General features: G+C 38.1%; 1 protein-coding gene across 2 annotated transcripts; it reads right to left on the reverse strand.

Moving 5' to 3' along the window:
• Positions 1 to 15,084: 15,084 nt before the first annotated feature.
• On the reverse strand, positions 15,085 to 52,862 carry CYRIA (CYFIP related Rac1 interactor A). 2 transcript variants are annotated; one of them, XM_086608400.1, is made up of 11 exons: positions 52,842 to 52,862; positions 34,563 to 34,642; positions 24,398 to 24,519; positions 23,346 to 23,451; positions 22,149 to 22,285; positions 21,988 to 22,065; positions 21,595 to 21,711; positions 21,421 to 21,500; positions 19,499 to 19,625; positions 16,800 to 16,870; positions 15,085 to 15,556 (listed from the first exon to the last, which is right to left on the reverse strand). In XM_086608400.1, exons 2-11 carry the CDS (start codon positions 34,630 to 34,632, stop codon positions 15,493 to 15,495), a joined length of 972 nt encoding a protein of 323 aa, XP_086464526.1. In that variant the 5' UTR covers positions 34,633 to 34,642; positions 52,842 to 52,862; the 3' UTR covers positions 15,085 to 15,492. The 2 variants fall into 2 exon arrangements, with proteins under 2 accessions (XP_086464526.1, XP_009984763.1); XM_009986461.2 differs by lacking the exons at positions 34,563 to 34,642; positions 52,842 to 52,862 and adding an exon at positions 34,295 to 34,370.
• Between the last annotated feature and the right edge of the window lie 19,227 nt (positions 52,863 to 72,089).

Below are 72,089 nucleotides of genomic sequence, written 5' to 3' on the forward strand. Positions count from 1 at the left end.
TTGTTTTCAGTTTTATAACTGAACACCAAAAATAGGAGGACCCTGTATTTCCACACAGACAATGTAGTTAAACAGGGTTCCAGTGTAAACTGCCAGTATTTTGCCTCAGAACGCAGTTCTTGGTAAGGCCACATCCTCTACTTGGATCAATTAGAGTTGCTCATTAAATAGAGCTGTTCTGATTTGTGCCAATTCAGGAGATGGTTTGATACGATGTGAAGAAAAAGGTCCTAATAATTAGACACAGCATCCTTGAAGACTCATGAAGGAATATATTCCTTGTATTTGATCTTTAAAACTCCTGTCCATGGACACTCTAAAATTGCACATCCAATACTTCTCCATATCAAAAGCATTAATGCCAGATAGGAGCGAAGGCTTAAGAACCAGCTCTTTAGTCTAACATCTGGATGTTCAGGGAGAAGTATTTATTTAAAATCCGTTTGTCTAGTAGAGACCTTACAGACTAGCAACTTAGCATGAACATGGTTGCATAGACAAACCTGCCTATAAAAATGGAAAAAAAAAACAACACAAAGAAACCTAAAAATCCAGGTTAATTCACTTAAATGAATCTCATAAAGGAAAAACATACTTAGAGTCATCAATAGTTCTTTGCCAGATGGAAGGTATGTATCAAAAGATTTGCAAAGGCCTGTCCTAATGCCCAATGTTCTTCAATATATTTATAAAAGTAATGGACAATGGGCTAGAGAATCTTTCGTTACATTTGTAGATAATACCAATGCGGGAAGGACTGAGAATGCAAGAAAAAGTCTTGAGTACAGCTTGCTACTGAAAAATGGTCCCATTTTCCCCCATGCCATCCTTTCTCTCAGACACAATCATTCAGGTGGAGGTTGGAACTAATGTGACCAAAAACCCCCTGAAAGGATTAGTTTTCAACTTCATATTGTAGAATGCGAAGTGACACGACACCTGGCTCAGAACAAGGGATAGGACGGGAATGCGTGACCGGAGCTGGGGGCGGTGGGGGAGATGCCCTTTTCAGCCACAGACATTGCAAAGGGACTCTGCGACTGCACCCCAGTAATACACTGAAGGCCAGAATCAGAGTTCGAAATAATCTTGGCAAATAGGAAATTCACTGAAAATAGGATTAAGTAGGATAGGAGCAAAGTACTATACTTAAGTAATATGAATGCCCATTGTAGGTGGATTACAAGATTGCAGTTCCCCCTTTGACGTTTATTTTATTTCCACGCTGACTTCTGAGTGCACCGTCTTGATTCTGTGCCTCTGCGCTACCTCTGTGAATTTCGGGTTGCCTTTCCAGTTGGTTATGATTAAGTATTAGGGCAAACCGGAGAGAAGGCTGTTCTACAAGCTGGTGAGCCGATACTGAACCTGCTGCCAACTCTTACTGCAGGTAACATCTGCAATAATCCTTGTGGCCTCCAATCGTTTCACCTGCAGCCTCCAGTTTCTGTCTTTTCAAACCAGGCAGGAGACAAAACAAACAGAAAAAAATCTGCTCTCTCAAGTGAAAATCACAACCTAAATAATACCATCAGAAGGCTTCACATCTTTCATGTTGCATATCCATAGTTAAACCCAACACTGAGGTCTTTCCTCAGTCTTAAGTAGCCCTTACGCAGGTGGAAACCTTGTGGAAGGGTTCAGCTCACCAGAGGTATCAGCTGCCTTCTCTAGATATCGTTATCTCTTATATTTAGTCTTTATATTTATTTGCTTTTATAGACAGGCACCCCAAAGATATACCTGTGCTCTTCTATACTTCAACAGTGTACATACCTATCTAGTTTCCTATATTGCCCTCATTACTTTCCCACTATGAAATGGAGTAACATTACGTATATCTAACATGAGATTTCTTTTCTTAGGCTTTTACCAGAGGGATAATGATTTCTTTTCCTAGCATTTAGAGTAAAGCTTTTTTTTTTTTTCTTTTTTTAAGAATTACGTTCTGATGTCATTTAAACTAATGGAATTACACTAGAATATAAACAATACTCCAGAGAAGAGAATCGGGCTCCTAAGCCATGTTTACATAGGCGTCTGAGTGAGGAAACCTTTTTTCTGAGCCATACTCACATCATTCTCCACGGAGTGTGGTTCGTATAAAGCTGTATTGTTCCCTCTTCCAGCTCACTCAGAGGGCTTTTTGTGGTTTTGCTGCCTTTTTCCCCCGTCAATCCTATACACAGCCCATTTTTTCTCCTTTTTTTCTTACTGCTGCTGTGTCCTGCTTCCTTTTGTGGCCTCTTTGCAGGACGTAGCAGAGCTCGGACTCCCACCTCTCAGCACACAAACAGTATTAAACCAAATTCTCTTAAACCATCCTGCAGTTCGCAGGAGCGAGCCATTACATCAGCCCTGGCCAAGGACTGGGAGCTTCTCTAAACAGATCCTGAGACCCTCGGCTTCTGACAGCAAAGTGAACCACCGGGTGGGGAAGTCCATGGCTCAGCATTTAGCCTATGTCAGCAGTCACTCACACTCCCCCTGCTTTTACTCTACAGGCATATAAAAAAAAAAAACAAAGAAAACACAAAACGTGTAATACTCGATTTAAGTTTGCTTTCAAAACATTGTGCTCGACAGCTTCTGGTGAAAAGAGAGAAGGGTCTTTTCTTCCCCAGGTAAGATCAGAGCGATGGAACTGAGATAAAGAACGGTTCGCAAAATTCAGCTGTTGTTTGGCACCGATGGTTATTAAATCCATCATTATAACTATTAGATTTTCTTTTGTTCTTTTCATGCTTATTTTGACTATCTGCTGACAATAATTATATAGCAGGAAGAAGAGAGCGAGAGTAACATTTTACCCATATCCAATTATGCTACACTTCACCTTTCTCAGATTATATTAATTATAATTCATGACTTTAGCAAACTACTCTTACAGTTAAAGGGCATGCAAATAAGGAAGAAAAACAAATGTAATCTCTGACTCTGGTGTACTCACGCAAGCCCTGTTAACCCACTGATTAAATGATCTAGCCTGGCATAATTATCCCTGTTATATGAACTGGTAAACAAAGGCAAAAAGGTGGCTTTCCTAGTGAGACCCAGCACAAGGATATTTTATCCATTAATTTCCACTGAAGCTTTAAAAATATTATTGTTAGAGTATTAGTATTTTGCCTTAATATTCACCAATTTCGATCAGGATAAATTCATACATTTGAAATCAATTATGGTGTTTCAGCAGGGGATGAGAGATGACATGTAAGTCCCTCATATTTTAGACTGCATGGCAGAGTTTTTATTTCATCAGCTGGCTATAGTTTTATATAATACGACATAATAAAATTGAACATTTTCCTTAATACAAATGAACACATTTTGGTGCTTGTTTAAAGGAATAACTACACAAAAGGCATCATGTAATACAAAACAAATGTCTGATGAACCATTTTGTTTCCCCACCAACATCTCAAGTGTTCTTGAACCACAGTTATTTGGAGCAAGATTCAAAGTGCCTACAAAAAAAGGCCTACAAAAAAATTGAACAGGTCTCATCTCTGGCTGGTGGCCTGACTGGCACGATCTGGCTACAATCATACCCTTATTCCTCTTCTGCCTCCCAAACAGCATTGTCACAACTGATGGAGCAAAGGCTGGAGCTGTAGATGGACCTTCTCGGGTACTGGGCTATGGGGTGGGACTGGAGCACACCAGGTACCCAGAGACTCAGTGCTCACACCCATGCCCCGGGCCCATACAGTTGCACAGCCAGTGTGTCTGTATTTAAGACAGGGCTTTTATTCACCCTGTAACAGGTTCATCTATAGCTACTCACAGGCAAGCAGTGTGGGGTAGTATCAAAAGCCTCACGGAGGCAAATGACTTGATATTGTTGCTTCTCCTCTGCTACTTCTTCCTCTCCATTAAGGAAACTGTACTCCTTTGACATGGTCTGACATGGCCTGTTACCTAACTGGGCTTATTTTCACACCTCTTCCTGATTTTTAACAGCAGGCACGTGCCTTGCCTCCCCTTTAGAAGTAACCACGTATAACTACAACCTGTGCTAAGCCAGTTCATCAGATACCTTGTGATGAAGTTCATCAGGCCCAGCCTACTCCAAAATATTGAATTTAGCTAAGGCTGGGGCACTGAAGCACGAACTTGGTATTTAAAGGTATTATTTGCAGCATATCTACTACTTGCCATGCGGTAATGGTGAAAAACCACTAGCTAACGGACTGATTAGCAAGTAACACTGCAAAACTTTTCCATTACTAGGGTTGTGCTTTCTCCTATCAGTGTTGTCAGTGCTATGTGCCATTGGAAGCATCATTCCTTTCTTTTCTCAGTCCATTTTAACAGTTCCACATCTTTAATATTTTATGTTGAGAAAAATTCTTTCTCTAAAAATACCTCCACTAATATCAATCTAGAGTAGCGTAACTCCACTAAGTCAGTGCAGCAGTACCTACAGGAGACAATTTCTGTTTTTAAATATTCAAAAGAGCTGAATTGCTTTGCAGTACCTCTTGATTTCATTGCCTAGTTCTAGAGGTTTTTTGTGGATCCTAAACATTTCCAGGTCCCCCCGTCCCTAGTTGTTTGTATTCGCCTCTCACGTTCTGATTTCACTGTTTAAAGGGCAAAGAAAGTTTACTGAATGGAAAGACCTTGGAGTCTACAATATCAAACAGCAGAGTGACCTCAAAGGAAAACATATTTCATTAAAAAGAAAAAAGAGTTTCCTTGCAAATCCAGCTTGTTTTACCCACCCAGATCTGTCTTTTTGCTGCCTCTGTGGTAACACATGTTTTATATGAATCTGTATTAAGATGAATTTTAACCTACAAATAACTAGATACAGCTATGCAGTAGGAGGGAATTCCTACAAGATGATGTAAAGTTTTTTAAGCAGTAAAATTAAAAATAGCACATAAAATCTGACCAGTAGATTTGGATCTGAACCAAGGCAACACATTTGGGAAACATTATCAAGTTTATCAGGGGTAACATATCACAGAAAATCTGCTTCTGTTTATACGCCATTTATTATTCATTTTTGACATTTCCCTTTTTTCTTCAACCTTTTTTACCCCTAAGCAAATATATGTTAGACTTAACTGAAACGTGAGATAACAGACTGGTCTTTTAATTTTCTTTCCCTATAAGACAAAAGCAGATTTAACTAGAAGTAAAACCAAAATTCTACGAAATGTAAGTACAGGAAAAAAAAAGTTGCCAGACTAGCACTAGTAATAAAGGAGAAATCTGCCTCGCAATGAAAAACAAGAAAAATTAAAATGCCTCCTAAGATTAAACTGACGGCCAAACTCTGTCCTTCCCTATGCTGCCTTGCATTTTGTGATGTATAAATAGCACATTACAGACTTCTGCCTCATGCCACATACCATATCTGTGATAAAAAACTATTTTTTATGTCTAGGACACCTACATTAATAAGGGTATGCCAGCAGAGCCTTTTTTGCTCATAGTTGTCAGAATGTTTGCAGGTCAAAACCGTTTATAGGAATCAAGTCTAACTCAAGGAAAAACACAAACGGTGAACCAAATTCAGTCTTGGTAAATGACACAGTCCCTTGAATTTACTAAGACAGATTCTCACTCGTATCATCACAATAAACTTTAAATGAGAAAGAGCTATAACTTGCTTTTGATCTGTCTTTGAATTAAAGGTAATCATTAAAAGCCAGTTTAAACCTGGTCCAAAGTCAGCCAAGATTCATGCAGTCTTTCTACTGAATGAAGTTCAAGTTGAAGCTCAACTTAAATTCGAATTCTTTTGTGTTAGTTGTTTGCCCATTGGTAGCTTGTAATTTTCTTCAATGGATTCAAATGAAAAATATCAACGTGTCTTTGAAAGCTGCTACTGTGGTTTGTTCTGATGCTGGTCTCCAGCTGACATGAATGTTTATTATCCTCTGCTTGGATGAGCAAAACTTTTGGAGTGGTTCCAGGAGGAGATCTTTCCTCTGTGTGCTGTAGAATCCACGCTTAGACCCCATCCTTTCAGCAAACACTCCTTATATCTCAAAGACAGCAAACACAATAATGGGCATAAAATGACAAAGACATTTATTTTAAAATGCAAGCAAACCTCCAGAAAATAATATAAATATATATTATTTAGTGTTTCTTTATTCTTTAGTTTTATTTTAGTAAATGCTGCAGTTTTCTAAGTAGAGACTTTTTTAGAATCTATGTGACAAAACAGCTCTGTGATTTTATCAATTGTTGCATACTGTTGCTGATGTGAAGATTCTTGTAATGAAAACATACAATGAGCTTGCAGATTTACACCCAGACCTTACTAAGGAAATTTTGGGTAACTCTCCACTCCTGTGGCAGAGCACGAAACGCATGTTTTGGCAAATGTAAGGTAATATGTCTTAAAACACTGTATTTAGCAGACATTTATTCAAAGTGGATACAGATGGGAGAGACCACAGAGAGCAAGTCACAAGGAGTTCCTAGTAACCTGGTAAGGCTGAACTACTGAACCCTGTTGTGGAAATTAGCATCGCTGGTGATGCTGTCAGGTAGCTGAGTGCTACTAGACAGGAAAGATGATTTATTAGCACACATGAAGAAAAAGTTACGACTTGTAAGAACCAAGAGGTTTTGTTTGGGGTTTTCTTGGTTTGTTTTCAGGTTGACAGTTTGAAGGCTAACGACTTGAACAGGCTTTGAATCAGATCCTCAAAGATAAACTAAACGAGAATGAAACCCAAGCCATTTATTTTATGTTGCTGCTTGCATTGCCTCTCTTTTGCTGTTGCAGAAATCTCAGCACAGGACAGCACTAGACACCACTCAAAGCAAAAACTTTCAGATACTGGGAACACTTAGACGCTTAGTTGCCTCTCCGGAGGATCAGTGTAAGAGTTGGCATTTTGTCCAAGGTAATAATCCAGGATCTCTGTAGTCCATAGTGGAGAGACAGAGGCATTTCTAGGGGTGATTTCAGTCCACCTGAACATAGGAATTGAACAAAAAATGAGGGTCTTTAGCGGTCTGTGTCTCCATAGTCTTTGGAGGACTTCACATAAGAGGACACAATCTGCTACCTCAGGCAAAGCCTGTGGCTGTTGCGAGTGGTGTCCCTTGAAATGTCAAATGAAAATTAAGGTTGTAACACCTGCCACATGTATTTTCAAGATGTCTGTGGCAGGCAGGACTCAAAAGTCTATGCTTCAAACAGCACACCAGGTCAAGACGAACAAAGCTGTGGAAGAATTCATCTGCTTCAAATGGAGGCAAAAATTTATTTTCTAATTTTGAAAAGAGATGATAAAGAAAAAAATAAATTAATGCCATTACAAAGAAGATGAGAGGATGCCTTTTAGCAGCTCTGATGCCAGTACTTTGACCATGAATTATTTTCATTCTGCTGAGGTAAATGCAAAGTCTAGAATGCTATCTTTCATTTTCATACTTCCTGACCCATGAAGTTAATAAAAGATGTCTCAGACGAATTCTTCCAGCAGAAGTTCTACACAATTGTGATACAATTGAACGAACACCCCTCGAGATATAAACTTTCCAAATACACAAAAAATCCCAGACAGACTTTTCATGAGGCCAAAACTCTGCTATTTCACGGGCCATTGTTTTACACAGAAATGGTCCCACTACTACCTGGCATGAAAATAGTCTGAATTAAATTGAAGCCTGTACCTCTCAGAGCTAAAACCCACAAATGTTTGCTTGTTAGTCTTTATTTGGCTGATTTTTATTAAGTATGGCATTTCAAGTTGTTCTTGGGGTCAGAGTCAAAGGAAGAGAGGACAGATATTTTTTTAAATTTTATTTCAGAAGTATGAAAGAACTGAGGGATCATGAACTTTCCAACAGGAACAGTGATCAGTGGCTTGGGCACCTGTGTTAAACTCTACCAAAACTGTTCTGTCTTTTCTCAGCTCTGTTACATCGTGCCACTTGGTTCAAACTACTTGCATACTTCGGTAATACCTGTATCAGTAAAACTCTAGTTTCTGTTTGGAAAAAAAAATATACTAAAGAGGACTACTGATACTCTGGATTGTATTATTTAAAAACCTGGCCAATTATATAATGAATGACAAAAATAAAGAAAAAAAAGTCTTATTCTCATATCTCAATTAAAGTAATTACAGTTGTACAACATATAATCAGAATAATGGGTCTTAATGTGAATGTGAAACCACTGAACAAAAGGAATCTTCATTATCTTTTTAAGCTTCAAATTTAATAAAGCAAACATCGCTTTGACAGGCTGTATGAAACAAATGTGGCATTCACCCTGTAGTTTTAAAACACAGCTGCAAAGACTTGGCTAAGTAAGTGGTTACAAATAATTCTTCATTGTATAAATATCATAGATATTACGATGAATATATACCTGAGTGATCCAAAATTAATCAGAAGAACAAATATGTACATTTCATCTGATACACATAAGAAAAATCTCCACAAAATCTTTTTAATTAGGCTGGCTAGATAACATACCTTTTTTTTCTCCAAATTAAAAATTTTCATAGAGATATTACACCTGGTTAAGTCTTATTTCGATATACTTGGCATCTCAGTAATTATGACTGTGTATACCTGTTGGGTGAAGATCATGTAGTAAATCTAATTCAAGTCTGCTGTAAGGAATCTTGTTTGGGAAGGTTTCTATTAAAGAGCCTTTGAGCTCTGATGCTGCATGCTATTCAAGTCTGAGTTTAATATTTAAAGTGCCTATAATTAATCACAGCCTTGTGTGCAATACAAAAACAAAGAAAAGAAAAAGACATGAAATGGATTTCAACATTTATTTTCCCAGCCACCCTAAACTAAATCAAACACAAAAGATCATGGAACTGCTGTATTTCACTGTCAGACATTTCTTTATTATGAGTTTATAAAGACACGAATAGGAAATAGAAAAAGGGAACAGAAAATTCTAGCAGAAAAAAAATAAAATCATATAAACCCACAGCATTTGATTTAGAAATGTATCTGAAATTGTCAAATATTAATACTGTTGAAAAACCAGTAAAAGATCACTTTTTTCAATAACCTCCTCAGAAACATTACCAAATGAGGTTCAGTAACCCATCTGCTTGAATTCACTGGGAAGACACTGTTTACAGGTGCTGTACTGCTGCCGTAAGAAGGGAAGTAAGGTTAGTAAGAGCCCTTGAGCTTCCACCTACCATGGCATCCTCATATGATGACTAATTTGGTGGCCTTCTATGATGAGGTTACAGCATTGATGGATAGGGGAAGAGCAACTGGCATCGTCTACCGGGACTTATCCAAAGCATTTGATACTGTCCCACACCGACATCCTTGTCTCTAAACTGGAAAGACATGGTTTGGATGGATGGACCACTCGGTGGATAAGGAATTGGCTGAATGGTTGCACTCAAAGAGCTGTGGTCAATGGTTCAATGTCCAAGTGGAGGCCAGTGACGAGTGGTGTTCCTCAGGGGTCAGTACTGGGACCAGTGCTATTTAACATCTTTGTTGGTGACATGGACAGTGGGATCGAGTGCACCCTCAGCAAGTTTGTAGATGACACCAAGTTGTGTGGTGTTGTGGACACACTGGAGGGAAGGTATGCCATCCAGAGGGACCTTGACAGGCTGGAGAGGCGGGCCTGTGAAAACCTCATGAAGTCCAACAAGGCCAAGTGCAAGGTCCTGCACGTGGGTCGGGGCAATCCCGAGCACAAGTACAGGCTGGGCGGAGAATGGATTGGGAGCAGCCCTGAGGAAAAGGACTTGGGAGTGCTGGTGGATGAGAAGCTCAACATGAGCCGGCAATGTGCGCTGGCAGCCCAGAAAGCCAACCGTATCCTGGGCTGCATCAAAAGGAGCGTGGCCAGCAGGTCGAGGGAGGTGATTCTGCCCCTCTACTCTGCTCTCCACCTGGAATACTGCGTTCAGCTCTGGAGTCCTCAACACAAGAAGGACATGGAGCTGCTGGAGCGGGTCCAGAGGAGGGCCACAGAGATGATCCGAGGGCTGGAACACCTCTGCTATGAAGACAGGCTGAGAGTTGGGGCTGTTCAGCCTGGAGAAGAGAAGGCTCCAGGGTGATCTTTTATTAACCTTCCAGTACTTAAAGGGGGCCTACAGGAAAGCTGCAGAGGGACTTTTTATAAGGGCGTGTAGTGATAGGACCAGGGGCAATGGTTTTAAATTGAAAGAAGGCAGATTTAGATTTGAGATACGGAAGAAATTTTTCACTCAGAAGGTGGTGAGGTACTGGAACAGGTTGCCCAGAGAAGTTGTGGCTGCCCCATCCCTGGAAGTGTTCAAGGCCAGGTTGGATGAGGCTTGGGGCAACCTGGTGTAGTGGAGGGTTTCCCTGCCCATGGCAGGGGGGTTGGAACTAGATGATCTTTGAGGTCCCTTCCAACCCTATTCTATTCTATTCTATTCTATTCTATTCTATTCTATTCTATTCTATTCTATTCTATTCTATTCTATTCTATTCTATTCTATTCTATTCTATTCTATTCTATTCTATCTGTAAAGAGACAAGTTTCTTCATTTTGAGTAGAATCCTTTCCTGGTCAAAGTCCTTCAGAAGTTCCCTGCTGTCTAACATGGTCTGACCTTCAGACATGGCCATGTCACACAACCCACAGGGCAGGGTAGTTTCTGAACTGCATGATGACTGCATCCATGTCAAGTCTCATGCTTTGTCCTATTTTCGTTATGGAAGATCTAAACCAGTTGAGACTGATCATCTTTCACTGTCCTCTTCCAACTTCTTTTGTGCATCTAGAGAAGATAGATAAACTCTTCCACAATTTTCAAGGCAGTAAGACAGTAGCTGCTTGACACATCACTAAAATCCATGGAAAATTTCTTTAAACACTAGAATTTCATTGAAGTGAATGCAGAATCAAAATGAGAACAATCATGAGCTGTAATACCAATTTTGATCCAAGCCACATACAAATATTTTAACCTTTAAGTTCTGTTAGCAATTTTAAAATGTCACGAGGTATGTCAAGTTCCTAACACCTAAGTCTACATATTTAATTGTCAACAGCCCAAATACCCAAGATAAGAGAGTTATATTAATTCCAGCTGGACTTCGAATTAAAATCTGTTGAAAAATCATGATATACTTTCCTCTTAAACTAGGGATTAGCAGTTGGTTGGTCTACTTTTTAACTATATACTTATTGATTTTCTGGAACACCTACTGCACTGTTCATTTTAGATTTAATTTCAAAGCAGTCAAGCACAAGAGATCTCTGCAAGATTATCATGTTACGTCATTGATCTGCACTAGCAGAAGACTCAATTTGCTCAGTAATAAGCAACTTAGGTCAAAGGCCACAACTGAGAAAAGACAAAAGGTATCGTTTACACCCGTGTCAATCAGAAACAGCTCTATTGAAATCAATTGAGTTACATTTGTCTCAAATTGGTGTGAAAGAGAATTCTGTGTTTGCAGAATCTGGATTATATGTCAGTCAGGAATTCACCTTAATTAGTTTGTAGCAGGAAGCATTACAGACTACTACGTTAAAATACTAGATCTGCTATATTGGCTTCGTAATCAAAATGAGGTTTATTCTCTTATAGGCAAATCAAATTCATGTCACTGTTTGAGCTCACTGGCTTCCATTGTGCTATCTAATCTGCTTCATAGTATGAATTCATAGATTCTGTAATTTTGCATTAGATAATTCATCTGAGGTAAGAGAACAGTAATTAGTGTCCTACTTTTTAAAGAAAAAAATACAACACAAAACCCCACCTCTTCCAACTATATGCAACTATTAACAAACTTTTGGATATGCGAGATTTTATTTCTTGACTTCTGATGTTTACCAGAGTCATGCATTTCTAATAGTCCTAGAACACATGCAATTTTAAAAGCATATTCCTGACTACACAGCCACAAGATGATTTACTGGGACTTTTAATTTCGCTTGCCTGCCATAACATCCTCATAGACAAACTGATGAAATCTAGATGAGATAAACAGACAATGAGGTATATTAAAGAACTGGCTGAACTGCCAGGCTCAACAGGGTTGTGATTAGCAGCACAAAATCCGTTTCGAGGCTAGTCACTGGTGGCGTATCCCAGGAGTTGATACTGGGACCGATACTGTTAAACATCTTCATTAATGACCCAGAGGGTGGGACAGAATGCACCCTCAGGAATTTTGCAGATGATACCAAACTGGGAGAAGTTGTTAGTGCATCAGATGGTTGTGCTGCCATTCTGAGGTACCTTGACAAACTGAGAACTGGACAGACAAGAATCTGTACTGGTTTTGGCCAAAACCAGATGTGGCATAAAAAAATGATGCAGTATTTCACAACTGTGCATCCACCTGACTGGCACTGTGTTTTTCACAGAAATATATTCTTGAGAAGCAAATGTGGGAGGGGGAAGAGAGATCATTTCATATGAAGAATTTATGTTCTACTTTGTTTAGTAACAAATTCAGAGTAAATATAAGGACCCAAGTCATCTTATATACTACTTACATCTTACATCCAGTTTAAATTTAGCTGAAATACAACACACAAAGCAACACAGAAAAGACTTTTTGTTGCTTTGTAAATTTTAGTAGACATGGAAAATGTTAGATAATTTATCTGAGCTATGTGGTCTATTACATACCAGTAAATATTATCTTAGTAACTACCCTTTGTGACAGCCACTTAGTAGCAGCAGAAAGCTTGGAACTCATAAATTATGTTTCAAATCTATTCATTTGTTTGCAGTAGCAAATTCTAGTCTTTCAAATTCATACCAGCCTAAAACAATATTTTCTTCCACCACAAAACAAGTAAAATTTTAAGGGCTGTTCTGACCCAAACTAGCAGCACTCATTTATGCACATTTTGAAATGCTGTCATTATTAGGCTTAAATATTTATCATACTACAAACATGTATTCTTACATAATGATGAGCCAAAATAACAAGAAACACTGAAAAAATGGAGATCAATGACTTCGACGATTAGTCTATAAAGCTCTTCTTCTGAGAGCAATTCATTTGCACTTATCTTAAGATTAAATGAATCATCCTCTGGTGACCTTATTGATTATAAATGCAACCTGGGATGGCCACCATAGCCTAGGGTGACTAAGTGGAGATATAAAAGTCATAGAAGGGATTCATGCCACCTACTCTGTAAAGCAGCATCAACAATTTCCCCTGGTCAAGATGACAAGTGCCAAGAATTGTCAGAAAAACTCAGGAATTGTTTAAGTGACGTGAGGTTATATTGTTATGGCATACAAGTGAAATGTTTTAAATGCTTTTTAAATAAACTATAAACTGGATACATAAAGGTGAGCCTACTGTATCTCAGATCCAAAACTTTAAATGAGATACTTCTCAACCTGCTTATGTTTTCTCTAAATACAGAGAGCCTCAATGTTTACTGTACCAAATTTTTTTTATTATTTCAAACAAACTTCTGTACAAAAACATCATAGCAGGCAAAGAAATTCAGTGACTTCGGCAAACAGCACATGACAACTCGCAGAATGCTTTAAGGTCGACTTTTATTATACAAGTGACAAATAGCTTTCCTATGGGCTACTTAAAGACTTCATTGTTTGACAAATAATCGCAGGTAAAGCATGTATTAACTTCAGTTACCAAAGCTTAACAGAATGACCTGTCGTCCACCTAGATTTACCTAATACTGCAAGTGACTATGAACAAAACAGGATTTCCCCCAATATACATTTGTAAATGTCCCCCCATTAAAAATGGAGTTTGTAAACAGTGGATTTACTACTGTGAAAAAGCAGTGTGATCACTGCTTCCAGAAAAAGAAAAAAACTAGCGTGATTTCTAATTCTGTTCCTGACAACAACATAAGTGATCTGCTGCTACAACTGCAGACGTGTGACATGAACGCTGGAGTTGTGGTGCTGTCCAGTATCATGACATGTATAACGTTGGTGCCTACGGGTTCTGATCAGGCTTGAGGAGCCTCATAGTGGTAGTTCTGCTCAGAAATAAACTGTAAGGCAATTCCTACTCCAGAGAATTTATGATATTAATACTGTTTAAGGACTGAGTTCAACAACTGAATTTGTCACAGCACAGATGAATTTCAGCAGACTAAATGCATCTTCAAAGTCTGAACGTAATGTTTATAGAAGTGATGTGCATGAAAATTCCAGTGAGAGCACACAAGCTCTGATTTACGTACACAGGAATAAGCAAACACAAATCTGAATCTGTGCACAAAGACTGGAGTTTTCACACATACCTGCAAGCAAAGTACACAAAACCAAACACATTTTCAGAACGTGACCTCTGCAAGAATATGTACAGCAACTGCAGACCACCCAGAAGACACACTTAACAAGCACTTTGCTGCTTTTGGCAAAGTATTTCTATTCCATTTACTGGAAAAATTACTAGAAAGTAAGAACAAACAACTCAGCAAGGAACTCAACTCCTTGAAGTATCAATCACATCTCAAAAACCAATGAAGAGCAGTGAGCTGGTATTTCTGTGTTGACTCTGAATCATCTAATGAATAATACTATCAAGGAACTTGATGGAGTGCCTAAGAACAGCTCAGCTCTTAAAACTTATTTATATCATCCCTAGTTTGATGAGGCCAATTTGGAACACTACAGAAGTTTGCTGCTACAGAAGAGCGTTCTGCTTTATACCGGTTTATATCAGCAAAAAAATTACTTACTGGGTAGAGCTGTCTGAGAGATAATGTTCATCATGGTATATTTATACTGACAAATCCTTTCCAGTTAAGTCAAGGCATTAGTATTTTCCCCTTGCTTTCTAAAACTAATAAAATTATACAGAATTTTCAAATCCTTGCAACAGTCTTAAAGCACATTTTCTGTTTATTTATGTTGAATCTGAAAAAGGATATTAATTTCCTCAACTGTTGAAAGGTACAAGTTATACTTAATGAAAAAGGTAAAATGACCTCTTTGCAACACATTTTTGGATGTCAGCTAGCAGACAATCCTTAAAATTAGGTGGATCTCCACTTATTACAGGAAAGACAACATGTTTTATGAGAGTGATGAACATTCAGGTATTCTCCTATTCATTCAAGTTTGATGAGATCCTAAAATTAACTAACTAAAAAACTGTGCACATGTTCTTAAAACATATCCAATGAATTTTATTGTCTCTTATATTAACTTTCTCCTTCTTTAAAGTTCCTTTTCTGTGGTATCTTTGCTATTTTAGTTTATTTGATTTCCATTTTGTCTTCACTACTACTTACTTCTCTGATAGAGAAGGTGTGTAAGGATTAAAATGCACAGATAAACTGCCATAGCTGAAGTATCTAAGTAAAAAAGTATTTTAAAAGTCAAAAGATAAAGGCTAGCATAAAAACTTAGGCTGCACTATATAAAGTCAGTCAGGTTATGAACAGATTCATATATTTTAGCAATGTGAAGAAAATGGTTATGTAAATACACACAAGTATTAACATCAAACTGTATTAAATTATGTAAACATACACATCTTCTGTGACCAATACAAACATCTCCTTGTCTCAGGATACTACTGCAGCATAGCTCGAATTTGTTTTGAAGTAGATTCATCATTCAGGTGTTTTGTAGTGAACCTAGAAATTATAAGTTAAAACAGTATTTTATAAAATGAACACCAATTAGAAAAGTCTGAAAACTTCAGTGCCTGTTTTTGAAATTGGTGCAGTTCAATTACACAAAGGAGGAACTGACATGTTCCTCTAGTCTCTTATCACTGAAATTTAACTGCTAATAGTCTGGTGCTCTTATCTTCTAAATACTCCTTGCAATATTCACTGTTAACAGATGGAGAATTGTGGTTAAGTTCTGGCTAAATACAGTTTGCCATCCGTCTATGACCTTGTCATAATTTTGGGCTGAAATTATCTCTTTTTTCCCAGTTAAAAGCCTCAAAAGAAGTAAAAATCATAGAAAGACATAAGAAATAGGGTAAATACTCAAAGGACTTCGGAATCTAGATTGAATTTTGGCATAAGCTATAAGCCTAAGTTTCAGCAGCTTTCTCAAATATCCTGGGAGGACCGAAGAGCTTTAGTGTGTTTCTTTTCCATTTGAGCCCAAACATTCTCTGCTGCTTATAACTGTAGGGAGATCAATTATCACATAAGCTCAAAACACACCTGATACCTGTAGGATTTAACTCCACAGCAATTTTAATTCAAAAGACATGATAAACAAATATGGAGGCAGTTATGGCTGCAGCTCTCACTCTATCCAAGCATTCAAAAGCTAAAGAATTCAATACAGCTCTGAAAAACTTGGTACTAAGACTCCCTTTCTCAGCTTCAGAGAAGTGTCAGACCTTTGTGTCTTGCTCCCCAAGACAGCACCTTAAACACTTAGCTACAGCACTGGGATTTAGTTTGCTGTTTTCTTGAAGTTGTATCATTTAGCAAAATTTTAAAAAAAGCCTTATTAAAAGAGAAAGAGAGAAGGGAAGTATCAAGGGTTTGAGAAATAGAAATTCTACTCTTTGCTTCTAAAATGTCCTAGTTTTATTTTATACAACAAACCTTAGCTTAGATATATTGTTTACCTTTGATGTATTGTCTACCTTTTAGATGGCTAAGTTTTAGGCAGTAAAATGAACCTTAAGTGTCTCTGAAGAAGGACATTATGACTTCCAAGATTAATAGTCATTACTTATCAAAGTAACATGGAATATTACTTAAGAAAACCTCAGGTAATGAAGGCAAACCTGAAAGGACAATTTCCTTAAGAAATCAAGCTTCTAAGGTGAAAAGTCTTAAATATACAGAGATTGGGAGAAAAACAATGAGGAATTGTTAAGGCTGAATCAAACAATTCCACACATACCTGAGAGCATTCAGAAGTCCTTCCACAGTATCAGGTGGTTGTTCCTTTAAAACTTTTATGCATCCCTTCATCTGGGAACAGAAGCATGCCACTATTGAACAATAATATATGAATTGAACTAACTGAAAACAATGAAAAATTTCACCACAGACAGGCAGGTTTTTTTTCCTACTGACTGTTAACGCTGCTTTATACGACACAATACAGGCATTATAACTTACTAAAAAATATCTTAAGAACCTAACTTTTGAGAAAGCAACATCTACTTTAAAAAGTGTCTGTAGATAGTAAATTATATATCAAGTGCATATATTTTAACTTGCACGTGATTTTGTCAACTTAAAAAAAGAAGAGTTGATATAAGCTAAAAAAAGAGACATTTTGGAAGAGCGTTCCGTGTCATTGCTGTTAGCAACTATCAGAAGAGATGTTTCAACTTTGACTTTTGTTTTTATGCTTGCACACAAGGAAGTAATTTTCAGGATTCAGTTTTTAGTTGTAAACCTAACTGGTGATAACTTAAGATTTGTTTCATAACTAGTGGTTACAAATTTAATTTGAGAGAAGTAGTCCATGATGTTGATTTTAAACAACACATTAAATGAACATATTCGTGAAGACTGTAAAAAGCAGGCTGAAACTCAGTCCAAATTTACAACAGGGGAAATGAAGCAGAGAAAGCAGAGGGAGAACTCATTTGACCCACTATACAGACTCTCTATCTAGTCAATAGAGAGAAATAAGAAATTCCTCTAACCTATTCAGAATATACTTTCCTATATAATGAATCACACTTCAGAAGTACCTACTTCTTCCCATTGCTATGAAGACATTGAATAGATATCCAGAAACTAGTTAGATTAATTCCATCTTATTTAAAATGACAGATAAAGACATGGCAGAGTCAAGATTTGAACCTTCTAATTTTCTAAATCACATTACAGTTCTAAATGCACATGCCAGTATTTTCTTTGCAGCTAAAGAGCAACTCTGCCTTATTATGGAAGTGGATGAGGAAATACTAACTGAAGCCAGGGTCCATGTATTTGCCAATAATAATGATTTGGAAAATGTAGCTCAGCCTCCTGCACAATGACCAGACTAACAGTCACTGATCACTGCTCAGTTGGCTCATTTCCAGCTCGAAGATAAAACTAGCTTTGCAAATAGCAGATCACATGAAATTGTCAGGGTAGCAGCACGTGTTGTGAAATGACACAGCTACTCTTCCTGAACTAGACAAACTTAAGACTATATTCACATCACTCAGAACAGGTTTACGTGCCTCATCAGATCAGATCAGACAAACTCAAAGGGGATAAAAATTCAAACCATTCTTTCCCACTTTTGTTAGAATGAGAATCCCTAAAAGAGTCAAAAAAATGAAACTGTTAGAACAGCTAAGCTAGGAGCCTATAATTAACAGCTTGAAATACACTCTCCAGTCTTGAAACATAAGGAAAGGGTAATTTGTTCCACTGTCCGTGAAAGTCTCTTGAAATGGCTCCCAAGAAGTGACTAGTTTGGAGAAAAGAATAGTTTTTCCACAGTAAAACAAACTAATCATCTGAAATATTAGAAGATTGTTTTATTAGAGAAGAATCACTAAACTAATCAGGCGAATTAAGATTTGGGATCATGTACTCATTTTCAAAAACTGAGTCCTACATCCCCTGCCTTCCAGTTACACCTAGCTAACTTTCCCGTAAGATTACAGGGCTTCAGGACAAATGTGAGAAACAAAGTACAGACGTTGTATATTTGGTCCTATCAAAATTTTACTTGTGTTGTCTCTGTAGGCAAGAGACTGAATTAGCAGTCAGAAAGTCTGCATCCAATTCCCGGGCTCTATCTGCTGCATGACCTTGAGCAAATCAATTCACCTCTTTGTGACATATCTTTCCCTCTGTAAAAGAGACTCAAAGAGGAGATGTGGTAAAATACTGATATCTGCAGATGAAAAATGGTACCAAAGACGCAGTGCCATGGAGCGCAATACTATAATGTATATTTTATTTTCTTTTGAAGTAGGCTCTCTTGTAAAGGGAAAGAATTAGCATCTTTTTTCATGAATTACAGCTTATTTCTGCTGAAAGACATGGCACATGACATTTAGGTTTGTAAAAATATGTAGTAAAAATAAGAGTACTTTTTGAGTATGCTTGCAGTGTCTCAGATGAAAAAATAAGCTTTATTTCCCTGTGACTGGTCATGCCACAGCTACAACTGAAGGCTCATTATCAACATTAAGAGAAGATTTCAGTTCTGCTACTTCAGCTCTCAGACAAAGCAGAGACAATGTTGAATATCTGCTCATTTGCAATAAGACTACCGCCAAAGAGGGTTTTTTTAGCATAAATAAATTACATGATTAATAAAAAATTATGACCACAAAACTTATTCCAGGGTAAGTGTAATACAAAATTATTTTAGTGTAACCATACAGTTGGCAGGAAAACAGAGATAACTAAGACAAATGACTATCTGTGTCTAGAAGAAGATGCAAAGAAAAGACGACTGATTCTTATTTTAATTTCAAACAAGCTGATATATTAAAGTACGTAGGTGAAGATAAATTCTAAATTTTGCCGTTCAAAAGTAATTAAAATGATTTATACAAAGTCATAGCTTGTGCTGAAAAAAAAGCTGCAGACTAGTATTCTCAAACCTACAGAGTATTAAAGAAAAGTCACTCTTACATCAATCTTTGATGTCTTTGAGAAAGCTCCCACAGGATGAACGTGGTCATACAGAATAATAACTCCCACCATTACTCGCATGCAGAACATAAGGGTCTCTTCACTGGTGAATCTACTCCTGTACTCTCTGGAAAACGGAACAAAAGAAATAATCTTGACTTCTTATTGGACAATTTTTCAAACTAGATTATGAGCGCATGAAACCTGAACTAAAATTGTATTTTAAGGTTGAAGATGCATCTTAGTAACATTTTTAAAGATCTTTGAATTGCACAAGTCCTTGTTAGAAAGCAGACATGTAAACCCCTTCTAATAGCCCTTCGCAGCTCAGATCCTCACTTCGGCACATCGCCTGTGATGACGGCTTCACAGAAGACTTCCACAGTTCATGAAACATGATGGAAACTGATCATACTTGTTTCATCTTAGAAACACAACGTATTAGGATCTCAAGGGAAAGCTACTCCTTTTGCTTAAATTCCTACTTTGAAACTGTTAACATTTAAGTGGGATATAATTTCAGCAGCCAATTAAGTTCAGGGCTTCACCTAGGTGGACCATAGTCATTGCTGTCTCTCTGTCTTGTAAGTCCACAGCCAACTTCCAACAACCCAGGTTCACTGAGCATCTAAAATTTAGAGGCCTACTAGATAGGACTGGACTGAACTCATTCCAAAGAGTTTTTCTTTCACTTTTCAATTCCAAAATAAGAATAAGGATGGCACAGTAAAGATAGCCCATATTTGCTCTAATCCCTGAAACCATCATCAGGAAATGTAAAATGAAGTACAGTAAGGAAAAAACCAAAATCCTGAAAAACAGAAATTATCACAATTTTTCTAACAAATATTATTTTGAGTAGACAATACATAGATTTGTCTACTGTCATTCATTGTTTTACAATATAAAACTTGATCTTTTCACTTAGACATATAATTAAAAATACTAAAATCTGTACTGTAACATGAGTAGATTTAAAGGCTACAGATATTTTGATATGAAAATGCTTGACCATTCCACAATTAGAACAAAATATCAGATAATCTTCTAGTAGATAATTCTCAACTTTCTATTCCTCTGCTTTGTTCTTTTTCCAAAAAATGAGCTAACACATAAGGTACTTTACAAATACTACTTCTATGATGTCCCGGGATTGTGAGATGAGTCCTACCTCCTACGTACACTTCTCCAAACTTTTCATAAACAAACACAATAACCTCAGGAGTTCTACCCTTTAAAAGGCACCACGAACAAATGATTCAAAGACAGGAAGACTACCTTGACTCTATCTTGTACGCGTTTTCCACTCAAAGAGACCTCTAACCTAAAAAATACTCAACTAAATGCACAGCTAAACAATAGCAACCCCACTGGCTGTATCTACACTAGTAGATAGGAACACAGTAGTACAGTTCCCATACAGCTGAACTTTCTCATATCCAGAATAAGACAGCTGCATCCGAAAAAGATCTACTTCAATGATCCTCAAAACAGTCCCTGGATATCATTTGTGAAAGTACTGCTTGGAAGAGCCAAAATCTTGCCCCTAAGTGTGCTAATAACTGAGCAGCACAGGCAATCAAGAGACAGTAGCTGGCCTATGGCCCTGCCTAGGCAAGAAACTGAAGCCTATGTGCTTAAGATTACACTTTGTTTTAACCTTTTGTTGAAATACAGGCTGATCATGTAAGCTCTCCTGAACAAAACTCAGTGTTTATTCACGAAAAATATCATAAGGTGGTTAAAATAGGAGGCAAGGCTTTCTAATACCAGGTCATGCTTTGTGTACAAAAGTGATAACAACTACAGGCAAACATACAGGAATTTATTTGGAAAAAAAACTATGTCTACCCCAGGTGGCTACTTAAAACACAATACAAATACTCTCATACAAGAAAAGCAAGATTTAAGGTAAAACTTACGGTGTTTCCAACATGACTTTACATACACTAGCCATAGTACTTAGACAGTCCGTTGTATTTTCAATTGGTAGCGTTTTGTTCTAGAAGGATTAAAAACAGCCAATGTTGAGTAAACCATCTTGTAAAATTAAAACCAAGAATGCCCATGTAAGAACCTTTCTCCCCTTTACCTACTTCTGATACAAAATGTGTAGTTGCAGTACTGAGTGTTTTCAGCATTGGTGTGGCTTCTGCGTAAAACAGGGACATCCTATTGGCCATTTCATTGTTTACTTCATTCTCAATGTCTAGCTGATGAAAACATGCAAAAAAAAAAGTCAGTAAAACTCTTTAAAAAAATCTTGCCGGCAGCAAGAGAAAAATACAGTGCATGCTCATGTCAGCAAGCAGATTGTTGCATGAATAGTTCAACTCTAATCACTTCATCCGGACTGCTGATTAACTCTCGGTGTGAAGGTGAGAACATGACAGCTAGCGAATCAAAAGAAAAAACATTACCACAAATGGTATAAATGCATACTGATTAATATCTCAGTGTGAACAGCAGATCAGATTGTGTTTACTTACATGCATGTTGTTTATTCTGTTGCGACTTATTGTCCGCCTATAATAACTGAAGTCATTCTGAATTGCTGGGTTTCTCATCTTTGAGGAAGACAAATAGGAAATAATCAGTTTCAGTTCAAAATACATGGGAAAAATCAGCACGTATTAAAAGACTTATTAACCTTAAGTTCATCAAAACGAAGAGTAAAATGCAAGATTTCTGCAAACTCTTTCGCTAGAGCTTGTTCCCTTTCCAGGTGCTGAGTTGGAGTATAAGGCGGGCACGTCAACGACTCCAATAAGCTCTGCAGGGCTTTCTCTGAATAAAAATCAGAAGCACAAATTCTTTTCAGTCCACGTTATGACAAAGTTTTAAGTAAGTATCTTGTTTGAAGGAAATGAACCCTCTGAACATGCAGACCCTTAACAGAAATGCTTTTTCCTACTATTCTAAGGTGAGAAACATTAGTCAAGGCACCTGCCTCTTCAGGCTCTCTGCCTTTTTCTCTCCGTTTTGTATCCCTGAGCTCTTTTCCCTTTTTATCACCCTTTATCTGAGTTCCCTATCGAAAATTCTAGAGAAAGCATTTTTCTTGCATTCAGATATTCAACTCTTTCTCTTTCATCTTCCCCAATTAGCCTTCAGCTCAGTATACAGATCATTCTGGCATTTCTGTTACTAAAAGTGTGCTCTTAGGCACTGACAGCAATGTGATTCAGCTCCCATGGCTATAATTACTAGCATAAGTCAAAAAGTGAAAGACTTAGTAAGCGGGATGGTGTAGAACAATTCCCTTGCACTGGGAGCTCTCCCACTTCACACATACATTTTTGCACACTGGTTCTCTTCCAGAGTCCTAATTCAAGGACTGATTATATCATTTTTCGGGTTTGTAGGAATGACAAAGTCAGTGTAAAACATGCCCAACTTTGGATTTCCACCGTGTGAGAGAGTTTATCGATACCTTTCTGCCCCCATTATCCCTGTTTTCAAAAAGTCTCAAAATATTACGTTTGCATTCCTTTTAGAACTCTGAAGGATTCAAATTACAAAAAATAAATTGCATTAGTACAACATGGACCAGGGAAGTGCTGAAGAGTGGCAGGCACCAGAGAAAAACTTTACAGTTTTATCACTTTCTTTGCTTGTGCTCTATTTAGATAATACAGATTTATTTTAAGTGACAAACTAGCAAACGATGGTAATTTAGAAATCAAATTAAGATTAAAATATGCCTTGATAAATGTAATTGCAGTTAAATGTCTGTTGATATCAAACAGAAAGAACAATAACCCATTAAAAGTCTCTGGAAAAGAAATTTCCTATTTATTTATATATAAAACAGCCTAATAAACAGATATGCTAAAACAGGGCTCACCTAATCTGAGTGAAAACTCATAAAAGCGTTTCAGTCTTACGACCAGAGGACATACTGAATTCCATGCTTTTTCTTGCAACTGAATATCATTGGGATTTTGTATTGCCTGAAATGAAAATATTACTGTAAAGAACTGTGATATATGAATAATAAGCAAAAAGTGGCTTGGAAGTTTTCTACTACATTATTGTAGGAAGTACATATTGTAAACCATAGAACAATTATGAGAAATTACATTGCAAAGGAATAGGAAATTATTATGTCCAAAAAATACCATGTTTTCCACCTTCCCTCTCCCTCTGTAACACAGTGATTTAAAATCATTCATTCCAATGCACCACTGACATATAGAAATGTGTTTTAAAGCATTCTTTGGGGAGCAAAACTACTGCAGAATCAGCAGATAAGATCTTTTGTATGACTACTGGTTGCAGAAAGTGCCTTTTTTTTTTTAATGTTTTTGATGCTTCTGAAATCTTCAACACATTCAGGTTCTTATGTAACCAACAGCTCATGCTAACTAACCGTGAAGCTGATGCAGGAAAAGGTTTGGTCAGCTGAGAAAAATTTTAAGTTACAGTTCACAATTGTACTTAGGGACCAGCTTCACAGAAGAAGATGCCTGTAAAGTAGATGTAAGGTTATAATTTACTGTGGTTCATTATTGCACTTATGCAGAAGAACAACTATTTTCAACTTTTTTTATAGTGTAATTCCTGACATCTGAGTATTGTTTCTTCCATGTCCTCAAATTTGACTTCTACCATGAGATACATAAAATGAGATATATGAAATGGTGTTTCTCAAAGTGAAAAGTAATTACTAATAGTAAACCTAAAAGAAGTTCTAGCAGTCATCATTTCATGATTTCACATTAGGGCTTTATATTCATCATCATACATAATCTGTAACATCTTTTCTAAATACAATTTTAATGAAGATTTTAATATCGTTTCATAGAACGTGCTTGGATACAGAACAGAAGCAAGGAACACATTGAGTTTTGCTTGATTTTGCTTCCAAAGAACTGTCATTAACTTCAACAAACATACATCTCTAATTTCTTGTCCAGCTCCTTTGTAAGCCTGAAGGTCTGCAAGCATACTTTCCGAGTCCTGTAAAACTGCACTGATCTGATTCCATACCTCCCTTTCTCCATCTGTGGGCTGTGCATCTAAGAAACAGAAAAGCAAAATGCACAAAGTCAAAAGGTAGCTGCAATACAAATGGCAAGATTACTCAGTTCTACTTAACATTATATCCAGCTTGACTATGCGTAACTCCATTCTGATGTGTTTTTTTTAAAAATATACATACAATTATTCTGCACTGCCATTCTGCTAACATCCAAATTTCTGCTTTCTAGAGCAAGGAAGGAAAAACAGTACAGTTTTTGTATGCTCTGGCTCATAATGCCTCTTCTCAACACGTAGCATTTTAAAGTGAAGCAGTATTATAAAGCAATGTTATTAGAAAATAGGATAATGCATCAGTCCTTTAGTAAAAATGTCCCTCTCTTTCATGAGTTCGACAGCTCGAATATGAAGAAATGTTCACTTTTCTTGCAGCTTGGGGATAAAATCAGACCTTTTAGTGGATGGAACAGTGGGATATTACACCAATTTGACTTTCCTCCAGGCTTCCTTAACCAGGGTAATTTATTTCTCCTTTTGTAAAACACAGACATAGTACTGTTAAAAATAAACATTTTTCTTACGTATGTCAGAGATCATTCCTGTTCCTAAAATAAATTCAGCTCTGTCAATGATCAGTTTTCAGGATGGGAGTGACCCTGTAGACCTTTATTGTTCAGAGAAATGGCATTTGGAAGTAGATCAATTTTCCCATTCAAATCCCATCCAATGGGATTTTCAGAGCAATGTCCCACCAGGGAGTGATGTTATCCCTAGCACATCGACATGTTAGACAAGGTAGCGATCTTCTGCCTTTTTCTGCTTTAAAACATAAAGACGACTGGCACTGACTAAAGACTGGATGACCTATTTATAGAATTGTAGTCAATATTTGTAGAAACAATCACATTGTCCCAGCAGATGTCTGCAGAGACACAACTTTTTTTTTTTTCCCAATTTGTATTAGCTTGTAAAGATAGAATTTCAATTTTTATGGAAGGAAAAGTATACTTTGAAGGTAAATCTTAAGACTTAAGTACTACTTGTTTGAATTAAAAGCAATAAGATACCCTCAGTTCAAAACTCCCAATTAGGAGGAGCTACTGCACACATCTCTACATTAGTAGACAAGAAATATTAAAGATACTTTTTTCCATTTGGTCTTCTCACTCTCCTTGAGAAATGAGACAGTTTTCCACCCATATATCAGTACAGGATTCATTTCCCCACCCCCCATTAGAAACAAATGAGCTACTTCACCTTGGAGAGCAGGCATTCTCTCCATGACATTTCAGGTTAGGAAAATTTGTTTAAACGCGTCAAGTTTTAGAGGGAAAGTAGCACCAAAGGGAAAAACTATCTCAAACAGGAAAATCCCAGCTGGGACACGGCTATTGAACTGACCTATTAGTCACATTAAGTTTACAGTGTTACTGACTGGTTCTTTCCCCAAGCTGCAAGAAATCTCAGGTATACGCAGTAAGGTGTCTGTCACCTTGTGATAAAGAAACAAAATGGTAAATGCTTCTGAGTTTAACGAAGAAAGTGGTAATCCTGCTAAACAGTTACATACCATAGAAAAACAGAGTAGGGGGAAGGTAGGAGTCACCTATAAATCAATATCTATATTTTAACAGTTAAATAAAAGTTAAATAAAATAACATTTTCAGTGACTATTAAGTCACAAAAGAGAATAAGTAATTTATTAATACAGTTCATAAGTGTAAAATTTGCATGTTCAGATCACCTGAAGCACGGGTTGGTTAATAAGGTACTTCTGTGCTACTTTTTATAATTTATTAGCTTTAAAAATAATAGCCTCTAAAAGAAATGTAAACACTACGGAACTTAAAAATGGCCTTTATTAACATCCTTTATTGCTAATCTTTTTCAAATTTTCCCAATTCATCTTTTGGAAGTTGGGGGAAGGTTTAATGTTTGAAACTCATTGAGCTTTCTGTAGTATCCCAGCACCTGGGGAAATAGAGGCAGGAGGAAGGTGGGTGGGTGGAAGAGGGAAAGAAAGGGAAGGGTGAAGAAGAGGGCTGCAAAGGCTACAGAGCAACAGGCTTAGCTTGCATTTGCAGAAGCGGCTTGTATTTATGCTGAAAGTGTTTAGCTTAAAAATAAAGGTAGGGAGGATGATTCAGGCTTTTTTAAAAAAAAGCATGCATCTTACTTATGAAATATATGTTATGCAAACAGATGTTCTGATAAGACCATGCCCATGTTTCAAAAGGGATTTTACATTAAAATCTTGCCAGAAATGGTCAGCTAAAACACCTGTAATCGATCACTTTGAAAAAGATTTCATCTTGCTGTCAACACAAATAATAATAATAGCAACAACAACTGAAAGGAAGACATACTTCTTCATGACAGATTTTGACCTTTAAAATTAGTTTTCTACTCCAACAATACCAAAGCTTGTTTCTCTGTTGTGAGTAAAAAAATGCCATTCTGAATCACAGTGTAGAATCACTGCTTGGCAGTGCTCACCTCTTATCTCCATACCACTAGAGAACCAGCACGTTTAAGCAATTTGAGCCCATTTGTAAATAAAAACATAGTCACTATGCTTTTATTAGTCCGCTAAAAACATAGCGGACTAATCCGCATTAATCTAAATAAGAAGTTACCATAATCACTGGATTTACTGCATTTCAAGTCTGAGTTTTCAGAGTACTCATCATTAGCATTCAGAGTACACTGTCTTTAATAAGACGAAATAGGAAACCCTTTCACCACACTCTGCCCAAATGTTTCTAATGTGAACCCTATACCTGACAACTAAATTAATCCTCTATCAGATTAATTCAAGAGCCATTCCAGGCTGGACTCTTCCATATACAGATTTTACCAGTAAGTTATCATTTAAAAAGCAAAATTTTAGCTCTGGAGAGAAATACAATTGCATTGGCTCCATCAGAAATAACCAGGATATGATAATTCATCCATTCATTCATCCATGAACAAATGCTCTCTTTCATCCTTACACATGGTCTATTTCATCTTTTGTATGGGGCTTCAGACTTCATTAAAAGAAGGGGGAAAGCTAGACCAACTACAATCCATTTGTGGACGCATTAAATGTTTCAGGTGCATTGTGAGGTGCAAAGGTAGAATCATCATTCTCTTCTTACAAAAATAGTTGTCGTTTGTTTCAAAAAAAAACCCCTAACAGTGCAAAGTATCTACCTCATTCTTCACCAAGGGTGCATTACAAAAACCATAGAAACTATGTCAGAGAAGATTAAATATAAAAAGAATAGATAGGAAAACTTTACCAATACAAAATCCAGTATGACAATTTCTCAGTAATTATTTTTTATGAAGACATAACAAGACAGTACTAAAAGAAGCGCTTCCAACCCACACACCCTTTTTCTGTATCTGAAATGCAGACCAAAATCACAGAACTTCATTCTGCCCAGTCAAACTGACCGCAGGTTAAGAGGATTCCCACTGAAGCAGGTTAGTGCCTACGTTTCAGTGAATGCGGAATCATATCTGTCAAAAAACCATCAGACCCTTCTGGCCTTGGCAGCCTGGCAAAAGAATAGTGAGTAAAACAAGATGTCTTTCAGGCTCCGCTTTCATCTCTTCTTGCCTTGTTCCCTGCTGAAGGTGGTCAATAATTCCACCAGCCGCTGACAGCCAGTTAGAGAGCAGTACATATATTTTACTGTATAATGCTGAAGTCCTATTTCAGGTTTGTCACCATGACAATGATTTTTCCCATTCCAAGCCAGGACAAAGTTAGATGAAAAGCTAGTTTATGTCCTTGGAAAAGACAAAAGGTATGACAACTACAGCGACTAATGCTTTTTAGAGGGTATCAAAACTTGCTGTACTCCATAGATTAAAAAGAATAGCATTAGGTGGAAACAGTATCCTATCCAGTCTATGCTGGATTTTTGAATTTCATCCTTTCTAAACTTGCTTGAACAAAGTGAAACTCCCAAAATCGTTAACACTTCCTATGGGTACAGTGCTGTGCCAGGGATATCAGTGCCAGGCTCCAGCTCCATGGCAGATGTGGAGCAGACAGCCTCTCTCCGACTGAGCTGTAGCTTCTTGCTTGGGGCACTCTCTGCAGCACGGGAGACAAGAGTTTAACCTCCCTGCAGCCTGGATACAGATTACATCTCCAGCCTTGCTGCTTGTGGAGCAAGCAATATTAATTAATATCCTATTACACAAAAAGTGGGCAGTTGCTCTGCTGCCAGATCTGTTCTAATAATAGGCATTTTTAATCATACATGAACATTGATAACTGAAAATTTCATTAATCTTTCAGGGAATGGGAGGGGGAATCCTGGAAAATAAGTGACCTTGATTCTTGGCAGGGGGGTGGGATTAAATTAGGATCACATAATGAGCCCATGTAGCTAACATTTAGGAAAAAAGGGGAACCCTGCTCAAGTTAAGGTTAGAGAGTTTGGTCTTATAAAAGGTATTTGTATCTGAAGAAAGAATGTCAGTTAAGGACACCTCCTCCCAATAATCTATAAGTTTTAGTCTTTGAGGTTCAAAACAAATTGTTGTTACCTCACCCTTCAAATTATTTCCAAGAAGTCATGTGGAATTATTTGTTTACTTTGCCTGAAAAAGGCCCTCTATGAGCAGCAGTAATTTGACAATAAATTTTCTGCAAAAAAGAGCGCTCGTAACTGCTATGGAAAGAGTCTCAAATACCAAGAATCCATTTACCTGTGCCTAATTTAAACAAGGTCAACATCTAAAGAACAAAACAGTTCTTGAACTGACAAAAGCCATTTCAAGAGAATTCGCTCTATGGGCTCGTGAAATCCTGAAATCCACAGACTCTCAAGATTTGCCATGCTCTCACTCTTCCTAACATTATTTCTGAGTTATTAAGGAATTAAGGCAAAGTAAGTTGTATATAATCAATTTCAATATGTAGCAGTTTGAATAAAAATACCCACATCAAGATACAAGTGTATAACAGCAGTATGGTTCACTTTCCAGGAATGGAGAGATTGTTTTTCTTTACGTAAACCTTTCAATAGACATTAAAAGAAGTAATTTGGCTGAATGCATATAGTCTGCATTTCACCTCCAAGAAAAGGCTTTTTCACCTGCGTAGGAGAACACCACTCTCCATATCACTGGCTGAGGTTACAGAAGTTTCCATTTGTCCCTGTTTGCTTTCAAGGCTGGACTGAATGGATCTTCAAATTGCTTCTCCTTGCACAGCTCCAGAGTAACTGCCTAACTCTAAAATGATTACCAGAGAGCATACAGAACTGCTTTTGCTACACAACATTAACAGAAATTAATCCTGGATTCAAGCTTTTTCAAGTATGACCACGGAATTATGAAACTTGGTTTCCAGTTTGGAATCAAGAATAATGCTAGTAAAAGGTGTCATAAAAATTGCAACTGATGATATAGAAAGGGGGAAAAAGATGATTTCAAACAATTTTTTTTTCAGTCTAAAATTTTCTGATGAAAATTAAAATAGTTATTTAAAGAAAAAAATGGAAGGTGAAATTTTGAAACATACAATTTTCTTCTTCTTTCATGATTCTTTCCGATTTTCAAATACAGCTCAAGGCAGAATTTGAATTAGGTGAGAAAACCTTATTTTTCCAAATGTTTCTGGTTTTATCTGTTCATTTTTCAAGACCTCAAGAATTGCATAGAAGAGATGTATTGGAGGGACTAACACTAAATATGAAAAGAACAAGTCGGTGAAAAATATGTAAGAGAAAAGTGAGAATCCAATTGATGAAGAGCAACTTAATAACCAAGTATACTTAAAAAAAACCCCCAAACCTCATAATGTTATTTTTGAAAAGATGCAATACAAGATGTCCTCCCCAAAATTTTCTTCAAAACATAGAATTCTGCCCTGGAGAACAATAATTCACAAGAAAATAAATTTCTATTGCACAGAACAACTCAACGTTACAACACATTGCCTATAAAATGCGTACAAATTAAGGATAATAAAGGGAAAACAATAAAAGAAAAAGCTACTATGCTGACTGTACTGTGTAGCTTCAAGGCTGACCTAAGATATCAAAACCTGTACAAGTGCTTGCCATCCTCCCCTGCATTTCTGTTCCCATTCACATGTCATTGCTGGGGCTCTTCCAACCATGCCATCATCCACATCACCCTGATCTGACTGGAAGAGTATTTAGTAGGTGGGGCAAAGAGACAAAGCGGTAGTTTGGTGAAGTTTTTTTGAACAGCTAGTTCTTATCAAATTCATTTTTCCACATAGCTATCTGTATTGATAGGAAAGTTTTGGTACTGGGGGTGCTGCAGGGGTGGCTTCTGTGAGAAGCTGCTGGAATCTTCCCCCATGTCCAACAGAGACCATGCCAGCCAGCTCCAAGACGGACACATCTCTGGCCAAGGCCGAGGCCATCAGCAACGGTGGCAGTGCCTCTGGGATAACATAGTGCAGAAGGGAAAAAACCACCTGCGCAACAGCAGCCGGAAGAAAGGAGTGAGAACATGTGAGAGAAACAACTCTGCAGACAACAAGGCTGATGAAGGAGGAGGGGGAGGATGTGCTCCAGGCACCAGAGCAGAGATTCCTCTGCAACCCATGGACGTCCATGGTGGAGCAGAGATCCACCTGCAGCCCATGGGGGACCCCACACCAGAGCAGGTGGATGCACCTGGAGGAGGCTGTGACCCTGTGGAGAGCCTGTGCTGGATCAGGCTCCTGGAGGGATCTCCGGACCCTATGGAGAGCACAGCCCACACTGGAGCAGGTTTGCTGGCAGGACTTGTGACCTATGGAGGACACATTCTGGAGCAGTCTGTTGGTGAAGGACTGCACTCCATGGAAGGGATTCACGCTGAAGCACTTTGTGAGGAACTGCAGCCCATAGGTAGGACCCACATTGTTGAGGTTTGTGGAGGACTGTCTCTCGTGGGAGGGACCCCATGCTGGAGCAGGGCAAGGAGCAGCAGAGACAACGTGTGATGAACTGACCTCAAACTCCATTCCCCGTCCCCCTCCATCGCTCGTGTAGAGGAAAGAGAGAAATCAGGAGTGAAGTTAAGCCTGGGAAGAAGGGAGGGGTGGGGAGAAGGGGTTTTAAGATCTGGTTTTATTTTCTCATTACCCTACTCTGATTTGATTGACAATAAATTAAATTAATTTCCCCGAGTCGAGTCTGTTTTGCCTGTGACTCTTACTGATGAGTGACCTCCCTGTCCTTATCTCAACCCACAAGCCTTTTGTTGTGTTTTTTTCCCCCTCTGCCCAGTTGAGAAGGGGCTTGACATGGATGGACACCAGGTGTCCACCCAGCCACCACACTGTCATTCATGATGGGTGCAATCACGTGCTTGTACATTTCAGTTCTAGCATAAGGACATGAGACTATGTGGCAAAGCATCACCCTTGGCACAACCCCTTTGGAGCAGCACAAATAAAATCAATTGTCAAATGAATTTAACACCTTAATGTTATTTTCCCACTATATAAAAACTTGTATTACTTTTGATCAACATCAGCCCAGAAAGCCTCTGATTTTTTGAGGCATGGAGACAGACTGTATCTGTTCTACTCCTGCATATGAAGAAAAAGGCTGTATCTGCTTTTTTAAGCAATATTTGTGTGGCACATTGTACGCAGAGCAAGAAGTATGTCACACACTCTCCTTTCAGGTGTGATACCAAATACATACCAAATAAAGAGCAGAAAAAAAAAAAATACCAGGGCAGGAGTATTCAAAAAAATCTGTAAATGTTTCAAAAGTAGTGCCAACAGATTTACTCTGAGATTTAATGAAAAAGTTCACAAAAACTAGAAAGCAATATTGTGACACAAAAGTGAAAAACAGTAAACACATCAACTCAACATACCCCTCATCCTCTGAACGCTCAACCGTAGTGACTGTTTTCATCCACAGACTCAAACTGAAAACTCAGGTCACAAAGTCACACGTCCAGCAAACATGCAAGCAGGATCTTATCTATGTCCATTAACTAAGAGTGTCCTTTTACACTGTACGTGGCTAATTGAAGGAGACCAAGGCATGCAACTACAGGCATCTTCAGTCACATCCCTTCAACACGATACAGATTTTGTGCCATAAAAACCTTCAGGACTTTATTTCACAAGCAAAACACGTTAACCTTTTGCTCAGGAGCATCAAACTCACTGAAATTTGAAGATGACGTTTTGTTCCTCTCTAGGTAGATTTGCCTCACTAGCATGCCCCTGTGCTTGCACTAACCACTGGTCACTTCCCGTGGAAGAAGGTGCTTCACTCCATTCAGTTCTTGGCAATGCACTCTTGGAAAAAAATCCCAACCTTTGCTGCCCATAAACCAGGCACTATCCCCTATCACCACCACCTCCGCTCCACCAAGGGTTCCCGCTGCCAGACCACCTGTTTCCTGCCAAGTCTGCAGCCTGGGTCAGGAGTACTTTCTTACAACGCAGGACATGATGGGGCTGATTAAATCTGGAAGCTCACAGCAGCTTCAAACCTTCGTAATAGTTTGGCAAAGCCACAGAGCACTCCCAAAGCCTTCGAAAGTTGGACAGGAAAAAAATTATGTGGTGTTTGGAGAAAGGTTTGACATCTGGGTTTGCAATGAAATTCTCAAGTGATATAGACACAAGAGGAAAAGGGATATGTGGCTCACAGTACCTTCTCCTAAACCCAAACTAACTAATTAACCTTTTTTTCATCATTTAAAATTGATTCTTCATAATGAGGTAAATAAGATCTAGATCAGAAGATTAAGATGTGTGGAAAGTTAGTCATACACTCTAGCTCTCATCCAAGAAAGCATGTTTGAACAATTTAAAGAGATTAAAGTATGTGTTTAAATGACTTTTTGAACCAGTGCTTCAGAGCATGTACACGCATACAGTCTCATATCATGTCAGTATTTTTTTTCAGAAAAATAATTCAGGAATAAATGATTCAAGAAAACTATTTCAAGGTGACAAATTGTGTGTCTAATCACCTGAAATTCTCTCTTAAACCATGCTTCAAAACAAAGTTATTTTAAAAACACTGGCTTCTCTCAAAACTTTTTTGTTGTGGGTTTTTTGGGTTTTTTTTAGAATAAAGGTATTAATAGACAAAACATCACACACTGTTAGCATTTTAAATATAAAGCATTTCATGTAATTAGTGAAGTAAGATTAAACCCATTTTTAAGGATTTGATGACCGGTTTTCAAGACAATGTCTAAAAGCACATGCAGGAAAACTGTAACCAGCAAAAGTGAAATAGCTTTGAATCAGATATAGATGTGACAAGGAAATTAGAATGCGAAACACTGTTTTGCAAACTGATAACCATGCAATTAAGAGAGATGCAATCAAGCACATACACTTACACTTTGACCACTTCGCTACTTTTTAGAAACTATAATAACCCCAGTTAAATCATCAGTGAACCAGGCAAAAATTGTGCCACCTCCACCTCTTATATATATTTTTTCAGCTTTTTATTTCCAATATCTGTTCAAGGAAGGAACATAAAGAAATCTTTTTTCAACCTTGATTTGTTAAAGAAAGCTGAGGTCAAGTTCATTCATATGTAAATTTAACAACAGCTCACAAATGTTTTGAAACTAATTCAAGATAAGATTTTACTTGCATATCTGTCTTTCTGCCCCCTTCTCTGCTCAGAATGAATTTAAGTAATTTTGTATGGTTTTCTAAATATCAAAAAGCAATACTGAAGTGTAATTTGATTTGTTTGCAAATCCCTTTTGAATTGCTTTATGATGCGTAAGCGCATGCAGTTTATTAGGAAAAAATAAGCAAAGAAGGCAAGCCAGGCAAGAAGCTTTGCTCACTTTCAAAGTCAAGGAAAAAATTTGGCCCCTGATCAAGCTCTGTGCAAGTGAGAACTTTTAAAAGATTTCCCATTTGGTTCCTGAAAAATAGAAAAGGAAAAGAAAAGGAGTCCTGAGTAAACAAATTATTTTAGAGACAAGGACTTGGATAGATTGGTTGTGCTGGAAAATACACACTGCAAGCAATCAGATTTTAAAAGTTTTTCCTCAGTTCACTGTTAAGTCAGGAAAAAGATTCTCTCATTGTCTTGTAATTGTTTGAACTTACTTTCAAAATCCAGGAAAAAATGTGGATAGTTTTCAATTTCCCTGGTAAGGACCTTAAGAAGATTACCCATCCCAGCAAACCTAGTAAATGCAACAAAATCGTAAACAGTTACATACGTAAACTTAGAATAATACAACTAAGGGCTTGACACAGTCTGCATCATATAATAAACATTTTAGCAAGTTCTGGACCATGAGAAACATTTTGGTGGTCAATTCTGCGATATTTATGCACGGGGACAGAGACAGTAAGACCTTGGATAGATACATAAATAATTCTAGCCAACAAATTGGAATTTAAACATCAGTACAACATCACAGAGTACAAACAGATATTTATGAGTTTATTTACTTAGCAAGAGAAACAAACTCAGAACTGTATCTGTACTTGTAAATCCTCTAAATTGCTGGATTTAAGATTACTGAATACCATTCCAGGTCTTAATCCTTGGCGTGGATTTTTTAGCATAAATCCATGTTGTTTCATGAAAATAAGTAGATTTAAGGAAAAAAATAATCTAATTGTTTCTAATCAGTAAAGTTTTATAAAATATTACTATAAAAATCTATCAGAAGATATCTATAAAAATGTATGTATGCACTTAAAAAAAAAAAGAAAAAAAAAGAAGAGGTTGAAACTCTATCTTTTTAACTGTTATTCCTATCTTTTATCATCTTGGAAGCCTTTACATTTCAAGTTATGGAAAACTCCCAAAAGGAAAAGTGACCAATTTTCAAAAAAGCAAGTCTCTATGGAAGACAAGAAGAAAGGAGATTTGAAGAAAAGTTTCTTAACAGTACAGTCCTTAGGAAGATACATTATTCTAAAACTATGTAAAAGTATAGTTTTCTTAGGCAAATTTAAACTTTTATCAGAAGAGAGAAAAATTAAACCACAAAAAGCACATATAAGGATAAAGAGGTCTGCCTGGAGGGATGTAGAAAAATGTAATTTTAGATTTAAAACTCAGATTGAAAACTGATTTTTGTCTCAAAGATAAATATTCTCAGTACTCTAAAGCATGGCTCTGGGGACTCACATCTGATGCTCATCTATTTTTCAGTTTAACTCTTTTCTCACTTAAGAAATCAGATCACAAAAACATTATTCTAAGCATGTACATGGCTGCTACTCCATATGAGACAGTTTTTTTTCAAATTCTCCCCCAAGCATTACAAAAGAAAAAGTATCATGAACCGTAATTTCTACGTGCATATAAGGGATATATTTCTATAGCAGGAAAACCTAGGAAGGTAATGTAAGGCTTGAAGATTTCAAAGCAGCCATAGTAATTTCATAAAATGATATAAATTTAATCAATAATCCATTCAGAGCATGCAGCCTCATGTAAAGCAGGTTTTTGTTAGACAAATGGCTTTGCTTTCCATTAAATACTTCTACAAATTTTCTCTCCAGAGCAAATCCAGTGAGCAGACTGTCAAGCCCTTTACAATTAGCAACATCTTGCATATACAATATTGAAACAAGAAGAAACATTCTCCATTATTCATGAAGTTACATCCATTTACATGCAGCAAAAAAATTTACAGTTTTACTTTCAGAACAAGATCTGCAATGTATGAACTGAGTCTGACTTTCTGATTAGCCTACAAAGAGGAAAAACACACACAGAGAAAAACAGATTCTATACGGCATTAAAACTTTTATCTTCAATAATTTAACATTTTCATCACACTGGTATAATACATTTTACCAAGAGGGACAAGATAATGTGCATACATTTATTTTCCTTTTCATAACCTTGAAAGAAACCATTTATATTATTATGGAATACTATAACAATCTAAATTACTGATTCAGTTTAGATTCTTCACTTTCAACCCGTTTTAAGCTGTATCTTACCTCATTGCCTTCAATCTTCAGAGAGGATTCAACCATTTCTTCTACTGCCAAAGTTAGTACTGTATCCAGAGACTGGTTTAGTTGATAGCATGCTTCGAACAGTGAGGAAGCCTTTTTGCCAAAAACCTGAGGATATACTCCCTCATTTGCATTAAGTAGCTTGAGGTCATGTGCCCAAGCTCTGGTTTCTGAGCCTTCTTACAGAAGTACAGCACATCACAGCTCTGGAGATTTCTGAGTATTTTTCTAGAACTTTTACTATATTTCTTAGCTCACTTTTCATTTTTATTCCCCCCTCCTTTGATCCCCGTGTAGAAACTGATTCGTCTATTTAAGTCACAAGTATGAAACAAGAACCCTGCCACAAACTTTATACTCATTTTCACGGTCAGCCTGCATTTTCCAGTGATCTCGAAGGCACTGGTTTGTCACTATTTCCAACATACATCAACACAAAAAGTAGCGATATTCGACATCAACAGCTAGAAGATATACTTCAGGCAGCTGCTAAACATGCTTTATTTTTTTATGATTGGAAATAATTTCTTTATGATTTCCTGAAAAACAAACCTAAAAGCAAGATGTAGTTCCAAGAAACTTTTACTTTGAACTATAACTCATCATTCAACGCTAAGTTTTTAATTCTGTATTAAAAGGCCAACCTTCATCTTAACGGAAGTGCTAATAAATAAATTTCCCTGCCACAAACTGATTTTTTTTTTTTTCTTTATAGCTTGCTGCTTCCCAGTACTTGGATCTTCCAAACTGTCTTTCCCTGGAAACTCTAATAATATATACCAAAGCTCAGGAACTGCAAGTCACTTCCAGGATAATTTTTATGATATTTCAAAGTAACTAACAATGTAAATTCTGAGCAGGTCAGTATATATACTGTGGTTGCAACAGAAATGCAAATGAAGAGATGATGCACAGGAACAAATCAGAAAGGTTTAACTTAAGAGCACAAAATTCCATTTCATTAAACTAGAACATCTTATATTTTACTTACTGTTAAATTAGTGTAAAATGTTGAAACGAGACTGAATACATATATATAAATATTGCTGTTGCAGTACTCCTAAATGATAGCAGTTTCTCTTTAGTGTCCAAATCTTAAAATTCCAACACTTAACAGTATCCTTTAAAAATGATGACATGTGACATGACAACGATGTTTACAATTTCATGTCTTCTACTGTTCTCCAAACCATTAAAGTTTAGTGTAAGATATTACATAAGCATATAGAAAATACTTTCTAACTTACTGTTGACAGTTTAAAGCTCATTAGTCAATTTTTGATACTTAACATTTAATTAGTGACACAGAGACATAAATAAACCATAAAAACGGTAATGAACAAGAAGGTATATTTGGCATTTTGCATTTTATATACCATTATCTAGTTGCATATTTTAAAATGTTGAGCTTTGAAGAAAATAACACAGGGTGGTTTTCTAAAGCATCACTTCATTTCTAAAATTTCATTAATTCAATTTTGATATTCTAAATCTAGGATGGGAAAATAAATTCCCTCTCCTCTACCAACAATCAGTTTATTCCTGAACTGTGATAAATAAAATACTACCCCTCCAAAACAAATCAAAATCCAACCCTTCAAACTTGGCATGGATTTTCTAGATATATATTGAAAATATACTGAAATATATATTTATTATATACTGAAACACAATTTTGAAAATTTAGTAAATGTTTACAAATTGAGTATTATTAACTAAATATTGCAAGCTCAAAGCTAAATATCATGTTATTTAACTCTTCTTTAAAATCTTTGTTTGCACACTGTTCTAAGCAATTACATAATTCTCAAGTGTGGAGTTTTGTACTATTTTTAAATGATAGCTCTAATACTATATAAATTGCTAGGGAAGTACTAATTCATTTATTCTTCCTTTACAGGACTAATTTAATCAGCACCAACTGAAAACCATCAGCATCACTGTAGCTGCACTGAAGGTATAACAGACAGACAAAGCTTCTAAAAATCCCGTGTTAGTGAAAAATGACACAGTCACCAGCTCAACCCTGTGCTGCCCACCAGTGATCCTTTGCCAGACACTATTTCCTAAATCTGCCTGCTTACATAAACACGGTCTAAAAGGCTTTTGTCAAAATGAGCTGGATCAGCAAATACCTACTGCTTAAACTCATTTAGATCATCCGAAAGAAGTGAGGCTGGGAGTGTTCTCATGAGCAGCTCCATTGGGAGTTTCAGGAGAAAAAGACACTCCCAAGTTCAGGGGCGGCAATCAATGATTAGGAGAGAGAACTTCTATTGGCACATCTACATGTGTAGAGACAGGCATCCAGTCCGCAGTCTGATGGAACTGTGCTGTACTAAGCATGTTAGTGTCATTAAAGCAGTGGAACTGATCTTACTGCATGAATAATTTACTGTGGTTTCAAAAATCATCAGCATCTGAACTCAGGATCTCTCCAATCAAAAGCACGATTCCAAATGGTTGTGATATTCACCTGTAAAGTTTACTGAGGCACTTGTAAGGAAACAGCAGAAGTGCAGGATTCAGGAAACATTTTTATTCTATTAAGGAATAAAACCAAAATGAACAAACAAATTCTGATTAAAAAACACAGAAGTTTCTTAATGATGATAATCTACTCTATTTTCTGAAGAAAACCCGTATCACTCATTGGTTTTAGTTTGCGAGAGGAAAGAAGATAATTTTTAATTGCATTTGCCAACTCTATTAGCCACACATTTTTGCTCTTTTTTTTTGGCCTTCTATGCAACAAACATTGAAACCACCTAATCTCTTAAGTATTTGTATTAAAACTGGAATGCTGCAGTGCTCAGAGTCATCCACGGAGCGAAGGTACGGGCACAGGTACTTGTGCAGGGGTGCCCCACGCACACATCCCCTACTTCTCCCTCTCAGCACCAGCATGTGAGTAGAGTTCTGCAAGGCTCAGGTGACTGAACTGACATTACCATAGGTGAGAAACTGAGAATACTGTTGCTGTGAAAAGCATAGTACTGGAGTCAGGAATAGTCAAGGAAACATTCTGATTCGTTTTCACAGCAATGCCATAAAATCACTGGAGGGGTGGGGTTATCCGGATCCCAAACCAGGGTGGCAGCAGCGTTGCCATTCTGCACAGATGTTGGTCTAAACTATCCTTAAATCTCTTCAAAAAGCTCTTTTAACTCAATCATGATATATTTATTATTTTATTATAGCTGACGAGTCTCACTGCCCTTCTTGGAAATATCTCCAAGGGGATCCAAATTCCAACTCTGGGTGTACAGTGCTCCAAATGCATCCAAGTATGGTGCCAAATATAATGAAGGATTCGCGTTTTGCAGAAAACTGTTTTACACATCCCTCAAATATTATTTGCATTGTTTTACTCATTGCTTTTCTTTCTGCATTTTGACAATTCATTAGTCCTGCTTCTATACGCACCTTATATTATTTATCCCTAACAAACTCCAGAGTAGCGTTTCTTTTTAATCATATCTCCAATTTTCTTAATAGTTATTTTCATGGATATGGTAGTATCATTATCTGCAGTTATTGATAAATGTTTACATTTTATAAACTATAGTTGCATCGATGAAAAGAAACGTAACAACTAATGTTTAATAGTCTCAGTTGTGCAAAAAGATGTTAGTTTTGAAAAGTGGGATTATTCCCCTATGGACTTTATTTTAGAAATAAGCATAAGACTGTATTCTTATCTTAGAGAAAAAAAAGAGAATAAAAATAGTCATATATTTGTTTGAGATGCCAATTGCAAAAAAGTCCTGAAGATATTTCACAGTGGAGTACCTACAGTATTCTCTAGTAAGGCACAGATAAGGGAAAAACACACCCAAGTTCTTTTCAGAGGGCAAGCTATATTCATTTTCCAGAAAAAAAAATCAAATTATCCCCAATGTTGGCCTCTAAATACTGAATTTATAAAATTTTCATAACATAAGTAACATACAAGATGCACCAGGGAGCAACCTACACACAAGTGAAGAAAAACCAGTGCCACACATTCCTTGCACAGGTGAAGCATAAATAGACAAAAAAAAAACCCACAACAAACAACAAAACTCAAACCCAAAAAACAGATGTAAAGAAGTGAAAAGTAGAATAAGAAAAGAAAGTTGCTTAAGGTGAAGGTAACCCAAGATAAAAGAATCACTCCTGCTTTGAACAATTATTTTATTACCATTCCTAGATAAGCAACGCTTCAAGCCAAGTGCTTTTGCTGTTTACTGATATGCAGATTGCAGGACACAATTAGAATCTACAAAGAAGGTGAGGCAAGTCAAAGGGAGCTAATAAATGGTTCATAACGACAAATACATTTTTCACTACTCATAAAATGTTAAAAGAGCTGGCCAGCAACATTAGTACTTGTAGCCCCAAGGACTGAAGAGCTTGGCTTGTGGTTTCACCAAAATCAAAAGGTTAAAAAAAAAAGGGATTACCTCAGATGAACTTACAACTTATTGAAGTGAGGAATTTCTCTACATGCCAACCCTTGCACCTGAACAGACTTTGAACAGAACTCCTATATATTTTAAAAGTACATAATGGCAGAAGAGCTATTATGAATGGATGAAAACCAGGCAACTAAAATACCTAGATTCTGATTCATAGATCATAATTTAAAAAAACAAAAAACAAACAAACAAACAAAAAAACCGCAAACAAACCCCAACAAAAAATAAAGAATGAAAGTCAATGAAGTAATTAGAATAAAATTATTTTTGAAATTACGGAAACACTGTTGCACTTTGATCATTCCACTGGAGCATACGGTAACTACAGTAACCTAGCTTGAATGTAGCATCACATGCATAGATGCTTACACAACACACAGGGACACAATTTCCCTGAACACACTAAATGGAGCCTCTACAATTGATGCTGTTAGGTAAGCAAAGCAGGATACTAGTGTTTACCGAATTGATACACAAGAGAGAGATACCTTTAACAGAAACAGAAGAGGTTTGGCTAGTTTAAGTTTTCCTTCCTTCAAACCAAAACCACTTCATCTTTTTCCAAAACCACTTTAATTTTTTTGAGTTTGACTTAGTTCTTCCAAATCCTTGTAAAACAAGAGAAGTCAGATCATCATCTTCCTTTTAATGTTTCCTTCTCCTTGCCTTCTCTCACCAAAATCATAGTGAAAAAGGAACTAAACCATCTTAGACCACACTCAATTTTGGAAATCTAAGGGTTTGTGCATTTGAAAAGGCATCTGGTTTCAATGTTTGTAAATATAATGAGTGAAAAATTTATTCTAGATCATTCTTAGATACAGAATCAGAAACAGGACTCAGGTGAAAAATCAGAAACAGAAAAAAATCTTGCTGGTCATTTCTGCCTGTTAATGACTGCCAATTTCAGCCTTCTGACTATGCCACACAGTATTTTGTACTATATTCACAGAAAATCCAATGCAAGTGTCTGAAAAAAAAGAAGATGAAAACCATCATACTCTAGTTCTTTATGCAACTATGGTAAAGACTTTCCTCAGAGTCATTTTATTTTCAAGTTATTTCTTGTGCCAGTTGATAACGGGAGTAAGTCTTCACATGTTAACTTTGTCCTTTATCTATTTTACTCCTCTTTTCAATACCTAAATGCCAAAACAGTACATCTAATCTCAGTTGAGCCAGCCATAAATCCTATGGTGACTGGATTTCTTATTGCATATTTGCTAGTGATCGGCTCTGAACGCGTCAGTACGTAGGACATAATACATTTTGTCAGCTACATTTATATTTCTGGTTTGGAGGGTAATAATCTATAAGATATGGATCTGAAGCAGTCTTTACAAGTATTCTTTTCTGAAAAAGTGGTGAGAAGTCACACAAAATCTTAAAATACTCAGCAGACAACTCTGATCAAAGAAACATTGACATTACTGGAATTAATATAGCTGTGGCTATATTAATATGTATATGGCTATGTATCAATAGCTCAAGATTTGAGGAATTAAAGATGAAATATGGATCTTTGTAGGGATTAGTTGCTATTAGTTTAAAATACTTTCATTTGTATAAGAGTGGTCTTATTTAATATCTCATTATACAAAATAAGAAAACTTGCTGATCAATTTACGTTACGATGCTGTTGATGGAAATAGCAAGAGTTCCAGTAAGAAAAAAAAAATTATTCAAAAAACCACTGTAAATAGACTGTAAGATAATATATACTTTTTTTTTTTAATGTAAAATTTCAGGAAAAAAAGAAAATAAAAACTTCCTACGTGTCTATAAGTGAGGGTAAAGGAAAAAAGAACAGGTATCATCCCAAGACAGCAATTTGAGAGACCATCTAATCCTAAGAAAGTGGTAAATAAGGTTTTGCTGAAATGTGGAGGCATCTGAGTAACAGAATTGGGCAAGAAGCTTCAGGAGAGTTAATTAACTCTGTATACGTACAACCTCCTGGAGTGATAAATGTTCTCTCTAGAACACAGAGGAGTTTGCCAGAGAAATGGCCGTTTTAGACTTGTTTGATACGTATGGGGACAATTAACTGAATACAAGAATGCAAATACAGGATAAATTAATTAAAAACAGAGGAGGTTACTAAACAAGGAGAAAACAGCAAACTAAAGATCATGATTTCAAAAAAAAACAGTTTCAGTAATTTCAGATATCTGGAAGAATAGGTCTCTTGGAAAGTTGATTTAAGGGATAAGGGAGTGCAGGAAACAACAGTTAAGAATAATACATAACAGGTTATTCTCATGGACAAAATAGGCAAAATGAAGACTTAGAAATCATTATGTCTGTATAAGCATATGGAAGAACTGAAGGAAGTAAAGAAATATATAAAGAAGGGAGCTTTGACAAATGACTGGAAATGAGAAAATGCTATTTAGTACCATAAATTTCTGCAACACTGAAAATCTGAAAAAGTAGTTGTCAGTGGTTTACTGGCAAAAAAAAAGAGGATGGCATTTTTAAACAGTATCTGGTATCTGTTGTATAGATCTGGTTTTGTTCAATACTTTTAATTAGTGACAGAGAAGAAGAAAATATGCACTGAGCCAGAATGAAATTAAAATACTCTGGAAAATAGGATCATAATTCGAAAACGCTTTGATAAATTGGAGATACTATCCAGAAGACATTCAGTAAATACAAATATAAAATACTCAAGGTAAAAACCAAATCAATCCTACAAATGCAGATGGACTAGTAAGCAGAAAGATTGAGAAAAAAACCCACATGTAATCATTATACTGGAATATAAATTAAACATAAAGCTAGTTAGAAAGTTGATGAACTCTAGAATTTTTCAAAGATTGCTCTCACAGTCAAATTAAGGGATGAGGGGACTGAACATTGAACAAGAACAGATCTTCTCCAAAACACTAGTCTAATCTGTAATTATGCAGGATTTACAGAAAAGTATTAATTCCAATAAAACTCCTCCTCTTTTCTTAATTAGCTTTGTGTCTTTTTTTTGCCTCTCTTGATATTATTTTATTAACTTCTGTTTTTTCACATTAAACACTCAATTCATTAAAACGTATAGGGGCAGATTGGATCCATGGCATTTTTGTGCGAAATAGACTGCCTTGAAAATTGCATTTAGTTAATAGACAAGCACATTAGCACTCTTAATGATCTAAACATATTCTTGATTTTGCATTGTGCCTAATATTTTAAGAAGCACATTCCTTAATAAATCTATTTTCAAATAACGTGTTTTACTTGCAAAGCATGCCAAACAAGCTTTTGTACACCAACACGAGCTGCTAAAAACAATTGCAACATTTTTTTGTACATTAACAAGTCTGCTATTTGCCTATGATGACAACTAAGGAAGGGGTATTGTGGATGGTGCTGAATTAAAACCATCCTTTTAATTAAAAATTAGATTTCTTCTACGTGTCAACGAAAATTAAAATAACACACTGACCCTGACAGGCTCCGCCGTAATTAATTCAAATCACTACTGGAAGCTATTCCTAATTTAGCAATGAAATTTGCGCAGTAACTTTTTATTAAGACCATAAAATCGATGCAAAGTAGTGACTTTATATCCCGCTTTGCCATAAAATCTATTTTTAGCTAACTGACAGATCTGGACGGCGATTAACCGCCAGCCCACTGACGAGGGGATTCGCTCGCCCCCCCCGCTCCGCCGTCAGCAGCCCACCGAGGCGCCATTACGCAAAGAAAACACGAGCGTCGCTCGCCCGGTGCGAGCGAAGTCGAAGGCGCGCACAGGAGCCGACATGGTACACGGGTTTTGACAACCCGACGACGCTGCTCGGAGGTTTTCCTGGGAAGGAGGCGCGCCAAAGCGGCCGCGCAGCCCACTCCCAGGAGGAGCGGGAGCGCGCAGCGGCCGCGGGGCCGCCCGTCGGCGGAGCGGGCGCGCCCTCTGCTGCCGCCCGGCCGCGGCGCCGCCCCGGCCCCCCCGCTCCTCCCCCGGCCACGGAGGAGCCAGAGGCTTGACACGAAGCCCAGGAAGATCCGTGCCCTGTAAGCAACAGCTGGTTAAGGCAGCTGAGTCCAAGGCCGCGCGTCCGCGCTGCGTCCTCAGCGCTAACGCACATCTGCAGCAGATGTGCACACCCAGCTGAATTTCTGCAGGGACTACCAACTGCAGCATCAGTGCATGAGTTTCTCCTCTACTCTTGCTTTTCTAAATAAAGCCAAACCGTCCTAAACGATATTTCCATAACCACACTTCAGAACGAGTAACGACATTTAAAAAAAATTACACTGTTTTCCTTTTCCTCCCACTTAAACTCGTAATTTCAGTTTAAAAGTAACTGTGACTGTAACTTTCCATCCGAAATTATGGAAACCATCATTTCTACTGGAACGTTAAGCACTGTACAGGTGACCAGGCTTAGCAGAGAGTGAAGTCCGGAGGCCGGTGAACGTTCTCCACAGGGCATCCCCGCCCGGCATCTAACGCCCACCACATTGGCTCTGGGCAGCAGTCTCGTTATCTCCATGCGAACAGAAATACCATTTTTATTTGCCTTTCTTCAAAAAGTTTCAATTAGCATTATTTCTCTTAAAGTTAAGAAGCAGACTAAAAGTTGAAAAAGAAGAAATCTCATTTTCCTTTTGTAGTCTCTGACTAAAACCCAGATACATGGGATGATAGGCACTAGCTTTAAAATGCCAATTATCTGCAAACAAAAACGGAGTAGTTACATCCAGTATTGTCTTGTTGCCTCTGTTGAATACTTCTGTTTGAAAGGCAAATCAGGCCTTTTAGAACTAGAAACTACAGAAAAGACATCTGATTTAGGCTTAGAGCAAAATTTTTGTTTTTAAACAAAAAGGATCCAACAGCCTTGTTGGTTTCAGTCTCAGTTTTAACTAACTCCTCATTCACACTTCAATAGAGGTGAGTTATGTCAAATGTAAAAGAAATAATACATCCTCATAAAGCATCATTTGTTACTTTATAAGAAAAATTCAAATTATAAACAACTATGAGCAACCTGATCTAGGGGAAGGTGGCCCTGCCCACAGCAGAGGGGTTGGAACTAGATGATCTTTAAGGTCCATTCCAACCCAAACCATTCTGATTCTGTGATTTAATAGGTCATTTAAAAATATTTTTAGAAACAGCCATGCGACTTGTTAGAAAACTTAAATTGTGTAAAAATTACACATGCACACACACAAATGTATGTGATGTATGTACATATACACATGTACACAGGCAGTTTCAAATCAACAACTGAGAAACAGTTGCTTGTTACACGAATAAAAGAAAGATAAATCAATATTAAAACTTTAACACAATAAGAGAAATCAAAATTAAAATCACTGACTTAACTAAACTTTCTGTTTGCTGACTCAAAGCCATCATCTACTTCAGGTGCCTTAAGAAGGGCACCTTAAGGGGAGGGAGAACACCTGTGTGATTTCAGCACTAATGGGTTCTTAAAGTTTGGGTTCCTCATAGCTCATGACTTAGATGATGGGATGGGGCAGAAAAAAACTCAATTATTCCCAGTTTCATTACAAACAAATGAAAGACTGACATTTTCTGAAAAAAATGTGTTAATATTCATTATTTATAAAATAATGTCATAATACAGCACTGAAATACGACTGGAAATTGAATTATGTTTTCTTCCTTCTCCTCTGAGTCGATCATTAATTTAGTTGCAGTTTATTCAACTGACTTACAAATAAAAACAGTGTAACTGAAAAATTCAGAGAAGCCAGAGAGATCAAGTAAAAAAAATGCTCAGAGATTGAAGATTAACAGGGCTGATGGGAAGTAATGGAACTTTACTCAGGGGAAAAAAAAAAAGTTCAAAGAAGACTGTTTCAAGACTGAAAAGGAATGGAAAGACCTAAATCAATATATGTTTCAACAGTGCAAAAAACCTTTTCCACAAAAAAGCCATAAATTGCAGAGGATAGTATTCTTTTATTATAGAATGGATTTTTTTTAATACACTTGTATTAGAAAAAATAAACATATATACACAATATAAACTATATATGTATATATACATTGATCTCAGATATAAAATTTAAATATATAAAAATTCAAACTTTGTATCAGATACACCAAGTTATTAATACTACCATCCAAACTACTTAACAAAGAAGAGTCTTCATGAAAAGAATATATTCAAGAAGTAGTAATTGCAAAGCACAGTGGTGGAACAGACATTTGGCATCTATCTCACTTTTCTGATGTTGCAAAGCAGAATTATTTGAAGCCTACAAAAGCCCAACTAAAGCAGGACCCAGCCCTGTGCCGTACTCCCCTTTTGTGTATGCTCTCCACAATGCCATCCAAGAAAATGCACTAACTACTCTCAATAAAGTCCTCTTCAATTCAATTCTTGAAGAATCAGCTTATTCTAGTTTAGAGTTTGCCCAGCCACCAATCTTCCAACCATAAGTGCTAAACCCAAGCATTACCTCAACCATCAAAATTATCACCATACTACCAATTACATTTCGTTAACCTAAAGAACCAGTGCAAGAAGACCAAGATTGTTGTTTAATCTTTCCAATCAAATCAAATATGCAAATAAAAAGATCTCTATTTTTCTGTAAGAAGCTTAAAATTCTGTAACAAATGATTTCCATTTTTTAATACGCTTCATCTGGAAATTGGCTATCATAAACTTCCTAAAAAATACAGCTAATAACAAAAGGTTCTTCGAAAACATGCCTATTCTAGCCAGGAGGAACACTCAGATGTAAATCAAGGTAGCTGTCTGCCACCTGATTTGCTTTTGAAAAAAGGCTGCAGTTAAAGCTTTTATCCACTAAGTGGCATTATCAACTCAAACACCTAAATTCGACAAAAAATAATCGTAGTACAGAGCATTTTTTCCTCCTACAAATAAATTGATAGAACACATCTTCTTTGGATGATTCATCTATTCAACTTTTTCAGAAATTTAGGCATCGTTCCAAACACTCAAACGTATTCATAAACCAGCATTACTAATTTCATTTTCACACCAAGACAGTTGCGCATATTTAGCAGGATGGTCAGGTTAGAAATAAAACTATCATGATAGACATATTGAACAAAACAACCAAAATATCAGCGTAATATGAGTTCAAATTAGACACATAAAGGTATAACAAGGTATTTTAAAAGTAGCTTGGGATTCAGAAGTGCCGTATATCAACGATTCTAGTATTTCCTGTTGTGAAGCATGAAAGTACCAAAAGTCACATCAGATGTTTACTTTAGATAAAACACTTCAAAACAAAGGTAAATCTAATAGATTAGATAAACTGATGCTACCTGATGCTAGAAGGTATTTAAAAAAATTAAAATAATTGGGAAAGCAAGAAAAGTATTACATTTCATTAATTATTTAAGGATTAGTTTTCAAAACTTTACTTACAGATTAATGACTGTAAATATAGTTTTTTAAAAAACGCTTACCAGAATAAGCTTTTAGGAACAAGTATAAATAAAAGAAAAAAGTATTAGGACAGAACGCTCATTTTAAAATTGTTTTTTTTCCCCTCTATTTCTATTGTTTGTCTCTGGTCTTTTATCACTGTCAATTTGCACATATATAAACAGCTACTGAAAATAAAGGGGGAAAAAAAAATCAGTACCACTGTATACAAGATTATAGGAAAATGAAATGAGATGAGCAACTACTTGTGGCTCTCTGCCTCTTCAAAGCACATATTTTAAGCTTGTGAGCTGTCCTACATACGCACTCAAAATTCTGAACATACTTTAATGCTAGAAGAATCAAGACATTCCTTTTTTTAAAAAAAAAATAATTTTTGTCTTCCTCACTGGCCACAGAGGAATTGCACTAGGACATAGTCCTTTTTCCCTACATCCGCCTACGACAAACATTTGCTGCAAGTCAGCGACTCCAAAACCAAATTGTTTACAATTAACTCAAAAAGCCATTTAAAAAATTGTTTCTTTGTTCCAGTTGGAAAGAGAGACAGCCAGATGTGTGGCTTGTTGATCTTGCTCTTTTCTGACCTCTGAGTGTAGGAAGAACTGCAGCTGAGGAAGGAAGTCAGCAAGTTGTGTTAATGAAGGTGAACATTGCAAAAAAAGATGTTTGCAATCTTTTTCCATGAAAGAAAAATATATTTGAAAGAGTTTTTATTAAAAAATAGATATTACAGAGCCTTTGCACTGTTGGTGAAAAATGATAGCCTTTGTTTCAGAGTCAACAGTCTGCAGGTTTTGTTACTTTTGAAAAAAATCTACCTTAATTTCAAGAACTTCACGAAGTTGCACTGCTGTGAATTAGCAAACACCTCATCATTAACACCTGTTGGGAGACCATCTTCCTTTGAGGATGCAAAATTCAGGAAAAGCATTTTAATTTTAGGCTCTGACCGAGTCACAGTCTACCACTACAGACAAAAAACAGGCCTAAAACTGAATTCCAGATAGCGTGCCCCCTTCTTTGGAAAACACGTGGCCAACAACGCAAGGCAACAAACACCAGTTACCTTTCTTCGCATTTCGCCCTGAAACACGTTTATGTGTATCTGTAGAACACCTGGCAAGGGATTAACTAGTAATCTGTGTTAAAAATTTCATTACATGGTACTCCTCGTGACGGTACAGAACATGCCTGTACAAGAGATTCTGTGAGCATAAAAAAGAACAATCTCTCAAAGACAGCGCAGTAACAGACGTGAAATGTTGTCATCTTGTTTCTGAATTTTGAATTGTTTTGTAAAAAATGTCTAAAATGCATTCTGAAGTTCTGTGACCTCACTGCTCCTCCTTTTATCATGGCAGCTGAAAAGTTAGTAAAAGTTATCATGGCCTAAGGTGATACCTAAGAACACATTTGCATGTGAAGTACAAATTCACTCCAGAGATTCAGCTTTAGATATTAATTCTGGCAACTAAGCATCAATCCAGACTCTCTTATGCAGTTAGTGAAGCTTCCCAAATGTACTCAAATGTATATCCAACTTAATTGTCTCAATTAGGTTAAATCTTTGATGTTGCTCTGCCTGCATTGCCAACTTCATCGTAACAGCTCACACTAGTTTTGGTAGAAAATGATGCCTAATTCTTGTCAATCAGTTAGTATTTTAAGAATATACTTGCCATCTAAAGACCTGAATACTATTATCATAGGTCATCTTTCAACTTATATTTACTATCATATTATTTAGTTAAGAAACTTTCCTATATATTCTTTACAAAACACGAAATTGAAAATGAAAACTAGTTTACTCTCCTCCCACCCACGTTCTTCTGCCCCTTAAGGTCATCTAAAAAACAACAGTAATAGATCACCACACACATGCATATATGCACACAAAACCATTTCTGCAAACAGTTATATAAATATTTAATCTGATAAGAAAATCAAAATACTGATTTAATTCTCCAGAATTTCATGTCATACATTTCAAAACAGTTGTAAAGGATACTGGTCATTTTAAAAACAGCCTAAGAGATTCAATCTTTCTCTTCACACTAAGAGTAATGAAAAACTTTATCATGTAAGAGTTTCGGCACAGATCAGCTATGAGTACAAAGAACTGCTTCTCCTGCATTAGTATTTAGAAATTATTACCAGCTTCTTGTTGTCATATTAAGATCTGATTTTCAGAACTTTCTCTTTTAGAAAAAAAATGTTTAGATGCTTCCATGGTCTGTATTTTGTCATAGTCTTCTGAAAGAGTCCATCTTTAAGGTCATTAAAGGCATACTTTAGGGCTTCACTTTGAAAACAATAATTTGTCTTAACATCTGTAAAACGTCTCTAATAGTAAACAGTTAGGACTTAAAAATTAATCAGGTAAAAAAATCACTAAAAAATTTTCCTACCAGTTGTCGTTTCTACCAGCTTATTAGTTTCCACCAATGGAAATAATAAAAGCAGTGAACTACACTGTAGTAATATTAACTTTCTACAGACTAAATTTAAAAGAATCCATAATTTGACAAATCTCCAATTTCCTCATTTCACACTCCTTGTTTCACATTATTTCCTGTTTCTTCTGACATGTTAGAGTGTTTGCCTCCATTCCTACCATTTTTCCTTTTATTCTTCCTTCTCATTCCATTTGTCCTGTCTCTAAGATCGCCCTTTAGCTCATCTCAGTCACCCCCACTAGGGTGGATAAGCCCATCTAGAGCACTCATTTTGGAGATCCTCTCCAGCTCAGATTGTCCTTTATTTAAAAAGTAGAATGGGCCTTAAATTTTAGCTGAAATACAATATTTATAAAATATGTCACACACGTAATTGCTATTGCAAATTCCGTTATGACTGTAAAATTAGAAGGCTGGAAGGCCTTTTAAAGGAGAAAATAAAATGTAAAAATTAAAGACACAAAGTAGCTTCCCTGGTTACATATACAGTCCTTACAAGTATCACATCACTGGTTTACAAGATAAGAGAAGAGCAATTTCCTAGACTGCAGAAACTGTCAAAGCTATAATTACAGCCTTTAATCTTAATAAGTCTTTCCTTCCATCCCTCACCTCCTCCTCCTCGTTTGGACCTGGGTTTGTTAGCCCACCCAGTGAAATGAAACAGGAATACTGCTGTCTTTCAGCTACTCTGGTTCCATGTTCACTAGAGTCTTTTGTGGCCTTAATGAATCTCTACACCTTCCAAACTCCTCTGCAGGTGGCTTTATTTCTTATGAACAAACAGCCACATGATTAGCAAACATCTCTACTTTGATAGACTGCCAGTGAGATCCCTGGGTTCGCTTGGGTACTGCAAACCTGCTTTGGCAGAAAGCCAGTCAGGCTGCTGCCACATTGGGCTTGTTTTTACCTGCAAACAAATTCAAGTTTTTGTGGCCATTTGCCCACAGCATTGCTTGTTGGAAGCCTCTCAGGGCAGCTGAATTAATGACAGCATTTACTGTTACTAAAGTAGGGTTAGCTCGAAGAGTCTTCTCCATGCTCAATGGTTTCTATCTCTCCAAGAAACCACCAGATGAAAGCTACCATCTCGCATGGCCTTGCTCCTCATAATAAAGCAAGATATTATTCCCTTTCAGATTTTAAGTGTTACATGCTGCAGCCACCCAGCTCAAATGTCACGTCTGCTTCACCTATCCCAGCAGCCCAGAAAGGGCTGGCAAACAGCAGCGTGTTTGGGTCTGAACCACCAGAATCAGCGTTGGAGCTCTGGCACAGTGCTGCATGTGGAGTGTAACATTGAGATCTCCCTTCTGTTCCCAATAATCCATGCGGTAAACACAAGCAGCCAAATTGTCATGACCTCCGGTACTTCACGATGAGGAAGAAGGTAATCTTCTGTGAGAACTACTATTGTAATTACATCTACAGATCAAAACCTTCTAGCTCTTCTCTGTCATCCTCTGCTTCCTCCTCTGCAGCTGTTCACAACACCTTCATAGTCTTTCTCATGTATCAAACCTTTTCTTGGAGCAGAGAGAGGCAAGGAGTTTAAAGCCAATAAAACAATTTGTTGCTGCAAGTGCTGGCACTGATTTGCTTGCGTTGACACCAGTACTTGTCGGAGTCCACCGTGAGCTGATGCAGAGGTCTGAACTGACAGAAAATTAATCCTCCAAGAAGCCTTTGCAATCCCACAGATTTTCAGCAGCAAATCCCCTAAACCAGCACATCCCGGATGAGTACAGGCGTCGATGCAAGAGAAAAGGCAGACAGAACCGAACCACCACTTTGGCAACGAGCTAATCAAACAACTACGGACCTGATCATAAAATTAAATCCCGTACGTAGATAGACCATGTAGAGTTGCTGATGCGGTTTCTCTCAAGGAAAATAAAAATTTAAGACAACTAAACTGTTACTATTTAAAATATTTAAAATTGGACTCATTCAACAAAGACATAAACACTCTGTACAAAGTAAAGTCCAGCATACTGCATCCTTCAGCTTTCTCACAATTCATGAGTAAAGAAAGGGGGTACTTAACACAAACACTTTGCTATGTCTTACCTAGAAATGCAGTGGTTCCAAATCACATTCAAAAATCCAAAGACGTGATGATAAACATTCAATATCCGCCTGTCCTGAAAAACATTCAAGATTACTATTGAGATCACTGTGCTTTTCCCTCTCTCAATTTTCAGATGAAATTTTCTAGCTTAAAAAGGAAATATACCAAATTATACCCATAGAAAACTGAAATTATTCTTTTAAAAATGAAATTTGGAACTTCTGAGTACTTTTAAAGTAATACCATTCAAAACCACTTCCAGGTTGAATTGATCAAGTACTTACTAGATGATCTTTAAGGTCCCTTCCAACCCTAACCATTAAACGTATTTTTTTATCCCATATAATTCTGCAGAACAGATCCAATTTAATTTGGATTTTATAATGAGCTGTTGCAAAGACTGGTACAGCCAAAGGAAAATAATGGTCACTGGTATTGGTATGCATTATATTAAGAATTAAAATAAATACTAATGAACTGATGAAAATGCAAACCCATTTCCAAAATATTTAGCAATTTATTATAACAGCTACATTTATTTAAAACGATGTCTACATTGAAAGAAGTCTGGTTAACGCAGTTCTAAGTTCAGGAATTAATTTTCCAATCTTTTGAAACTACCAACATAAAGAATGTAATTTAAATGCCTAACTGATCATTTCATTCTGCAAGAGTTGAGGGGAGAGATTGAGAGTAAAACAAGGGGACCAGGTCCTTCATAAGGATCTACAGGGAGAGCTATTCTTATGTCACTTTTCCAGCTTGCTAAATAAAAGAATTTACAGAGATGCAAGTTTGCACCCAGAACAAATGTGAAGTCAACTTAAAAAAAGGAAATCCCGTACAGAAAAGCTTAGAAGAAAACTTTCGTTTCAACCATAACCTCAACGTTGCTAATATAACTCCACAAACTATCTTCTTCCCAAATATTCTGGTTCAATATCCTCATGACTATGGAAAAACGACTATGACTAAAACCTGGTTCTAACTAAGGAATTTTGTTCATTTAACTTCAAAATAGTACGAGTGCCTGATGACTGCCTAAAGAGGAATTATCTTTTGAAACTTGAAGGTGGTGTGGTGCAGATTTTTTTTTCCTTCTAAAAATACATTTCTTACTGCAAATTATAAGAATTCATTATAAGAGCAGATTAAATTAAATCAGAATGTAACACTAATTTCTCAAGTAGAGCACCCACACAGGGAACTAATTAGGAATAGCTCCTCTGTGTAAACAAACCTTTGTACCAATTAGTAGCTGGTCAAGTCAGGGAACTCCCTTTCTCTAGGGGAAAAAAGTCTATTTTCAGCATTGCTTTATTTTGTGGCTGGCTGCAAATTCTCTCCACTTCTGTAGCAATGGAGGGTGTTTAGAACTTATATTTCAGAGAGTTAGATAAGAAACTGGTCAAGATTTGGGGAAAAAAAATGGCAGTGGAAGGCCTAAAAAAAAAAAAAAAAATCACAGAATTAGGACTTCAAAAGGGATGAGAACAAATCCTGTTCTCTGCCTAGGCCAATTCTGTCCCAAGGGTTTACACAGACCAGAACAATAACAGTGAAATGATTCAAAACAAACAGTGGACTAAACGAAAAAAGTACATAGGAAGAAGAATTCTCAGTTTTTGTCCTATAATAAGAAAAGTAAACAAATAAAAACCCTAAGGCGAGAATATTATGCCCAGATAGCATTTTGAAAGCGTGTGTTAGTGCAACAGTAAAACTACATTAACAGGATGCCATTCAAGGGAGGCTGAGTATTCATTTATCCTTTATGACATTTAAATCTGCTAGACAGCTGTTCTGTGCAAGACAGAAAGTACCGGAGTTGACTCCTACCTTGTTGAAGATGATCCAGAGCTTTCCGGGTAATTAGAATGAGACTGCAACCTGTGGATTTTAAAATTTGTTTAAAAGGACTGTAATTAATGAAACCATTTTAATTACTAAGTAAAAATCAGAAAAGTTACTTAAATGCCTCAAAACAGTAATTTCCCTTTTTTCTTTTAAAGCAATGAGTACTGCTGCAAGGTATCTTCTACTGCACGTTACACCTAGAGCAAAAGGTCAATTAATCCCATAGTACAGCACATCAGGGTAGTGAACTACCATCATCATGTTTAGGATGCTTAGTTAACTCCGGAGACTGATGCAGCTTACATGGGAAAGAAGCTGGGAAGGAGGCATCAGAGAATGGGCAAAGCAGGAACACCTCAGGACAGGGAAAGAACTGGAAGCACCTCACAGAATCCAGAAAAGCACCATTTCCTACGGAGCAGTGGTGTAGTAAGAGACAACTTCTGACCCTCCAGCCCTACTGGGTTGCAAAAACCAGCTCTAGATACCATTGTTTTCTACAGCATTTACTGGCTGAAGACATACAAAAACATGACCCCTTTCCTCTTGACCCAACAACAACAAAAATGACAAGTCTGAAGGACTCAGGAATGCCAGTGCTAATTAAATGAGCATCCGTGAGTTTCCAAGAGTATCCCACTTATCAGACCACATTAATTCTGAAGCTAGTAAGTGTTTAGGTATTTTCCAAGCTTCATGTAATTAAGGTTAACTGAAAAGGGTGGCTAAGCAACAATGCAACGAGATTCATGTTAAACAGAAACCAAAGCAGATTTACTACCAGAAATGAGAGAAAGTGAAGGTGGTAGAACAGAATGGATGAAAATTATGAGAAAGGATTACAGGTAGGAAGAAAAGACTGAAAAGGAAAGAAATGGAAACGGTGCAGGTAAAGAAGCAGGACCATGTGGTCTAGATGCATCAAAAGTAAAAAAAGCTAGAATTTAGCTTTGAATGGGCCAGTCTAGCACAGACCATGCTGACATAACATCAGCTGGCTGTGGAGGAATGTCATGACACAAAAAAATACCCTAGGCCAGTTTGAGGGGGGAAAGGAAAGCATTTGTTAGCTAAATACCTTAGAATCATAGAATCAATTAAAAATCTCATAACAAAGCAGGTACCTGCAGAACTGTATTTCATAGATTCATAGAGTGGTTTGGGTTGGAAGAGACCTCAAAGATCATCTAGTTCCAACTCCCCTGCCATGGGCAGGGAAACCCTCCACTACACCAGGTTGACCAAAGCCTCATCCAACCTGGCATTGAACACTTCCAGGGATGGGGCATCTACCACTTCTCTGGGCAACCTGTTCCAGTGCCTTACCACCCTCTGAGTGAAAAATTTCTTCCTTATCTCAAACCTAAATCTCCCCTCTTTCAGTTTAAAGCCATTGCCCCTTATCCTATCACTACATGCCCTTGTAAAAAGTCCCTCTTCAGCTTTCCTGTAGGCCCCCTTTGAGTACTGGAAGGCTGCAATAAGATCACCCTGGAGCCTTCTCTTCTCCAGGATGAACGGCCCCAACTCTCTCTGCCTGTCTTCATAGGAGAGGAGCTCCAGCCCTCGGATCATCTCTGTGGCCCTCCTCTGGACTCGCTCCAGCAGCTCCATGTCCTTCTTGTGTTGGTGATTCCAGAACTGAATGCAGTATTCCAGGTGGGGCCTCACGAGAGCAGAGTAGAGGGGTGGAATCACCTCCCTTGACCTGCTGGCCACGCTTCTTTTGATGCAGCCCAGGATGTGGTTGGCTTTCTGGGCTGCAAGCGCACATTGCTGGCTCATGTTGAGCTTCTCATCAACCAACATCCCCAAGTCATTTTCCTCAGGGCTGCTCTCAATCTATTGTCTGCCCAGCCTGTACTTGTGCTTGGGATTGTCCTGACCAATGTGAGCATTCATTTGGGCCATGATTTGATCCATTTAGATCTACTCTAGAAGGAGTTCACCAATGTGAAAAGATTGTAAGTTTTTAGTCTGTGAAGCCACAGGTGACAGTTTAATTGAATTCACAACCCATTATCACAAGAAAGAAAACAGTAGTAGAAAGACCTTATTAAGGGAAAAAAAGATTCTAAATTTCTGCTTTTTTCTGACAGTATTGGAAATATAATTACAAGGATCATAATTTGAGAGTGAAGAACTACATGCCCTTGAAATGCACAGGATGTATCTCACCAAATTCTACAGAAGTATTTTAATAGAAATGTTTTTCAGGAAAATTAATTAATTATAGAACAAGACCTACAGGTTTAATTACGATAAAAAATTGCCAGAAGCCTTGGAACTGATTGCAAGTAGGACAGAAAAAAATCCAGGCTAAAACTCTATGGAACAAAAATAAAAGATTGCTATAAGAAATGAAATAGCATAAAAGTTGTGGAGTAGATGCAAGAACAGAAGATGAAAGATATTTCACAGAAAGTTTAGAATTTGCATATTGCAAACAAGCCAACTGGATTGTTTTAAGAACTGTATGTTCATCAGAGCACATAAGCCTAGTAAGCCAATTAAAAATCTTGAGATCTAACATAGACCAAAAGAAAGGTAAAAGAGAATTTTCTTGAACTATATTCATTATTTCCATATTTTTACATTAGACTAGTTTGTTGTGTTACATAACTTGGCTTATTTGGAGAAAATGAACACGGCTGGCAGCAGTAAACTCTCATGTAACGGGTGCAAGATATTCTCACAAAAAGCTTACAGGACTGTGGCTGGCAAGTAGACTATAGCACAGTTACTCCGGAAGTCAAAACAGCTTTTCATATAGAAAAACTAAATTTTGGAAACAAAATCCCCTACTAACAATGAATATCTCCTGCTCAGCTGAATCATGAATTTACAAAAAAACCTTGCAACTTATATAGAACATCTATCCTAAGCACAACTGAAGTAGTACCTAGCACTGAAATAGATTTTTAACAAAATATGTATTGCATTCTGGAATTCTGCCTTTTAATCCTTTTAAAAACTTACCCTGTATATCTAAATTTCTTTCAGTCTAAACCAGAATCAAACTAAAAAATCTCAAATGTGACGTAAAAACAACATGAGTCTAATTCATAGAGCCAGTATGACAAAGGCGTATAAAATGGGCAGTAAAAAAGATTACAAACAGATGCCAGGAAGCATTTCTGGTTGCTTAAGCAGTAACTGCCTGGAACGGGCTGCAGGGCAAGTTTGTTGAGATAAGACATTTGGACTGAGAGAGATGCCATCGAACGCGAAAGCAAGTGCCACGGGAGAGAAAGAGAATAAACTACTCTAACTGGAAAAGCTTTGTATTTCCAGTTTTGCGTCTTTAAATGAGAATATTCCTTTAAAAGTGGAAATAAATAGTTCAAGATTGGTATCAGAGTCTTCCATTGGAAAGCTGGGGAGAATCAAGAGGCACAACACTTTAACATGTTTGTAAGATACTCCTTACAACACTGACCTAAACAAGTTTATGAGCAACAGCTCTTCTCCTCAGGAGAATTCACGAGCCAGGACAAAAGGAAAGCAATAATTCCTTAAACATCTGCATTATAAAACTCGACAGAAACAAACAGACACTCTGCAAACCTTACCAAAAACCTTAATGCCAATTTAAGGAAAGGATGTCAACAAGGAGGCAAACTATCACGTATTAAGGCAGAAGAGAAAAATCTCTTTTACTGTTTTGGTAACATCCAGTACGTCAATTTATCCCTAGTTAAAATGCATTTATACAATGAAACACAGAAGTCGGTGCAGTACCCTTGGCGTAGTCGTCTGGGGCACCTGCTGGGTGTAAAGCTTATTATCCACTCAGGGATTTGAGCAGTCGTAGTCCACAACCAGTTTGACTTAAGGCAAAACACAGCTGCTACTTTGAAAGTTTCCTGCTGTGTAAGAAATAATTAAGGCTGTATGATCAGTATGCAACAAAGCATAAACAGCAAAGATACTAAATTAATTCTACTTGCAAATAAAGAGTTAAGTGAAGTTGCATTACGGAACGGACTACATAATGTTGTAGTCCAAAGGCGAAACAGAAGAGTTAAATAAGATGAAGTGTGAGTCAGAGGCCAGACTCTGAATCCTAACTATGCAAATGCAACATTTTCTCATGTTTTAGAAGTCCTTTACTCAAAAAGTAGAAAGTACATGTTCCAAAATGAAGTTACAAATCTGTATTTTGATTTAAGATATATGTAAAAAAAAAAAAAAAGAGCAGCAGCAGAACACACTTACCAATGTATGTACTGAAAAAGCAAAGGCTCACTAAAGCTTTTACTACCAAGCTGGTACTATTTAAATATTATGCAGAAAGATGCAAGAGATGTCGATGGTAACACAGGTAATTGAGGGCAGTTCATCCTTCAAGCATCCTGACCCGAGCTTTGATTCTCTCCCCACGCAACCCTCAAACAACACAGCACGAATTCCCAGCCCAGGAATGCCACTTGGTCCATCACTGACGGCCTAGGTACTGGGAGCTCAGTTTCTGATCGCTGGACCACTTCCAGTGGCCAGTTCACCAGGCAGCTTACGCCATCCCAACAGCTATTCCTCATCTCCCATAGAAGAGAGGTTGCGAGACAGATGGAAGCGCTCCATGGACTAGAATCAACCCGTAAGTTGTCTGTTGGATCAGACTCTGTTTAGGATGCTAATAGCTTTAACACTGCTTAAAAAAAAAAAAAAAAAACAAAACCCAAACACAAAAAAAACCCCACAACTCCCCCCCAGGTTTTGTCAAATATAAAGTTAGACCTGCACCTCCTTGACAGGAGGCAATCAGACAATTGAAAGCAGGCTCCAACATCTGCTTGGGACAAGGATTCCCCAGGGAAAATCCAAAGATCATGCCAACTCAGGTTTGTGCTGGCAGGTTGCTACTGCTCCTTTAGTTAACAGAAGGCAAAGCTTAGGACAGAGATAAATTTTATGCTACTGCTAGGATATACATCCTCTGATTGAGGACACTGTAGATGCCATCTGCTTACATTTAATTTATTCATTTTGATTTAAAATGCCAGGCCATAATTATCATTTTTTTTAAAAACTAGCACTTTCAAAATGGCTAATTACACCTGAGTGTTCCCTGGGGCTTTTCTTATAAAAACAATATTAAATTGAATTATTCTATGATTTTAAGTTGCTCTGGATTATTTTTCCAGCTTTCCAGACATTTCAGGTTTCATAGAATTTTTTCTCCTACCCTTCTAAGCACACAAAGACAATCCTGCTGTTGCCTTCCCAAAGAAGCTGCTGACTCCCAGCTTCCTGGAAAGCAGGATCTGTGGCCACATATATGTCAGAAAATAAAACAGACCAGGGCACATAGCCACGCTCTGGGCTTGGAACCAGTAAGCATGGTACTGCTCATGGCTGTACAACTAAAATCCTATCCCTCCAAAACAGCCTGGCCAGATGCAAATACTCTTTTGGAAATGGTCCATCATCTCTCCTAACCCCAGAACTATGCTTGGGCATTATCTGGGAGAGCGTTAGTTGGCACAAGACAAAACTGTGTCATGAACAGTACTAAAAATGTAGCAGTACAGTCGCATGCCATAACCATTCCTTATTTAGTTTCTACTATGCACATGCATCATGATTATAGTACCCAGTTGCTTCTGGAGAACATCATTCTTAGAAGTTAATTCCATAAGTAGCCGCCAATGCATTTCAGAATTAAAAGGTCACCTTTTCCAGGCGTTATAGCTTCTGGCTTTAATACCACATCCTGACGTAGGTGCTCGTTGCTTTCAAACCAAGAGAACAGAAGCAAATGCAGGTGTTAACAGTTGAGCATTTGTCTTTCCACACATTACTTGCAGCACACGTGAAAATTCGCACTCTCTAGGCTTTGGAGGGGTTTTTGATATGTTCCAACAGATCGAAAATGAGCACCTGAGTTCTTAATTTCAGCAAGCCTGGATTGCTGCCAGTAGAACATTGGTCCTGACTGTCAGCTGGTATGAAGCGGGCATAGCTCTGCTGTCAGCATCCCAAAGCACAGCAGCTGAGACTCTGCTTCTCCAAACTTTACGCACATCAGGGCGGTGAGCTAGGAAGAAAACCACTTTACAAGATTAGCATTTCAGGAACAAATCTGTGTTTTTTTCAATAATTCACAACCTTATATATGTCTTCACAAATTTGTTTCTTTTTTTCTAGGTCAGAAATCCCAACTTATTTACTTGAAAAAATTTCATGCAAACCAAAATCCAAAACATTTACCCTTATTTTGCACAAAAAGAAACACAACCAAGAAGTCTTTGCAAACACAACAGAGGCATATAAAGATTTTCCAAAGGAAAACACAACTACCATGGCGCAAATTTGTATGTAAATATTATACTTGGCAAGAATTGCTGTGTTTAAGACTTTGTATAGATGTGATTATGCTGTGTCACAGGGTATTGAAAAATTACACTGACAGTACAAAAACATATAGCCCTTCCACACCTGTCTACCTATAGACCATCACACTACATACTTCTCCATTCCCACCTCTCCTTACCTTGAAGTAGTCTTAAAAATGTAGTAGTATTTTGAATTGGGTTTCTGTGGCAAGGTTTTGGTGGCGGGGGAGCTACAGAGGTGGCTTCTGCGAGAAGCTGCTGGAATCTTCCTGCATGTCTGACAGAGCCAATGCCAGCTGGCTCCAAGACGGACACACCGCTGGCCAAGGCTGAGCCCATCAGCAATGGTGGCAGTGCCTCTGGGATCATATATTTAAGAAGGGAGGAAAAAAGTGCTGCAGAACAGCAGTCAGAAGAGAAGACTGAGAATATGTGAGAGAAACAGCCCTGCGGACACCGAGGTCAGGGAAGAAGGAGGGGAAGGAGGTGCTCCAGGTGTCAGAGCAGAGATTCCCCTGTAGCCCGTGGTGAAGACTGTGCTGGCTGTGCTCCTGTAACCCACGGAGGTGTTCACAGTGGAGCAGAGATCCACCTGCAGCCAGTGGAGGACCCCACATCAGAGCAGGTGGATGTCCAAAAGAGGCTGTGGCGCCATGGTAAGCCCATGCTGGAGCAGGCTCCTGGCAGGACCTGTGGACCCGTGGAGAGAAAGGAGCTCACGCTGGAGCAAAGGAAGAGTGTGAGGAGTCCTCACCCCGAGGAGGAAGGAGTGGCAGAAAAGACTTGTGACGAACTGACCATAACCCCCATTCCCTGCCCCCCTGTGCTGCTGGTGGGGAGGAGGTAGAGAAATCGGGAGTGGTTGAGCCCAGGAAGAAGGAATGGGTGGAGGAAAGGGGTTTAAAGATTTGTTCCTATTTCTCATTATCCTACCCTGAATTGATTGGCAATAAATTAAACTAATTTCCCTGAGTCAAGTCTGTTTTGCCCATGATGGTAATTGCTGAGTGATCTCTCCCTGTCCTTATCCCAACACACAAGCTTTTCGTTGTGTTTTCTCCACCCCTGTCCACTTGAGGAGAAGGAGTTTTAAAAATGGGGGTTATGTTCCCTCTCTTCCAGTCATCGGGGACCTCGCCAGACCGCCACGACTTCTCAAATACAATGGCCAGTGGCTTGGCAACTTCATCCGCCAGTTCCTTCAGGACCCGCGGATGGATCTCATCAGGTCCCATGGACTTGTGCACCTTCAAGTTCCTCAGATGTTCCCGAACCTGCTCTTCAAGTACAATGGGCGGTGGTTCATCCTCACAGTCCCTGCTAGTTCTTTCCACAGCTTGGGTGGTAAGACAAGAGGCTTTATCAGTGAAGACTGAGGCAAAAAATTCATTGAGTACCTCAGCCTTCTCTATGTCGCGGGTGACCAGAGCACCAGTATCCTTCCGGAGGGGGCCTACATTCTCCTTGGACTTCCTTTTGTCCCCTACATACCTATAGAAGCATTTCTTATTGCTTTTTATATCCCTTGCCAAATTCAATTCCTTCAGGGCTTTAGCCTTCCTCACCTGATCCCTGGTCACTCGCACAGCTTCTCTGTATTCCTCCCAGGCTATCTGTCTCCGCTTCCACCCTCTGTAGGCTAACCTCTTCATTTTCAGTTGGTCCAGGAGCTCCTTGCTCATCCACGCAGGCCTCCTGGCCTTTTTGCCCGACTTGTTCTTCGTCGGGATGCACCTCTGCTGAGCTTGGAGGAGGTGCTCCTTGAATGTGGACCAACTTTCCTGGGCCCCTCGTCCCTGGGTGGAATTTATTTAGGGCTGTTAATTGCCTTCGCCCTATGGAGAAAACATGACCCTCATCAGTGGGAGGGCTATGCTTTTTGTCAAAACGTGTCAAAGGAAGTCAGGCAACTCTTGCTTTACTGTACACCAAAAGTCACTGTAAGACTGCAGAGCAAGTGAGCTCAAGGACTTCTCCAGTCATGGAAAGGCATTGGGATGTCCAGATTTGATTTTTGGGCAAGACTTCAGAGAATCACTTGAATAGCCAGTTTTCTGGAAAACTGGAGATGAAACCTTTTAACAGTGCAAAATTAAGCAATAAATTTAGGCATGCCTACCTACAGTCACTGGCACAAGATGGGAGAATACCACACACAGTCATTCTATAACCACCAGCAGGAAAGTGTCTGCAGGTTTGGATGACAGCCTAATCCCTGAGAACTGGGATTTTTATCATCTTTCCAAACTCATTTATATCCAAATTCCCTTCAGAATCTCTCATCCACACAGAAGAGGAGAAAAAAAAAAAAAGGAATTTATTAGATTATTAGAAGGATGAAATGTTTTACTTCAATGTCAGCTGAAGGAAATACTACCACATACTCTGCTAGTAATGTCACATTAAACACAGAAAACAGAACATCTTGTGCTGTGTATTAGAAACAAAGCTACCTGAATAACCACTCCCCCGATCCTCATCTCGTGATTCTCTCTAAAGCGAGTCGAGTCATATGGCAGCACTTTTCTCCTTTTATGGGTAAAAAAAAAGCAGAAAGGAAGTCAGCACCCCGAGCGGGACTGCATTGCCACATGAATCAAGAAGCTCAGAGCTGTACTACTACTCACTTGTCCCTACCTCAGTGCATTAAGAATATATATCTTGAGAGAGGGATACTGTGAATCAACTGCCATTTACTTAATGCATGTATAATTACATGTCACCAAGTGTTTCACGCTGAACTCATCACTAGAGAATATATTAAAGACTAAAGGATGGATGGCATCTAATATATTTGCATTTGCTTATCTACCATCTCCTTTCCTTGTGTCAATGTCCTGTCAATAGCATGTGAACCTCTTCTTCAGGAAACAGCTGTAGCGATAGTATGATGAAGAGCAGCAATTAAAATTACAGTACTTTCTGCTGCATGAGTTTCCATACGTGTTCCACACGGCCCCAGTGCCCACCACCCACATCCAGCTCAGTCCACCTTCCTTTTCTTCAGCAGCTCTACAAGACAGAGTCAGGGAAATGATCTGACTTAGCAAATTCTGCTTTTTTTTGAGAGAAGAGTGGAAATTTCATTAGCTCAAAGCTAGGGAAAGGTAAATGACATACAGAATTCCCGACGTATCACGCCAAAAAAAAAGGAATAAAAGCTTTGCTGTTCTGTTATCCATAGAAAGAAACAAATCATTGTTTCTGCCTCAATAACCAATATTAGAGTTAAAAGCCTAAATCATGAGGACTCCTACCCATAAATAGCTAAGGAACTGAGAAATTATAAGGAAATCTATCTCTTCTCCATGCATAGGTGATGGGATCTCCCACCTCCCGCCCAGGCACAGGTGACAGCGCACATTAGCCAGACCCCCGTAGTGTACACACAGCCACCCACAGAACACCCACACATCTTCTGTGGAGTCAGGGACCATATTTGTCAGCCTCACAGGCACCCATCGTTGATTCAGAGCCACCTTGCTTTCCCTCAGCTGTTCACGTGCAGTCACTCTGAGTTTTATTTGAATATTGCAACTTAAGGTTTGACTGCTTTGCTTGGGAGTGATCCTGAAAACAACTGAATTCAATTACATGAGTTATGCGTGCTGGGTCACAGCCCACACATCAAAGTTAAAACACAGATAAGCATTTCCAGGGTCAGAGTCTCTGTCCTTAAAACATTTTTTTTTTTTTTAAAGGAAGGAAGCAGTCTCCCTGGTTATCAGCTCATTATCAGGTCAGATCCGATGGCCGAAACACCAGAGTTCAGTAAGGAGTTTAAAATAATCCCATTATTTTTTCAAGTCTAACATTGCTCTTACACAGAAAATTGGATTTGTTAAATATAAGTGTGTATATATATTTCTTATTGTTAAAGATTACCATTTGCTCCTCAGAAGCTGTGAAGTGTTACCAGTGTGTAGTCAATTCTCTTATGACAAGTGTTATTTCAGTATAAACATGGAATATTTCTTTAAAAAGTAGTATTTTAACCTGTAGGTGTCCCTTCGCCTTATGAATAAATTAGAAGACACTGAGTAACAGCAACCACAAAAGTACAAACGCTTTATTACGATTGTGGTGACTCAGACTGCCAGGATTTGGCAGCCCACAGTGTTCCTCAGCAGCAGAACAAAAGGGGATTTTTTTTTTTTTTTGCGGATTTACTTTTAGTTCAGTAAAGGACAACATGATACTGTCTGTGCCATAATGAATCAAAACCTCGGTAAAAACAAAGGCGTAAGTAGTCAGACCCCAATCATTTTTTGTCTCACAGTATAAAAATGGGCAAACAGATTATCTATGCTTCTAAGGCCTCTAATATGTGTGTTCTCTCCCTGCCTTTTAGAAAAAAAAATAAAATAAGTAAAAGTAGTAAGATTATCTAGTTGCAGAAATACGAATCAGTTCTACAGGCAACGTATTCCCAGAATACTTCAAGATCAGGAAATATTTTCTATTTTCCTCTTGAATACAAGAGATGTTGATACAAAACAGTGAGTGGATTTTTTTAACACCTTCTCTAATTAAAAGCATAAACCTCATAGACCTAAGTACCACACTCTAACAAAACCTCTCAAATATTCAGAGCATGAAACACATTTTGAGAGAGACTCGTTTTCCTGCATCCCCATCATGATCTCATTTGGAACAGCAAACCATCCCCGCAGTAATTGGTATCAGAGCTCCGCTGCAGCACAGCCTTGTGAGAGGGTGAGGAAAGTGTTCCAGCCCTACAGCGCATTTACGCTTTAATAATAAAAACATAGGAAAAACGGTTACGGAATACCAGCTCCTATGCCGCCATCCATTATTAGGGAGCTGATTACAGGCTTATTTCCAGAAGCTTCCAAAGATGCCTACATCCGTGTCTGGAGGAGTCACCAACAGTCTACAGATGATCCTTGAAGCAAAACACTGTGCAATTACAAAGCGATACAGTACAAGGAGTCGGACCGTATATATGTGGGTGGGAGAAAGTATAACTGAGACAAAATTAGACGGTTCCTGGAAATAGAACATAATGAATTTAACAATCTAGCCTTCTAAAATCTAAACAGGTTTGAACAACTCTGAGGAATACTATTATAAAATCTTCCCCTTATCATTGCCCCCTTCTTCCAGTTTTCACAGCATTAAATGAACACCCCTCTCCCCGAAAAATTAGGACCAGCAAATCATCTGTACCAAATAAATACCACTGCACATCTCTCATGGAGGCTATTTAAACACAATTCTGATATCAATTTACTGGAGATAGGATCATATGGATCAGTTACCAGTGAGAATTCTCCTTATTCTCCAAAACCAATTCAGCTCTGTAAGTGGCACCATCACTCAGCTCTCCGTACCAGCTAACAACCGACAGTAATGAATTTTTGCCCCACAGCTCCGCGCCACTATTAATATGCATGAGAGAAAACAGAAGACGAACTTTCTCCCCGCCTTTCCCAGAAAGCCATTAACTCAAGCTAACCTCCCAGACTTAATCTGAGGCGGCTGCAAAATGAAATTATAATGATGGAGCTAGGTACCAAATACACTCGCAATAAAGAAAATAAAACAGAAAGCAGGTTTTCTTTGAAACGTCTTTGAAAAAGAAGAAAACAACCCCTTCCTCCCACTACTCAATCTAACCACATTCAGCCTAGATAACAATAGTCTTAGGACACTACTGGGCTCAGTTTAGTTGCAGAGGCAAATAGTACCGAGCTGTCTTAAAACATCCCTCCTTCCCAGTAGGCGCTGCTCCAAGCAGGACATGGGTCTTCTGGCCGTCTCTAATCTGCTAGCCAAGTACAGATGCAGTAGATGTTGTGAAGCACCTCAGCAAGGATGAGACTCCTGTGCTGGACAACTGAATCAAACCAGGCTCATATTGTGTTCTAACCTCAACATACTTTATTCTGAAGGGAACCTCAGTCTTGCCAAATTCTGGACTTCATTAAAAAAAATTCAAAAAATTCACTTTTCTTGGATTTACAAGTCCATATGAGACTAAAAGCACAAAATGGACTCATGGGAGAGTTTTGAACATAGGTACAATAAATTTGGGTATATAACGAAAACTAAAATAACTGGGATAGTAAGCAGGAAGCTGTCTAACTTAACAAGAATCAAAGCTGTGAAGGCTGTACCTTAAATGCCACCTATCCTGGAAGCTCAAGAGCCATCTATGTTATTAAAAAGGGTTGTAAAACCTTCAGGCCTCCCCAGGAGCAAAATACAATGTCATCCCTTTCACAAGCTGATGAGGAAAGGAGTCACGCAATTTTAAAGTTTCGGATGAGAAGGCAGGAGCACGGCCCCAAGCACCATCGAGCAATTTAAGAGCATCAGGAAAGCAACCACAGAGGAAGTAAAAGTGGGCGGTAGGTTCTTTCCAGGCTAAGAAGCTGGCTCACAACCACGTCTCTGCATGCCAGGGTAGTGCCCTAACCCACAGACTATATGAAATGGGAAAATATTTACTGGACGAAAGAACGGAACACCCATAGAAACTAGGTTTCCCTCACCTCAGCTGAACGCCTTGATCACAGGACAGGAGTCACTCTCCCCCTGGCCTAATTAATTAATTTCTTCAAGTAACACAGTTGCAGGTGAAATAAAGGACAGCTTATGACTTGCTGCTTGTTGCACTCCCCTGGGAAAAGGGAGATGGGAGCTCAAATCACTCCAAGCTGAAAAGGGGACAGAGAATCAAGCTTCATGCTTGAGTAAGGGATGTACCTAATGCACCATCGAACATCAAGAAGAGGGCGAGATAAACATCATTGCAAATGCTTCTTCCTCGAGTTTGAGTAAATAGTTTACACTTACTTATTTCTTATCAAAACAAGATTTTCAAATCCTGAGGGAACGTTCCCATCTCCGGATGCCAAAGGCAGTTAGGCAGGAGGGACAAGCCACTCTCCAGAACAGTCACAGTGGTAACAGCACTGGAAGGATGCAGAAATGAAGCACCGTGCATCTGATTTTCTTCACAGTAAAATATACACACAACAGTGTGCTTTCAGACTGAGTTTTAAGAACATCAACCTTAGCTTTGAGGCATCTAATTGTAAAATAGGCCACTCAAATAATTTATGAATTCAGGCTGTAACACAACAGGGAGAAGAATTCCCCCCCCTCCAAATCCCATAAATTATATATAAAAAAGCTTCTAACAACTACTTAAAATTTTAAGTTAAACCTATATGTATCAGAGAGCTATAGGAGAGTACAGAATGGCTGTTATCTAAAGTGTCAGTCTAAGTCTACACATCCTCTTAAAAACACCAAACCATGTCCACAGTGTTATTAAATTGTGCCAACTCCAACGCCCAGGTGTGACTCATTCATCCAGAGCTCACCACAGACCAGCAGGGGACCAAACTCAAGATCCCAGTATGCTCCATGCCGTAGTCTAGGCATGACAACGCCCGTGCCATATCGATGCTCTTCAACAGGTCTGAGGGACATACGCTGATGAATCACATTTATTAACTTGAGGCTTTAACCAAAGCAGACTAGCACTTGTGACAGGCACACGTAACACCATAAGCTACTGGAGCCTTCAAAATGAACTTTTCACATTTTACAAACTTCACAAGTTCTGCACACAGATTTACTCAAAAATAAGCCTCTGACTTAGGCATTAGCTTCACTTTTTGCACTGCCATTCAGCCAAACCATGACCTTAAAAGTCAACCTGTCCATTGCCACCACCAATGGCCCTACAGAATTATTATCACAGACAGGAAAAAAAGGATAAAATGCACAAAGCAGTTCCATAGAGCACTGGTTATATAGTCCATTGACAAGTTCATAAATTAGACAAGAATATTTCAGCCATTAGCATGCAAAAGTAACCATTCCTGAATGAAGGTAAGACTGACTGATATTTAACTTAATGTCAGCATGAAAATACCAGCCATGAAATTATTTCTAAACATTTTAAATCCACAGTGCTAACTAACTAAAAATCTCTCAAGCACCTGTGTCAGCACTGCACTATCTGTACTAAAAGGTATTTGTCCTACATTTATCACTTATTTTTCCTGCAGAAGCAACTACTGCTACCAGTTTAAATCAAGAACTTGTATCAAGCAGTATATAAAGACAGAAAATAAGACGCGTTTTTCATTTTAATTGGGAATGTGAATTGGAATTCTGTGAAAGTTGAAGAATGGTAAATTCAGTACTTCACAAGAATTAGGATCTGTATATCTCACATCATTCACATTACCCTCATCATCATTCACACATGAGTGCATAGCAGCTTCTATTGCAATTTTAATTTAAACAACAAAATTCAAATTTATGACTGAGTTTTTTGCAACTCTCAAGCTGCCCCCATATATTAAATATTTTAATTCCTGCCTCTCAAACTGTTTTCTCTGACTTAATGTTACTGTTTTGCATTCCTAGATAACATGAGTAGAAAGCACTGCTAAAGGAATGATTGATAGTACTGAAACAGATCCAAATACATACTGAATTCAGTACAGAGGAAACACTAAGAGGTCTTAGCTCCTTCAAATCAACATATACTATTAGTATGCATATTCCCCTGTCCACTGATGTTATAAGTCACATTGACACACTCGGTTTGTCTCCAGGGTATTTAACAGGAGACGATGTCTGGATTGCATACAGGTTTTGAATGTAGAATAATATTTTTCTGTTTTGTATAAAATGTGAATGATCAAGTTCATGTGCTACTGCATGCATTACGCACCTAGTGCTAAAGAACGCCAGTGATTCTACAGAACTCTTTTACAGTTTCTCTAAAAACTCTATTTAAAAGGGTATTTGGAAATACATATAAATACGACCAATTAAAGAGGTCTTATTTATTTACAGTATCTGTATACCTATAACACATGATTTCTGTTGAAGTATGGGAATTTTTATTAATCTAAAAAACATCTAGTATTTTTGACACACTTTTTAAGCTCTCGTCTTGTATAACACATAACGTGGAAATCTGCAACATACTGTACATATAAATCCTCAATGTCTTTGTGAGACTATCACACTGCTGAGGACAATATATTTCAGCCTGACAAAACAGTGTCAAAAAATGATGTCATGAAGACAAGCTAAGCACACTAACAATGAATTATCTTCCCAGCACTGTAAAATTCACTAACAGACTCACTATTATGGCGAAATGACATCTGCTGACAGTAACTATGCAGTAGTATCCAAGATGATCATCATTTTTCCTTTATGAATTAAATGAGTATTTTTTATTCTAATTACTGGCATACATTGTCTTTTTAATCACTTGTGGTTGGTTTATTTTCTGTTTTTAATAAAAAAAAAAGAAGCGTCACTGCAAAAACAGCGCAGGACGGTAGTGAAAAAGTACAGAGCAGAACACAATAAAATATTGGGCGGTCATGAAGAAATCATATAAATAACCCAGAGAGCCTCTCTTATACTTGACATAGTTTCATTTAAGTGAAACCTTAAAGACCAGACAGACTATACTATTGTGGTTCAAACTGAAGTTGAAGAATTTTATTCTTAGTTGCTACTTCATGCTTTTTATGAATTTAAATCAAACCCTTCATGCTATTCCCAGAATCTATAACTTCATTTCATTAAAACATTTTTTTAAAAGTCTACCTTAGGAAAGCTAAATTCATGAGTAGTAGAGCTTTATCATAAAACTTTAATTTGGGCCTGGTGAGGTGGGGGGGGTAGAGGTATTACAGGGGGAACAGAAAGGAGGATCAAACTCGAGAAATTACAAAGTTTATTCCTTAAAAAAAATAAAGAAGTACATTGCTGATGTGTAAGTCTTCCTTACATGTTATAAAAACATGAAAGTTAGCATAACAGAGAAAAGGGAAGTATCAGCTTGGTTCTTCCCCATGTAAAACGAGTTGGGGTATTTTTGTAGAGCAGTGCTGAGCATGTGAAATTCTTTGCCCACAAGGCAACCAACCTCATGTCACGACAGCATTTCATTCCAGATCACCCCACCTAAGAGTTCACAGCCAAAGTCATTTTCATTTTTTTCTGACCTTGCAGATGGTGAGAACAGGAGAAGCAAAGCAAAACCATCCTTGTCTCCCTTAATCTACCCTTTCCTCACACACAGACTGCCTTTAGGAGCTGGTAAACAAAAAGAGAATGCAAAGATCTGTATGGCAAGGAAAGACTACCAGGAACAGCCTGGAAACCAACCCACATCACCACCCTCGGCAAGTCATGAGCAAGACCACTGAAAGCATGTGGAGTTGAGAGTCTTGCTGTGTTGCCAGTGAATTATAGAGCATTCACTTTCGCATGGTGACGTCACGTATTACAGAGACCTTAGCATAACAAAACCCAGAGAAATAAAATTAAAGCTAAACGGTCTTGAAATTAAATTAGGGAAGAAATAACAGTAGGAAGAACAGATGCAAGCATGGTATCTGTTCCCTGGAACACATCTCGGCATGGTCAGATATTCAAACGACGAGATGAACGCAGTACTACGGATCCTGGTTTTCATCTCCTGCCTAGGTACACCCCTCTGGAAACACCGAGGTTATCGCGCCCTGCATCCAACAACCACGAGCAGCTGGAACAGAAAGTTTCCGGTATAACCAAAGTCGGGAGTTTAATCCCCCTCTCTCCCCGCACTGCCGCAGAGCCGTACTTACTCCGGGAAGGCACCGCGACGCCGCGTTTGACCGGTGTCCTCGGCCAGTGCCAGAGCTGAGCCAGGCTCCCCCGGGCCCGGGGGCAGGCACGGACAGGTCCCCGCACCGCCGCTGCCCTCCCCCGCAGCTGCGGCGGCTCCGGCATTCACCGGCCGGCAACGAAAACCCCGAGATTTCCACCCTGCAGGGCCCGTGCCCGGCGGAAGCGCCTCCTCCGCCCGGGGCAGGGCCAACGCGGGGATCCCCGCGGGGGCTCGCACCGCCACCGATGCCTTGTCCAAACGCGGCCGGCAGCCGAGGCGAAGCGAGCCCTCCCGGCGCTCACGGCCCCGCTGCCGCGGGGAGCTGGCAACGCTCGGAGGCCGGCGCTTTCCCAGGCAACAGTTGGCTGCGGCCGCCGGCGTCCCCC

This window comes from Tauraco erythrolophus, chromosome 2, assembly GCF_009769465.1.
Source record: "Tauraco erythrolophus isolate bTauEry1 chromosome 2, bTauEry1.pri, whole genome shotgun sequence".
In the NCBI taxonomy this organism is placed as follows: Eukaryota; Metazoa; Chordata; class Aves; order Musophagiformes; family Musophagidae; genus Tauraco; species Tauraco erythrolophus.

Excerpts from the sequence above, each read along its gene's own strand:
- CYRIA (XM_009986461.2), bottom strand. The coding sequence starts at position 34,367 with ATGGGAAATCTTTTAAAAGTTCTCACTTGCACAGAGCTTGATCAGGGG. Across the intron at positions 22,286-23,345 it reads TGAGTTTTCACTCAGATTAG|AGAAAGCCCTGCAGAGCTTA; the intron begins GTGAGCCCTGTT and ends ATTTTTATTCAG. Across the intron at positions 15,557-16,799 it reads GGACTTCTGAATGCTCTCAG|GTTCACTACAAAACACCTGA; the intron begins GTATGTGTGGAA and ends TATAATTTCTAG.